The following is a 71,256-nucleotide window of genomic DNA, read 5'->3' as shown; positions in this document are numbered from 1 at the left end:
CAGGACACCACCGAGGCAAATGTAAAGGAGGTCTGACACTCAAAGGAGAGGATGACCTTGGCTTGTAGCTTTGTAGTGAGATTCCTTATAGGAAACTAAAGCTAATCAAAAGGCTGAATGAATGTGAATTAATTCCTAATAGGAATTAAGTGAACCACACTTCCATCTCAAGGAATGTATTCCAGGGACGTGCACACATAGGTGTCAAAGGGGGGCTTCAGCCCCTGCCCTTTTACCCGTCTGTAAAACAACTGCCCTCTCCAGACCACGAATGCAGCATTTACTACATGGTGAAAGAAATGCAAATGCCACTCCTCTCCTTTCCATGCCATGCCGGAAGGCAGCATTCAGGAGAATTGGTTTTTTTTTCCTCCAAAGTTTCCTGAACTTGAACGTGGCATTTTGCATTGAACTAATTTGTTTCGAAATCCATGTCGTACACCGCATCTCCAGTATAGAGTTCAGGGTTGCGCCCCGAAAATAGCTGATCTACAAGCTCTCAACGTGCCGCAGCGCGACGCGTTGTGAGCTTGTAGATCAGCTATTTTTGGGCCAAAAGTGCCCTCTTATGGGATTTCAGCCCCTGCCTCTCTAACACTCTCTGCACGTGCCTGATGTATTCCATACCTTTGTTGTTTCCCATGGAGGGCTGGGTGTCGTTGGTTCGCTCCGTAACGCCCAGCAGCACATCTTCCACAGAATCCCCGTCAACATCCCACAAAGCCAACGCTGGGGGAGTGACACCTAAAGAGGAGAGTGGAAATATAACACCAGAGAGTGTAGAATTTATGTTAGGGCTTCTGTAGTCATTTTTATACCCATGGCTACAACAGCATTACAAGCAGTATCACAGGCACATTTTTTGATACCGTCAGCTCCATGTAATTATAGGTTATCTTAAGAGTGTCTATAGCCACAGAGACTCGACTTTAAGTCCAGTTAAGTCAGCACCATCAGCGACGCCCTTCTCAGTTCCTCCGTACAGAACAATGGACTGTTGCGTAAACTCGTTTGCACACACAGGGCCACCCAAACCTCTGCCATTGCTCTTTTCCATTAGGGTTTCATTTACATGTTTTTTTTTTCAAGTGGAACCAAGGGCCTTTACTTCTGTACCGTAGCTTGACTTAGCACTTAGCAGGGTTGTCCAAAGTGCAGCCCGCAGGCCATACCTGAATAGAGGGAATGTGCATGCATAAAGTGAGTGGCAAATCAAGTGGCAAAGTGAGTTTAACGTAGTTTAATACAGTCAGATAGGACTTTTATCTTTGGATGTACAGTACAGTGCATGTATGGGCCACTTAGTAGGCGTTCCCACATAACTACCGGGTACAATGATGATCATGGCACGTGCATAATTACCCTCTATTGTATCATGAACGGTGTTTATTAACCTGGGCATTTCCCAGACTATAATGTGTCAGTCTTCCTTGTTCCTTTTTTTTAACCTTGCTCATCTGGTTATGCATTTGGAAAACAGGTTGAGTTGCACTTTTTGTTCACAGCACACACCTGACAACAGACTATTGATATTAAATATTGATGATAGTTAAATAGAATCGTTTAATTGCGATGCATATGTATGTGGCTTTGTTATAGTCCGAAGGTACATCACGTCAGGAGATAGTTGTAAAAGAGAAGGGAACCTCATATGCTCCAAAAGGTTTCTTTATTGATGCCGTTTGGAGCCAAGGCTCTTCATCTGGTCAAACCTTTTGGAGCATATGAGTGTGTGGGTTCCCTTCTCTTTTGGAGCATACGAGTGTGTGGGTTCCCTTCTCTTTTGGAGCATATGAGTGTGTGGGTTCCCTTCTCTTTTCATATGTCACTTTTTGAACCCAGCACCTCCACGAAGTGATGTGCGTATTTTACTATAGTTTCTGTAGGAGATGTAGTTGGCCCTTGGGTGTTTTAATATTTTCTAATAATACGTCCCCCTCTGAACAAGGTTTGGACGCCCCTGACTTGGGGTCCCTCACCTCCTGACCCCTGACCCCTGACTTGGGGTCCCTCACCTCCTGACCCCTGACCCCTGACTTGGGGTCCCTCACCTCCTGACCCCTAACCCCTGACTTGGGGTCCCTCAGACTCACCTCCTGACCCCTGACCCCTAACCCCTGACCTGGGGTCCCTCAGACTCACCTCCTGCGTCTCCCTAACCCTAACCCCTGACTTGGGGTCCCTCAGACTCACCTCCTGACCCCTGACCCCTGACTTGGGGTCCCTCAGACTCACCTCCTGACCCCTGACCCCTGACTTGGGGTCCCTCAGACTCACCCCCTGACCCCCTGACCCCTGACCCCTGACTTGGGGTCCCTCAGACTCACCTCCTGCGTCTCCCAACGCTCTCTCCCACTGCGGCCGTTTCTCCAGCTCCCCCTTTTGGCAAGGAATCAAGAACGCACACAGCAGCACCAGCAGCATGGCCGAGACCAGAGGCACCAGGAAGAACGCGGCTCTGATGGCGCCCCTCGCCCTCGCCCTCTTCCCGTCCGAATCGGCTCCTCCGACGGCGCCCGCGCCAGCGCCCCCCGTCGCACCTCCGTCGTCTCCTCCCCTGTCCCTTCCCGACGACGTGTCCCTCTGACTCCAGTACTGTGCGCCTTTCATATCGTCTCTGTCTGGCCTGGATTTGCTGGGCAGACGCTCTCTCCACTCGTCCTCCTCCTCTTCCTCCTCTGCCTCGTCTTCGCCCCCCACCAGTCTCCCGGACCTGCCGCCCCGCAGGTCCGAAGATCCGGCGCCGAGGCAGTTTCCCCTGCCGAGACCGTTGCGAGGGTAGTTGAGCACCAGGTCATCTTCTTCACTGTCGTCTTCACTGTCGGCCTGAGTGAGAGGATCGTACTCGCCAAGCTCTGATCCCTTTTTACCTGCAGAGAGACCCGGAGATGGTGAATAAGTCATTTGGATACAGTGATTTCAGTTGTTTTAGTCCGGGAGCCATGGTCCGGGAGCCATGGCCCAGCCCTCATGTTTTCTTTCTATCTATTTTTTCCCCCACTATTATCTGTTAGCATGTATTGGGCCATCACAAGTTCATACTGAACACCACCAACCCCGCATCAGTTTGGTCTCTGGGGTACATGTCTCTGCTCTAGTGAAATTGTGTAAAGACAAATATTTTTACTAAAATGACATATAGTCTTGATTGTTGTTGTTTTTTTTGTCTTTTTCTTTTGTCTGTCTTTTTCTCCTTCTGAAATGTACAATCTGAAGCGATATTTCCCTTTGCCCGTGTTAAGTGTTGACCTGATGCCATATGTAGTCCTGAAGAAAGCAAGGATGTTACAGAGACACTGGAGATGGAGTCACTTGGAGGGGGGAGGGAGGGAAGAGGGGTGAAAAAAAAAATCCTGGGAACTGCACTTGTGTCCTATGTATGCATAGAAATGCTGTTATTCTACTGCTTTTTCCAAATAAAATAAATATTATAAAAAAAAGAAATGACATATAGAGAGATGACTTCCGCACACCTGGTAGACAATTTAGAGCAGGTGTGATTTCTATAGCGTAGGCTACTATACCACACTGCTAATGGCTAATGCTAAATAATCTATCTATAAATGTGTATGCGTGTGTCTGTCTTGCGCATAATAACTCCATAACCGGATCGACTTCAAACTTGAGCGGAGGTTGTCAAGAACCAAAAATGCCTAAACCTCTGTATCTGTCTGTCTGTCTGTCTGTCTGTCTGTCTGTCTGTGTGTCGGTGTGTCTGTCGGTGTGTGTGTCGGTGTGTGTGTCGGTGTGTCGGTGTGTCGGTGTGTGTCTGTCGGTGTATCGGTGTGTCGGTGTGTGTCTGTCGGTGTGTCGGTGTGTCGGTGTGTGTCTGTCGGTGTGTCGGTGTGTGTGTCGGTGTGTGTCTGTCGGTGTGTCGGTGTGTCGGTGTGTGTCTGTCGGTGTGTCGGTGTGTGTGTCGGTGTGTGTCTGTCGGTGTGTCGGTGTGTGTGTCGGTGTGTGTCTGTCGGTGTGTCGGTGTGTCTGTCGGTGTGTCGGTGTGTCGGTCGGTGTGTCGGTGTGTGTCTGTCGGTGTGTCGGTGTGTGTCTGTCGGTGTGTCGGTGTGTGTCTGTCGGTGTGTGTCTGTCGGTGTGTCGGTGTGTCTGTCTGTCTGTCTGTCTGTGTCCCATTTAACCCATTCAGGACGGGAACCCCTTTTGGTGTTTTAAGCATTATAATGTTATAGTTTAGCTATTGAAAAATAGCAGATCTACAAGCTCATAGCGCAGCACCGAGTGCCGCGCTATGAGCTTGTATGATCTGCTATTTTTGAAAAAATATTTTATTTACGCTATAAAGACGAGAGGCTGGTCTGCATTTATGTGAGCCCCGGAAGTCATCGGTATAAAACATAGCTCTAAATGCAATGGCATTAGAGCTATGGACCAGAGCTACTATACAAAACAAGACAAAACAAAACAAAACAAAACGAAAATGTCAACAAACTGTCACAAAGGGCACATGGCCGTTGTTCAGGGAGCAAAAGGGCAGAGCACTACCTCGTGTGATTCTGTACACGCCCCTGCAGCTCATTGTCTATATTGTTTTGGACTGAGCATCACAACAGCTTGTTTATGTATATCAGTCACGCACATGATGCTGGTGAGATAGATAGACATTATTGTAGTTTAGGGATGCACCGAAAGGGAAATTCTTGGCCGAAACCGAACACCGAATATAGGAAACAGTTGGCCCGAAAACCGAATATCGAATATGATTAATATTATATTTTTTTTTTTTCCTACCATTGCTGTCATGGCCGTACCTTAACCTGATTTATGGCAAAATAAATGGTTATGGCAAAACTTAACTTAAACTAGAAAAAGTGCCCTTCTGGGCACAGGTCTCCACCAGGAGGATAGGAGTGTGTGTGATGTTTGGCAAAATGTTTAGGAGTGATATAAACATGTTTGTTTGTTTTTTGCAACAATTTTCTTCATTTTGTTGAGGAAATGCAGAGCCAGATCACTCATAGCATCTCTGAGGATAGAATTCTGGATGAGCAGGACGTGCAGCATTTTGTACAAAACAGGCCACTCCTGAAGACTAATGAACAGTATAGAGGCATGGCATGAGGATAATAATAATAATAATATTATGCCCCAAAATCTATAAATCTCACACTATTTAGGCAGCCAGCGGTTCCAAGCACCGCACAAGGTGCCCTTTTCTTCACTCGAGCACCTTGGAGCGTTGTCTTCAACTTCTGAGGTTCTGGATGATACCTGACCAACTGCAGCTCCTGGATTATATAGAGGACTCGACCGCATAACAAACGTGTTTGTCGAGGGAATACGGTTGCAATTACAAATAGCTCTGAGCGATGTTCAACTGCCATTCCATGTCTGTATACTCTTTGGTGTGTACTGTTGTGTAAATGCCTTGAAGAGGAATATGTTAAACAGGTTTGTTTTTTGCAAATATAAACATGTTTGTTTTTTGCAACAATTTTCTTCATACTCATAGCACTCATAGCATCTCTGAGGATAGAATTCTGGATGAGCAGGACAAAATGGGCCACTCCTGAAAACTTTGGAAGGCAATCTTAGCCAATCAGTGTAGAATCTGAGAAAGCAAACAGACTTGTCTTGATCACATGACTACAGAGATCATGTATACCGATTTGCATGAGATTTGGATGAAATCTGTGCGACTAATATAAACAATGTGTTTTGCAGAAATCGGCCTCATGGTGGCGCTATAACCGGCAGATGTGGAGGGATGCAGGGAAAATGTTTTTCCATGGCCTCTAGGGAGTGTGCATACAAAGTTGTACACAGATCGATGCAGTTATAGGTAAAAACAGGAATTGCCCTGTTATAGCGCCACCATGAGGCTGGTTTGGAAAACAAATTGTGTCATGTCGTCCTCAGCCTAGTGGAAATGTGCGTGTATAATTTCACGGAAATTCCACACTGTTTGTGATTTGTGGCATTTTGTTCGAAACGGACCAATCATGTGAGCTTTGGAAGCGAATCTTAGCCAATCAGGAAGGAAGATGGGAAATGGTGCAGATCCGTGTTGATCACATGACTATGGAGATAGTGTATACCGAATTGTGTGATGTATGGATAAAATGTGTACGAGTAATCTACAGAAATGTGTTTTGCCTAAATCTGCCTCATGGTGGCGCTATAACAGGCCGTTGAGGAATATTTGGGGCAGAGGTTCGTTGTTGGCATCCAGGGAGTGTGTGTGCAAAGTTTGGCATGGATCGGGCCAACGGTGCCGGGGATTAGCTGGTAACAGACGGACGGAAGGAAGGAAGGACGGACGGACGCACACACACACACACGGACGGAGTGCAAAACATACTCTCTCCCCATGCCTTCGGCCTGGTGGAGACAATAATAATCACTATTATGGGTCCATAAAACATTTATTCAGCTCTTTGGAATGCATTCATTGCATACACTATTTGGTGATATATTTTCTGCCTATTCGGGCCGAAACCGAATAGGCCCAAAATGCATTTTTAGCCCTTTTCTGCGGCCGAATATTTTCTGCGGCCGAATATTCGGTGCATCACTATTGTAGTTTGATCCATTTCCAGAGGAAGAAACTATTCTCTTAATATAACCCCTGAACAAAGAGAGGGAGCTCCATCACCTTGTTAAGTATAGGATATACCTGGCAGGCTTTAGTTTCATACACAATCTATTTACAGTAATGTCACTTGATTGATTGATTGAAGTATTTATTAACAGTGTGGAGAATTACAGTACATTTCTAGTACAACTCAATACAAGACTGCATGTTAACTGTGGATGACACCATAAAGCATTACACTTGTTTACAATAGGGTCCACCATGCATGTTCAATTCATCATAACATTTAGAGACGTACAAATATACACTTCTAGCTATATACTTCTATATACTATAGTTCTCATACTTGCGTATGAGAACTCAATAAATCTTAAATTAATCAATCGAAAAATGTATATACACACACACACACACACACACACACAGACACAGACAGACACAGTCTCTCACACACACACACACACACACACACACACACACACAGGGTGTATGCAGATACGGCACCGTGTAAACAGCGAATGCAAACTGAGCTCATAGATCGCACTGATTTAAACGCAAAAACAATCCATTATCCATGCACAATAATACTCTTTATAAAGAATAATATGCACCTTCTACAATTAAATGATCCCCAATACATAACGTATTGTGATGCAAGCCAATACGCAATACTGTATTTATTTGGCAAATACACTGTACACGAATAGCCTAGCTCGTGATGACTGCATCAAGGCGCCCATACAGCCACCACGGCCGATATATAGTCGACTTAACAGCGATTCTGTTCAAAACCACAGCATATTTATAGCTATTATACAATCTATCTTACTTATTTAGACAAATGGATAATTGTATTCGTGGCGCATCTTACCGGGTAGTTTCAGAGCACGGGAGAGAGCAGCAGCCATGACTATTCCTAACGGTTCACTGATAGAGAAAGAGGCTGCAGGCAGCAGATATAATGTGTGTCAGTGATGATCGGACGCTGCAGGTATCTGCGTCAAGTCGGGTTTCATGAAACACGTTGACTTCCGCTCGGTGGACTCGTAAACAACGATGAAGAATAACAGCTCCTCAGGTTTTATTGTTGAAGTAAAATCTATCCATTTCCTGGTGGGACGTGTGCTAACATGGCGTGCTTTAACACGTTCGGCTGCATCAGAGCCTTAGAAAAGACATGGCTCTGGGCTGCATGTACTGGCTGGGTGGAGAAATGCATGATGGACGTTGAAGTTTTACTATCATGTTAACGGCATCATCGGCATGCGTTTGATGTTTATCATACTAAATAAATACTACCGTATGCGTGACGGTGTTGCATGGTGTCACCATGATGGTGACATCTACACACATCTATTGTAGGCTATAGAATTATGAGGGGAATGAAATGTAATTATAGTAAAAGGCTTAATCTGATTCTGAACCCAGTTTATGAGATTATGAGTGTATGTTACACTCAGATGGTGGAGCATCTGAGTTGGGCAATGGGCATTTAGGGGTCAGCTGTGTCTTGCCCAGCCTCAGTACCAGACGACTCACCCCTTTACCAACTCCCCCCCGCGAAATGTGTCAATGTAGTTAACAGTTAATTTAGTATTTCTCTCCCTCTCTGAAATTATCTTGTGACTTGTATACAGATTTATTTGATTGTATAGTAGTCGATCTCTATACTCTATTTCGTTTTATTAAACACATTTCTTCCATGTATAGCCCATGTTTTGTAATGGCATCATCATGCTATTATGCCCGGCCGTGGATATACAGAGTGAACTTAACAATGATAAATTATAAACATGATACCTTTTATATAATCACCAACATGAATTATGTTTGTTATTTAGAGTAGTGGGGCAAGATGGAAAAGGTACGTGTTACCGTCCTGCAGTAGGCCGCCGCCTAAATCCTCAAAAAGGCCTTATAGGCCTGGGCCATGGCTCAGTGGTCCAGGCACCTTGGCTGGTAATCCAGTCTGGCAGTGTGCCGCGGGCTCGACTCCCGATCCCGACGGCCTTCACTGCATGTCTGTCTCCCCATTTCCTGTCAGCCTACTCACCTACTGTCTGTCCCTCCATGAAAAAATAAAATAAAGGCAAAAGCCACAAAAAAAAAGCAGCTTAAAAAAGAAGAGAAAAAGGCCGTATAGGCTTTTAGATACCGGTATATATGTTGCAGTAAAAACGTGCATGTGCATGCGTGATCCATAAGTTCACAAACTGCGAACATAGAGCTAGTCACTATGGTCTGACATCCTCCGTCACGGTGTGGAGTGAACCCACGTGTTTGAGCGGTGCACACCGCTCCACTGAAGGGCTGTGTGTGTCCGTCTGTTTAGAGTACGACCTATTGACCCCTGCAGATGAGTGGGGTCGCATTCGGATCACATGAGCAGCTCACTGAGCAGTCATCTAATTGGGTCACACACACAGGCCTTGTTTTCACCTGAAACTAAAACAAAAGTACATCGCATGGATGCACCCGCGACGTATCCTCAGTGATGTATCCCACGGTCATCAGGGTTTCGGGTCTCGCAACATCATACCCCTCACTCAGGTGACCCAGCCAGGGTGATCAAGTCCCGACTTACGACCCAGTAGCTACCCTCAATCAGTCCCATTAGGGAAAAACCAGGGCCACACAATACGTTCCTCCTGAACTACTCTGCCGTAACCATATGCATACAGTAATATTCTAATTTCTCCAATAAAACTGATACTTTCCTTCAGACAGTGTAGGTCGGGGCAGATCCTAGCTCTGCAAGGCATCTCATGAAGTAAGTGAGTCACCTCAACAGACGGACCTGTACCCACTCAAAAATTAATCTCAAATTTGAACGAGGACACGGGCGTCACCCGCACGCACGCACTGCATCGCTCAGTTCACATGGGTGTGATTTTTGGTTTTGCATAAATATTGACTTATAGTTTACCGATATGTATATTTAGATTTCTAACCCCTTGAATTAGTGCAACCAATTTTTACCTGAAACCACTAGTACGTGTGCATTAAAGTAGCTATAAGCAATATTATGTCAAACTTTAAATTACCTTTTTTCTACTTTTTTTGGTATTCAGAATTTCAGACAGCCAGAAATAAGTAAAACGTCTCTGTGACACAATCTGTTGTTCCTAGAAGCTTTGTCATTGGTTGAAAAAAAACCTGGTTGAAATTACTAACCAATCAGGAAGTAGACAGGCAAATCGACCAATGACAAAGCTTTTAGGAAAAGCCCCTAGATGTGTCACAGAGACAAGACTTTTTTGGGAGCGTTTTACCCATTGTTGACTGTTTGAATACAAAAGAAAAAGAAGAAGAAAGGTCATTAAAATGTTGACATATTATTGCTTACAACAGCTTTAAAAATCTAATTTATCAGCTAAATTGATATTTTTATTTTATACAGTGTAGGTCGGGGCAGATCCTAGCTCCGCAAGGCATCTCACGAAGTAAGTGAGTCACCTCAACAGACGGACCTGTACCCACTCAAAAATTAATCTCGAATTTGAACGAGGACACAGGCGTCACCCCGCGTCGTTATTTTCCTTACTCATCAGTTTAAGGCATAAGTTCCAACCCTGCGAACATAGAGCTAGTCACTATGGTCTGACGTCCACCGTCACGGTGTGGAGTGAACCCACGTGTTTTTGAGCGGTGCACACCGCTCCAAAGAAGGGCTGTGTGTCTGTCAGAGGCGTATCTACAATAAGGCAAGGGCAGGCGTCCGCCTGTCCAAATCCATTTCTGGCCTGGCCAAAATCCATACAATGAGAAAAAAAGAAGACAAAAACAAGACATGAGAACTATTAGTTGGCAGCTGATTGGCCGTTGCGGTAGAGCACGACCCTCAATCACCCATTGGAATGTAAATGCATGCCTTTCAGCCTTTGTATCCTACTCGTCTGGCAGGTATATCTCTTTGAAAACCTTTAGTGCTACGATTGTGCACGGGGAGACGACATTAACACATGATCTTGCCTGCCCAAAACGTAATTCCTGGATACGCCACTGGTGTCTGTCTGTTTAGAGTACGACCTATTGACCCCTGCAGATGAGTGCTCACTGACACACACACACACACACACACACACACACACACACACACACACACACACACACACACACACACAGTCACACACAGTCACACACAGGTGCGCGCGCGCGCCTGCACCGCTCAGTTCACATGGGTGTGATTTTTGGTTTTGCATAAATATTGACTTATAGTTTACCGATATGTATATTTAGATTTCTAACCCCTTGAATTAGTGCAACCAATTTTTACCTGAAACCACTAGTACGTGTGCATTAAAGTAGCTATAAGCAATATTATGTCAAACTTTAAATTACCTTTTTTCTACTTTTTTTGGTATTCAGAATTTCAGACAGCCAGAAATAAGTAAAACGTCTCTGTGACACAATCTGTTGTTCCTAGAAGCTTTGTCATTGGTTGAAAAAAAACCTGGTTGAAATTACTAACCAATCAGGAAGTAGACAGGCAAATCGACCAATGACAAAGCTTTTAGGAAAAGCCCCTAGATGTGTCACAGAGACAAGACTTTTTTGGGAGCGTTTTACCCATTGTTGACTGTTTGAATACAAAAGAAAAAGAAGAAGAAAGGTCATTAAAATGTTGACATATTATTGCTTACAACAGCTTTAAAAATCTAATTTATCAGCTAAATTGATATTTTTATTTTATACAGTGTAGGTCGGGGCAGATCCTAGCTCCGCAAGGCATCTCACGAAGTAAGTGAGTCACCTCAACAGACGGACCTGTACCCACTCAAAAATTAATCTCGAATTTGAACGAGGACACAGGCGTCACCCCGCGTCGTTATTTTCCTTACTCATCAGTTTAAGGCATAAGTTCCAACCCTGCGAACATAGAGCTAGTCACTATGGTCTGACGTCCACCGTCACGGTGTGGAGTGAACCCACGTGTTTTTGAGCGGTGCACACCGCTCCAAAGAAGGGCTGTGTGTCTGTCAGAGGCGTATCTACAATAAGGCAAGGGCAGGCGTCCGCCTGTCCAAATCCATTTCTGGCCTGGCCAAAATCCATACAATGAGAAAAAAAGAAGACAAAAACAAGACATGAGAACTATTAGTTGGCAGCTGATTGGCCGTTGCGGTAGAGCACGACCCTCAATCACCCATTGGAATGTAAATGCATGCCTTTCAGCCTTTGTATCCTACTCGTCTGGCAGGTATATCTCTTTGAAAACCTTTAGTGCTACGATTGTGCACGGGGAGACGACATTAACACATGATCTTGCCTGCCCAAAACGTAATTCCTGGATACGCCACTGGTGTCTGTCTGTTTAGAGTACGACCTATTGACCCCTGCAGATGAGTGCTCACTGACACACACACACACACACACACACACACACACACACACACACACACACACACAGTCACACACAGTCACACACAGGTGCGCGCGCGCGCCTGCACCGCTCAGTTCACATGGGTGTGATTTTTGGTTTTGCATAAATAGTATACTGATATGTATATTTAGATTTCTAACCCCTTGGATTAGTGCAACCAATTTTCACCTTAAACTGCTAGTATGTGTGCATTAAAGTAGCTATAAGCAATAATATGTCAAAATTTAAATTACCTTTTTATTTATTTATTTATTTTTTGGTATTCAGACAGCCAGAAATATAAGTAAAACGCTCTCAAAAAAGATTTAGTCTCTGTGAACACATCTTGGGGCCACAATCTGCATTCAAAGATGTTCCTAGAAGCTTTGTCATTGGTCGGGAAAAAACACGGTCGAAATGACTAACCAATCAGGAAGTAGACAGGCAAATCGACCAATGACAAAGCTTTTTGGAAAATCTTTGAATGCAGATTGCGGCCCTTGGATGTGTCACAGAGACAATACTTTTTTGGGAGCATTTTTGCCATTGTTGACTGTTTGAATAAAAATAAAATAAAAAAAGGTCATTCAAATGTTGACATATTGTTGCTTACAGCAGCAATAATCCAATTTTTCAACTAAATAGATATTTTTATTTTATACAGTGTAGGTCGGGGCAGATCCTAGCTCTGCAAGGCATCTCACGAAGTAAGTGAGTCACCTCAACAGACGGACCTGTACCCACTCAAAAATTAATCTCGAATTTGAACGAGGACACAGGCGTCACCCCGCGTCGTTATTTTCCTTACTCATCAGTTTAAGGCATAAGTTCCAACCCTGCGAACATAGAGCTAGTCACTATGGTCTGACGTCCACCGTCACGGTGTGGAGTGAACCCACGTGTTTTTGAGCGGTGCACACCGCTCCAAAGAAGGGCTGTGTGTCTGTCAGAGGCGTATCTACAATAAGGCAAGGGCAGGCGTTCGCCTGTCCAAATCCATTTCTGGCCTGGCCAAAATCCATACAATGAGAAAAAAAGAAGACAAAAACAAGACATGAGAACTATTAGTTGGCAGCTGATTGGCCGTTGCGGTAGAGCACGACCCTCAATCACCCATTGGAATGTAAATGCATGCCTTTCAGCCTTTGTATCCTACTCGTCTGGCAGGTATATCTCTTTGAAAACCTTTAGTGCTACGATTGTGCACGGGGAGACGACATTAACACATGATCTTGCCTGCCCAAAACGTAATTCCTGGATACGCCACTGGTGTCTGTCTGTTTAGAGTACGACCTATTGACCCCTGCAGATGAGTGCTCACTGACACACACACACACACACACACACACACACACACACACACACACACACACACACACACACACACACACACACACACACACACACACACACACAGTCACACACAGGTGCGCGCGCGCGCCTGCACCGCTCAGTTCACATGGGTGTGATTTTTGGTTTTGCATAAATAGTATACTGATATGTATATTTAGATTTCTAACCCCTTGGATTAGTGCAACCAATTTTCACCTTAAACTGCTAGTATGTGTGCATTAAAGTAGCTATAAGCAATAATATGTCAAAATTTAAATTACCTTTTTATTTATTTATTTATTTTTTGGTATTCAGACAGCCAGAAATATAAGTAAAACGCTCTCAAAAAAGATTTAGTCTCTGTGAACACATCTAGGGGCCACAATCTGCATTCAAAGATGTTCCTAGAAGCTTTGTCATTGGTCGAAAAAAAAACACGTCGAAATGACTAACCAATCAGGAAGTAGACAGGCAAATCGACCAATGACAAAGCTTTTTGGAAAATCTTTGAATGCAGATTGCGGCCCTTGGATGTGTCACAGAGACAAGACTTTTTTGGGAGCATTTTTCCCATTGTTGACTGTTTGAATAAAAAATAAATAAAAAAAGGTCATTCAAATGTTGACATATTGTTGCTTACAGCAGCAATAATCAAATTTCTCAGCTAAATAGATATTTTTATTTTATACAGTGTAGGTCGGGGCAGATCCTAGCTCTGCAAGGCATCTCACGAAGTAAGTGAGTCACCTCAACAGACGGACCTGTACCCACTCAAAAATTAATCTCGAATTTGAACGAGGACACAGGCGTCACCCCGCGTCGTTATTTTCCTTACTCATCAGTTTAAGGCATAAGTTCCAACCCTGCGAACATAGAGCTAGTCACTATGGTCTGACGTCCTCCATCACGGTGTGGACTACACCGACATGTTTTGTTTTTGCATAATAAATAGGCCTATAAATTAATATGAATACAGTTCAGCACAGACAGAGCCAATTCCCAAGCCTGTAAAAGGCTTGGGAATCCATCCATAATCCATCTCCTCTAACCTATTTTATAGACTACATAATAGTCTACCGGTAGCCTAGCCGATGTATATTATTTAGATCAGTGGTTTTCAACCATTTTCATATCAAGGCGACAAGGCCCATTATTTATTCAGAATTTGAGCCACGGACAACCATTTGACGACATTTAGCCTCTCAGACACAAAACTAAAGAATATTTTGTTGTCGTTAATAATATAATATTTTGTCCACTATCCATGCTGTATTGATGTTGGTACCATTAGGAGAGATAACAGGCAAACGTTGATGGAAATAGCAATTCTTCTACATTCTTACTGTAGACTCCTTATAAGTAATGCAAATGGTTTAACAATAATATAACCCCCATAAAATTACATCTGGCCACAAAAGATCACGAGATCTACTGAATGTGTCCATCATGGCCCATAGCACTTACCCTACCCCCTTAGACAGCACTTCTTAGACTTATATAGCATTTGAAACAGACTTATAGCATGTCATGTAGACAGCACAATAAGTGCATTGTATGTAGTCATAGCACTTCATAGTATATATGTACAGCATAGTATAGCACATATGTGTAGTTTATATGTATAGTGTCATTATATAGATATGTTCTAGTTATAGTTTATATGTATAGTGTCATTATATAGATATGTTCTAGTCACGGTCTTAGCTTACGCATGTTTCGCGATAAATGCATTTTGTTACATATGTGATGTATTCCCATGCTTTTGTTCTTGCCTATTGTAAGTCGCTCTGGATTAAGAGCGTCTGCTAAATGCCTAAATTGTAAATTGTAAATTGTAATGTGTCAAATTGACATATTGAGCCTATATGACAAACAGTGTGGCTTCCCTCACATTCAGTAGATCCTGTGATCTTCTGTGGACAGATGTAATTTCCTGATATAAATGTAATGTATACTATGCGGGTATGTATATATTATTATCTTTAGAGTTCAAACTCTCCTTGGATTACTCCTATGCGTGCGAAATTTGCGAATAAAAAAAAACTAATTTCTAATCGATAATTTTCTTTATACAGTTAGGTCGGGGCAGATCCTAGCTCCGCAAGGCATCTCACGAAGTAAGTGAGTCACCTCAACAGACGGACCTGTACCCACTCAAAAATTGATCTCGAATTTGAACGAGGACACGGGCGTCACCCCGCGTCGTTATTTTCCTTACTCATCAGTTTAAGGCATAAGTTTTCCAACGTACGAGCATAGAGCTAGTCACTATGGTCTGACGTCCTCCGTCACGGTGTGGACTACACCGACATTATTTATTATGCATTTTGTTTTGGCTTAAATAGGAATTTATATTGACATTACACTGTAGTTAAATTAAATGATAGGGTGTTTGTTTGTAAACACGTTTTCTATGAGAAATGAGTCATTGGTTCAGTAAATCTTTATTGCGTTTCACCGCAAAGGCTCATGGGAAACCGGCAACCAGTGACGCAATCTGTTTTGCATTCCGAGGACTAGGACTAATAATCGAAAACAGATACGATGGATAACAATTCGTTTGCCTTGGCGTTTATTTGCCTGCATATAGTTTGTTTAACGCCAGAGTACACGATAACAATGCCGAACATCTCCACAATACAAATACGACTATAACTAACAGTCGACGTACACTATACAAATCTCCATTTTCCGTCCATTTTGGCCCTATCCACAAGCCGTACTCACGTCTGGGGGGTTTGTTTCCGTCGTACGACGGTGTCGTCCGCCCCCCACAAAGAGCCCAGATCTACAAACCCACAGCGCGTCGCGGGTGCAACGCGCTGCGGGGTTTGTAGATCGGCTAAAGTTTTGGGCGCGCGACGCGATCGTACGTGGGAAATATAACTGGGTCGACTTTGCTCGCGACGCAAGCGCAGCCAAGACAAAACCAAGGAATTGAAAAATGGCAGACATTTCCTTGGATGAAGTGATCCGACAGCGCGGCATTAACAACACCACCAAACAACCACCCGTCAAAAGGTACGAGAGCTCCCCACGGTGCCTCTGCGAGCTTCCTTCTTCAACAATGTTTTAGATTAGTGGTCATATTCTTCGTCGAACTGGTCGAAATCGACCAAAGCCGGCCGGCCTGTTGCAAGGCAGCCGTTCGCATTGCAATCTATTCTAGATGGCCATGCTAAGCTAACGTTAGCTCTCAGCTAGCCAGCCCTTTGGTCACAGGCCTGTCCGTCCGTTCCTTAAGGAAATAAACCGGTCTATTGTTCATCTTGTTTACTTTGCTCTCTTTTTCTCTTTAATATTATTCGCTGAATGTATAAATATATAGTAATCATATACAAAGATCATGAGAAACATCATGTAATCCATCCCGACAACCGCAACGTCGTAAACCATTGAGCAATTTTAGCAACAAATGATAAACATGCACTCAACTAGTATGAATGAATCAATTAAATCGTTTGGGGCCCATCATCTGAAATTGTCTAAGAGTTAAACACTTAATTTGACCTAGCTTAAGATTTAGACTCGTAGATTACTACATCTACGAAAGTCTAAATCTTGGGCTAAATTTGACCATAATTTACGAGGTTGCGTATTGCATTCAAATTTCAAGTGCTAAACGTGGATGGCAGACATGTTCATTGATTTCTCGAGTCGAAAGACAGTTTAGTTTCGGCTGAGCAAAACACATGTAACTATTAGGAGTCCTAATCTTCTATATAGGCTACTGTATTTGTTTAAGTTTGATATCATGCCTTTTTAAAACTACTGGCTACTTTTTTAATATATTTTCCCTGCTTGCTTCCTACAAAACCCACATTAGTATTAGAATACTAAGCCATATGCCTTGATTATGACAAACCATTGTGTTCAAGGTTCTGAATATTCTCCTTCTTGCTTCTATTATTCTCCTAAATTATTGCACAATTCCATGAGTTTATAATAATTACATCAGAAGTCATTGTAAATATCATTAACATTAACACTGTACGCCTGTTGTGTCTCTCTCAGGACCATGTTTGGCAGGGGTGCAGGTGGGGCCGGGAGGGGATTTGATGCTCGGCAGAGGATCGGGCCAGGCGGTGATGTCAGACAGAGGCTTGGAGGAGGAACAGGTATGACTATGACGCGGTATCACCATGACCACAAAGCACTCTGATGTACAGAAAACTGCAATTTCCATGTTATGCCGTGTCGTACAAAAGCCTGTTGACTTGTAGGAATGGTTTGAACTTGTGCGAAACAATGTTGTTACTTGTTGGTTGAGATATTTGCCATATTTTGCATTTTGAGTTTCTGACTTTCCAAGGAGTAGTGAATACAATGTACAGTAGGACATGTGTATTGTGTACTGTAAACTGTAGTCAATCTACGGTTTGTCCAGTCCGGTGTACAAGCTTATGCTGCATTCACATGGAATCAGGCAAGCGGTAGACGGCAAAACCTGCTCGACGGAACCGTAAAAAGATGAAATATTGTAACATTGATGGTGTCTGCCGTTACCGTCGCCGGTTCTGGCTGCCGTCCCGTCCTGCTCCCGTCCACTAAAATGAAGTCCGGTTTGCCGTCTACCGCTTGCCTGATTCCATGTGAATGCAGCATTAGACCGACTTTGATTGGACAGTGGACAAACTGAACAGGGATACATAATTTGCTGGCAAACTAAAAGTAGCCTACAACGGCAACCTATGTTGACAGCATTGCTTTTACTGGTCCATGGTTGGTGCTAAATCCATGTTGTATTAATAAGTAATGTGGAACAGTTTGTTTACAAACTGAGGCACGCACCAGACTTGGGAATTTACTGCACAGTGTGGAGGGCATTGTACTATTACAGCAGAACGTGGCTTGTTCGATCTACACACTGAACACACGACTAATGTCACTTGTTAAGACTAAGCTTCAGACCTCACTAAACAAACAAACTAATTTGACTACTTCTCATGACCCTCCTCTTTCCAACCCATTTTGCTAGTCTAAACTGGCATGATGTTTTATTTTTCCTGTGACTAAGTGTTTGACTGTACTCTGCTGCTGTTAAATTCTGTCTAATAAATAATATTCAATCAAATCAAAAGAGAAGAGTGACTCCTCTGAGCCGCCGGTAACTAGGAGATTGAATTTCACTAACATACGGGCTGTTTACAGTGCGTGAGCTACAGTATCAAAACCCCCAGCAACTGCTATGGAGGGACAGTAGGCTGACCGGAAATGGGGAGAGAGATGGGGGGAAGACATGCAGTAAAGGCCGTCGGGTTCGGGAGTCGAACCCGCGGCACACTGCCAGACTGGATTACCAGCCAAGGTGCCTGGACCACTGAGCCATGGCCCAGGCCGCAACTGCTGTTTTAATCGTCATGGCTAATCTGACTGGTCTCCGTAAAATGCATGAAATCATAAATAATCAAGAGCTCGTTTGTCAACGAAGCGGACTGTTGCATCTGCTGGCTGTAGCCAGTGTCACACCAAAACTTGTGACCTATAAAAACTTTTTTATTGCTGATTGATAGGCAATCATCATTCATCTAATTGGTGAGAGGGGACCAGCTATCGGTGCACACCTACAGCTTATTTCTATTATGTCATTGTGCTGGTAAACACTGTATTTATATTGGGGCTGATGTAGAATTTCATGTTATTTGATGATGGAAAAAGAACATCAACTCACCCCCCCCCCCCCCCCCACACACACACACAAAATGGTGGTGTCTTGACCGGTTGTTCTCTCGGTCGGTGGTGAAAAAAAACGAGTATCACAGCGCCTGCTGTCGGCCGTTGAAAAACCTTGTTTTCACCAGAAACGACATTCATTGCACCGATTTGGAGATACAGGCCATTGAAAGCAGCACATAGAGTGCAAGTGGATGCGCGCGCATCTTCAAAATGGCTACTGTCCCACTTTGACTGTAATGCTAACGAGAGGCAGCTACCGATCAAAACATGGATTAAAGAATATAAACCCTGGAAAACGTAGGCTACGGTTCTGGCGGGCTGCACGACTAATTTAATCCTACGGTTACTACGGTTCTGGTGGGCTCCGTGTTAAGCCTGGAGGTGGAATTGAACCAATTTGCAGAGTGCTGTGCCACCTCCTGACCCACAAAAAGAAATCCTAGCTTATACAGTACAGGATATACTGAAGCATTAATTCTTTTTTTTCCATCTGCTGCACACAGGTTTTCAAGTGAAGGATGCCAGAGAGAAGTTGGTTCAGAAAGATGCTCGCTTCAAAATCCGTGGCAGAGGAGGAGGCGCACCGGGAGGAGGGGTGCAGGATGCGCGACAGATGATCAACTCGCGCAAACATGTCCAGAATCAGTTTGGGGCCCAGAATCAGTTTGGGGCCCAGAATCAGTTTGGGGTCCAGAATCAGTTTGGGGCCCAGAATCAGTTTGGGGTCCCCTCACAGACTTTTCAACCACCAGCCATGACACACCACCTACTGAACCAGGCGCATGTGCCGCCCATACAGATTCAGACCAGCAACAACCACCATGCTAATGTGAACAACAGGCAGTTTACGCCCAATGCGCAAGGGATGAATGTAAGGGCACCGCTGCTGGGCGCTGCCCCCCCAAAGAGGCTGATGGATGCTCGTGACAGACTGAGCCTCAAAAGGAATGTCGGAGGGACACCGACGCAGGCTCAGCAGGGGGCTGCTGAGCCTTTCAAAATCACAAAGACCATCCAGGTAATGATCATGACTGATAAATGATTAGCCATGTCTTGCTGCGGAGAAAAATCGGGCTTAATGCTTTCTCATTGATGTTGTTAAATCATGTTGATTGTCTTCTCTCACAGTCTTTGTCTAACTTACCATAATGGAGAATGTTGTCAGGATGATGTCTATATGTACTGTATAATGCGTTGCATTTTTCCAATTATTTATTTAGTTTTCTCCAAAGCCATCATGTTCTGATATTTCAATCTCTTTCTACAGCAACGGCCAGTAGGGATGTCTAGTGGCATACGTATGGGCCCACAGGTAAAGTTAATCTCGTTTGACTGCTATGTCAGCCATAGTAAAACATTTTACCAACCAATGCCTGAGACCTGCTGATCTCACTCTAAATGTACTGCTCTGTCTCCTCCAGTCCGGCTCCGGTGAAGCTGATGACATACCTAATAAACAGATGAAGATCACCACCAGTAACAGTATGCTGCAGTCATCATGGGTAAGGCTAGGCACACAGGGCTGACTAACACACTTTACCACCAGTAACCCTATGCTGCAGTCATCATGGGTAAGGCTAGGCACACAGGGCTGACTGACACACTTTACCACCAGTAACAGTATGCTGCAGTCATCATGGGTAAGGCTAGGCACACAGGTCTGACTGACACACTTTACCACCAGTAACCCTATGCTGCAGTCATCATGGGTAAGGCTAGGCACACAGGGCTGACTGACACACTTTACCACCAGTAACCCTATGCTGCAGTCATCATGGGTAAGGCTAGGCACACAGGGCTGACTGACACACTTTACCACCAGTAACGGTATGCTGCAGTCATCATGGGTAAGGCAAGGCACACAGGGCTGACTGACACACTTTACCACCAGTAACCCTATGCTGCAGTCATCATGGGTAAGGCTAGGCACACAGGTCTGACTGACACACTTTACCACCAGTAACGGTATGCTGCAGTCATCATGGGTAAGGCAAGGCACACAGGGCTGACTGACACACTTTACCACAGTAACAGTATGCTGCAGTCATCATGGGTAAGGCTAGGCACACAGGGCTGACTGACACACTTTACCACCAGTAACCCTATGCTGCAGTCATCATGGGTAAGGCAAGGCACACAGGGCTGACTGACACACTTTACCACCAGTAACGGTATGCTGCAGTCATCATGGGTAAGGCTAGGCACACAGGTCTGACTCACACACTTTCATGAAGGGGAGCTTTGCCACTGTATTTAATATTTTTATTACGTTTTTCGGACAAAAGGGAATTAAAAAAAGTCAAAAAAAGAAAAGAAAAACTGAGCATGATTTCATTCAGAACGAGCCATTTCATTACAATAAGTTACACTGCTAGAGAGTGTATGAAGAATTGAGGGCATATAACTACATTAAATACAGTGTTTCAGTGTGACATTTGAGCAAGGTGCCATATAACATGGAACTTGCTTGAATTGCATATCATAGCAAATTTTCTCCATTATGTAGTATACAAGTAAGTTCAGTTAACCAAGTCTTTAAGTGAGGTACATCATCTGAGTCTTAGAATCATTTTCCGTCTTGTTTTCCTTTGTTTTTTAACCCCTGTGTCTGTGAAGTCCTAAAAATATACTGTGCCTCTTCTAATCACAAATGTTTCCCCCCCCATCCCCATCTCTTTGGCAGTCTGGTAGCATGGGTGCACCATTCTCCAATTTCTCCATGTCAACGCCCATCACCAAGGTGGTTAAAAACGATGCATACACAGCTCCCCGTCCCCCTGTGCCCGTGGCCCCCACCAGGCCCAACACTAGTGCCCCATCTTACCGCACCCCTGCTGCTCCCCTGCGGCCCCCTGCCGAGCCCCTGCAGCCCATCTCCAGGACCCTCCAACAGACTCCAGCGGTCCCCTGCGCGCCGCCACCCACTCCACCACAGGTTAGCATAACCCAAGACCTGAGAACCCCATTCTACAAATGTCTTCTAAGCCCGTTTCAGTTTTCTGAAAAACCCATGTTTCCAATTCAGTGGTTCTCAAGCCTTTTCATGCCAAGGACCCCTAATTTTGGTCGCTGACCCCCATCTCAGGGACCCCCAGAAGCCAATATTTGAGTTAAAAATGTTCGCTGTGAAAGAATATAAATTCAAAAACCCGCGCCACAAGATCTACAAGCTCATTGAGAAACATGCGCAGTTGAGACCCGGAAATTGTACATGCCCAAATTTGTGCATGTACAACTTCCTGGTCTCAACTGTGCATGTTTCTTTCCTTCCATGGAGCAACATGGAGTCGCCCGTACGGTCTTTGCTTCTCGTCCTCTTTAGATAGTCCTTGGTTACCCCTTCCTCAAGTTATACATAAATCACTGCCGGGGGGAATGTGTTGGCAGCAGAACCCAAAGAGCCACAAGTTGTTGTAGGCCAGAGGTGCCAGGGGTGCCCGAAAGGTAGATTGTGCTCTACCAGTAGATCACATGACATGCCCCTAATATTTTTTTGAAGGAAAAAATGCCACTTGAATTAAGGTGACTTCATTGATTGACATCAAATAGGGCCTGTCAAACCCACAATGCAAGTGTGGCTGTTTGTCTTATGTAACGCCAGCGGCGCTATTCCAAAGCCAAAGCCCCTGGCCAGTTTGAAAATGGATCTTGAGTCAAAAAGGTGCGGGCACCCCTGTTGTAGGCAATCTATCCTTTGTCCCGGCTGCTATTCAACTGCTGAACAGCAGATCGCACTTTATTCCTGCCTCTTTGCACTTATTGCCACAAATTCACTTTTACTGACTTTGCTACTATTGAATGTTATGAATTCTCTGTCTCTAGTTCCCTGTTCTTAGATCGTAGTTTGTATTGAATGTTGTTGTGTGTATTTTTTACTATGATCTGGCTGCAAACCAATTTCCCGCAAGGGACAATAAAGCTAACCTTGACCTTGACATTGATCTAGGACTGGAATAGTTGGCATGTGCAAGACTGTGGGTTTTTGTCATGGAAATCAGGGCAAGTTTTATTTTTTTTATCGACCTCTATAACCATGTTTTGTGGATCCCTTTCTAGTCTGCTACCAGTCCTTTGGAGGGAACGAAGATAACCGTCAACAACCTGCATCCTCGTGTCACTGAGGAAGACATAGTGGTGAGTGTGTTAACTTAATACTAGGCAAGGCACGTTTGTTTGTATAGCACATTTCAACAAGGCAATTCAATGTGTTTTACACACAACATCAAGCAAAGGAAACACAATTATAAAATGACATTAGGATGCATTGAAAAAACTACAAATAAAAATAGATTTTGAAAAGAAAAATTACTCGATCAAAGTGATGGTGTTTCTCAGAGATATAGAGCGTCGCAGTCCCGCCTCCTACCCGGGACCAGGAAATGAAATCCAATGCATTATTCTCATAGACATTTCGTAAAGTATTTATTTAAAGACGGTTACGCCGCGGACAAAGCCAACTCGAGTCGTGACAACTCATGACAACACAAACAATATTTTGGACCAAACAAATAATTAGAAAGAAGAAAAACAACAAAAAAAGTGTTGTAACCTGCCGTTTTTTTCTTCTTTCTAATTATTTGTTTGGTCCAAAATATTGTTTGTGTTGTCATGAGTTGTCACGACTCGAGTTGGCTTTGTCCGCGGCGTAACCGTCTTTAAATAAATACTTTACGAAATGTCTATGAGAATAATGCATTGGATTTCATTTCCTGGTCCCGGGTAGGAGGCGGGACTGCGACGCTCTATTGTCATTTAAATAAATGAAAATATCTTTGAAAATTATTTAATAAAGTTATTATTTTGGGATGGTGGATCCCAAATAAAATCCTAAAGTTTAATTTCATGACTGAATGTGTTCTCTTTGTGTTTGTCCACAGGAATTGTTCTGTGTGTGTGGTGCCCTCAAACGAGCACGGTTAGTGAAGGTGGGCGTGGCCGAGGTGGTGTTTGTCCGTAAAGATGATGCAGTAAGCGCCTACAGGAAATACAACAACCGTTGTCTGGATGGTAGGTGCTGGGGGCAAGGGCACATATTGTTTGTTGAGAGGGGTGTTTGTGTGTGTGTGTGTGGGGCAAGGGCACATATTGTTTGAGAGGGGTGTGTGTGTGTGTGTGTGTGTGTGTGTGTGGGGCAAGGGCACATATTGTTTGTTGAGAGGGGTGTGTGTGTGTGTGTGCTATATCAGTTGAAGAAAGACTTTTTTTTACTATATGTAATAAAATGAAAGACGCCATTGAAACTTTGTTTTTCTTTTTTCCACAACCAGGTCAGCCCATGAAGTGTAACCTTCACATTCAGGGAAATGTCATCACTTCAGATCAGCCTATACTATTGTAAGTGAACCATTAATCTACTTTTTATTAGTATAAATAAAAAATGCAGTTTACAATGATTATGTAAAGGCAGACAGTAGAAATGATCACTGCATTGTGGCCACTTGGAGCATGGTGTAATGCTCCGTGGCGTGCTGAGTGGACTCATGTCACATCGCATTAGATGGCCATCTGTGTATCGGGAGGTCACGACCTTGCTCCCTGGCCTGCCCAGTCCATGTTGAAGTGAGACATTTAACCCATTTCGACCTGAGGCTGATTCTAAAAAAAGTCTTCTAAGTTCTCAGTTTTCTGAAAAACATATGTTTCTATGTATGTGGTGCTCAACCTTTTTCATGTCAAGGACCCCCAGAATTATCTGTATTTGGCCACAGACATATCTGAAAATATGTTGTTCCAGGGACCCCCACAGAAGCAAATATTTGAGTTGAAATTGTTCGCTCCGAAAGAATATATATTCAAAGATTTGCGCCACATTTTCACAATTTTTCAAAAATGGTGTTCCCGTTCAGAATGTGTTAACCACTTGAACCTTAGCATCCCTACACCTAGCTGCTCTCCAGGTGCGATATTAATAGCAGTAAGTACTCCTAATAAAGGGACACACAATTATTGTTCACATTGAAGGCTGGAGAATTTGAAGCCTCAGGCTAGTCTCGCATGGTCAGACTGTTGCCTCCCACAATTTTCAAAAGCTTCCGGTCGTACGGTCTGGAGCACGGAAGCTCTTTTGATGATTAAGCTATAAAGTGGATGTGAAGCCTCCTCCCCACTTCCGTTTTGTCTTTTCAGTAGTGCAAATTATTTATCCTAATATTTATATTAGGATAAATAACGTTAAGCATATATAGCTTGCTTATTAGCAGAAATAGAAATTATTTTAAAATATATATTTTAGTGAACGGAAATGACGGATGTCTCAAATTTCGAGAGGTGTAGTTCCAAACTGTATAGCATTCGGAGATTGTGGAATAGTTGTCTGGCTACGCGAGACTAATGTTCAGCTAGTTTGCCATCATATAGACTAGGTTGGTACCGCATTATTGAGTTTCTTATATTTGTGTTGTATTAAAGGAAGACGGGCTAATGTAGTTTCACAGACGAGTCTATTAATTTTCAGGATCTGTGCTGACCGTGGTGTATTTACTGCCCTATACACAGTGCATGGTGGTCTACTGCCCCGTCTCGATGCTCGGAAGTAGAACAGAGCACTGAAAGGCATATTAACCCATTTTGGGCGGGAACCCCTTTTTGTGTTTAAGCATTATGTTGTACTTTAGCTGTTAAAAAATAGCAACTACAAGCTCATAAGTGCCGCGCTATGAACTTGTAAGTCTGCTATTTTTGAAAAATTGTGAAAGTGTGGCGCAAATCTTTGAATATATATTCTTTCACAGCAAACGTTTTGAACTCAAATCTTTGCTTCTGGTGGGGGGGCCCTGGAACAACATATTTTCAGATGGGGGTCGGTGGCCAATTACATATATTTCTGGGGGTCCTTGACTGAAAATATTTGAGAACGACTGACATAGAAACATAGGTTTTTCAGAAAACGATTTAGAAGGCATTTGTAGAATCGTCCTCAGGTCAAAATGGGTTAAAGGTTTTTCTTACTTTATGTCTCCAGTTTGTCTACAGCTGTTGAAAGCAATCTTTGTGTAGTGTTGTTGAAGGAGTGATGGGACTTGAGCAACGTTTGTAGGAGCCCTGTGTGTGTGTATGTCATCTTTTACATATTTTCGGCTTGCGAAAACGTGCTTCTCATTTCTTCCTGATCCCCCCCCCCCCCCCCCCCTCTTGCAGGAGGCTCAGTGACACGCCAGGCTCAAGCAGCGGTACAAAGAAAAATGGTCTGCCTCCTTCCTTGTCTCGCCCTCCCGGTCAGCGAGCTTCCTCTCAGCCCACCCCAGAAGTGGACCCTCAGACCATCCTCAAAGCTTTGTTCAAATCCACTGCCCAGTCCACCGCAACCACTGAGCCCTCAAGCTCCCAGGCCACTGCCTTCCGCATCAAGATATAACTTGTGTTATGAGGACACACACAAACACACATACGCACACACACACACACCCCCACACAAACACAACACATACGCATAGACAAAGGCAACATATTCATGCACACACAGTATTTGCCATGTCTTATACCATAAGTACTATTCTCACTTCACAGTGGTAGAGAAATTTCACACGTGCATTGAGGGAGTGCTTGCTACGGACAGTTGGGTCTAACTTAAAATGGTAGCCGCTTACTCTAATGCAAACAAGTTTCCTTGGCATTTTTATGCTTTCTTACAGATAGGTTAGTGTAGAGCAGGGGTGTCAAACTGGTGGCCTGTGGGCCAGATGTGGCCTGCCAAGCTGTCCAATAGAAGATGATTTGGGGAAGAAGAGAAAAAAATGTAATTCACAACCATTATTATGGCATCTGTGTTACACCTGAGCTCAGGCCTTTTGCTCACTACTGTCTCTCTAGTCTACTGTAGTCTAGCATGGAGCTTGTTGTTGTGAGTACTTAAGAAAACAATAGACAGTAGTTAATGTCACTCCACTCAACCCCCAGAGTGACCCAGTTCATTTCTCCTCTTTGCAGTCTGTGTACCACTCAATGGGGATAATTACAACTATTATGGACTATGACTGTGATAGTGATTTTCTGAATGGTTTCTTATTTCATTGAGTGAAAACTCAGTCAAGCCATCATCAGCATCATGCTGCCACACAGACTCAGAAGTGAAATGCGTTAGTTTCTTGCCCTTCCTGCTGCCAAGTGCTCTCGCTGTGGCCTCTTTTAACCGTGCAACCAACTAGTTTGAAGTATTTAGAGCTGTGTGCTTCTACTCTTATCTTCATAAAAAGTAGGTGCAATAATGTAGCCTACATTGGTTTCCCCTGTAGCCTACATTTGTGTCAAATATTGCTCGAGTGTGTAACATTTCATTGAGTCTTTTTGGCAACACCTCTAGCGACGTCCTGGTGGTCAATACAGCGTTTATCTAATCGGAACCTACTGCTCGGAGCAACACCCCAGGATATTTTGGAATGTAACAACTTTCCAGAAACCATTAACACTGAAATAATTTAATAGAATTACGGTGCCTACAATTTAGGCATTTAATTTAGGCTCTTAATCCAGAGTGACGACAACATTTTTGGCGTGAGAGTCAGGGACAGACACGTGATTTAAAAGTGTCTAATGACGAATAAAGTATTTAATAGTGGAGACGTTGTCAATAACACATTTGTGAAATGGTTAAACTGAAAATGTTAACAGTATAACTTTTAATGTAAAAGATACCAAAACATACAATTGTGTTTTAATCTCGTCACAACGGCCTATGATATGACACATTAAAGAGCAGTTGGAAAATCACAAGCAGATGTCAAAAGAACAAGCAGATGTCAAAAGAACAAACGGATGCTGCTGGGTAGACCCCCACATAGTCCATTTTGGCCGGTCAGACCTCTGTTCGACACCCCTGGGAGAGTAGAGGCATGCACGACAAGATTAGGCTTGATTTCACGAGGGGCATATGCTCTACACGGAATGGGCCATGCCACCAGGCACCACTCATGCAAACTATTTGTATGCCTTCTGCCGTGAAGACTGCCTAGCCATCAAAACGATTGGATTGTCTGCATTGGAGCGTGCGGCTACCGTTGTTTGAACTAAGTACACACACTATGTGCACATACAAAATCTGGTTTAACTTTCAACATCATTGAAATGAATATACTTGCCATTATTATACCTTTTTCCCCCTTTTTGGGTGGAGTTTGTTTTTGTGGCATTCAAATTCCATTTCAAACATCTCTTGACATGGACCAACAGGAAGGAGATTGACTCGTGTATATGTAGGTATTTTTAATTGAATGTGATCAGGGAGGGCAAAATCAAGATTTAGAGTTTATGGGGATTTGTCTTTATTTTTTAATTTCTTTTTTTTGTATATGCGGCTCATGTTTTTGTTCTGCTGGTTCACATTGAACACCACCCTTTTATTTGTATTTGTGATATGTCTATTTTGATCACCCCTCTTATGATTTGAGTTGATTTAATTGCCACCACCCGTGGTGGTAATATCCATGCACTAAATTAGAGGTCAACATTCTATTCAGAAGTCGGCTACTGGAAGGTAACAGTCAACAGTTGGAGTAAACTGAATCCTACTTGGTCGTATTCCACTGCGGCGGTTTTGCCATTCTCATGGCATTCAAATTGTTCTGTGTTTTTTGTGTGTGTGACTTATTTTACTTGGTTTATATAGTTTTGGAGCAGTGTACATTATATCGAAGCCATGCTAGTTTACTACTCACTCGGTTTGTGTTTTAAGAACTGTAAATTTACCCTTTCTACTTCTCTGGTATCCCAGTTAAGAATATGGTAGTAAAGTGAAATCTGTCTTGTGAAATTCTGCCATTAAATATTTTGCTTTGTACTTTTTTTTGTTTTGTTTTCCATTATTATTTATTTTTTTAAAGTTAGACACTGCATGTTTGATCTTACATTGCTTTAAAAAGAAATGGCAAATGATATGCAGGCTAACTGGACAGAACACACACAGATAATAAACTGCATAGCTGTGATGCTATCACTAATACTGCATATTGTTTTATAAACCAGGGCTCAACACATTATAGAAGCAAACATTTATGTCCTTCCAGGGATTTTTTTTAAATCCTTTATTTACCCAGGGTAGTAGCTGAGCACAAGTGCTCATTTTCAGCAACGCCCTGCACATAGAGACACACACATTAAAACCTGGGAGCTGACCAGTACAACCACAGTCTTATACTGTTGGCCACTAAGCAGCTCCACTGGAGCAGTTGGGGGTTCAGTGCCTTGCTCAAGGGCACTTCAGCGGTGTTGGGTGAGACCAGTGTGATCACTTCCCGACCCAGATTTGTCTTGCCCGTCCGGGGAAGCAACCTTTTGGCAACAAGGGCCCTCCTCTAACCATTAGGCCACCGCTGCCCATTTAAATGAATAATTCATAATGGGAGTTTGTGTTTCTCTCACCTCTACATACATGGGAGCTCTTTTATCATATCAAACATTTGGGAACTGAGACATTCTGGTGATATAACCATAGAGGAACAGACATTTTGGTTTATTACCACTTTGAAAAGAGGGGTTTTTCTTTTCTACTAACTACCAAAAACAACCTTCCCCTCAATACAATATATCATCGTCTATGTAGATTTGTCCTCGATTGTCCATATATGATAATATGACTCATCACTGCACCCTGTATGAAAATCTCAACTTGCCATCACCCACAGTCAGTAAGACAACAACAGCAGCACTGGTTACAGTTCATTTTCAAATGCGCAGCATTCATTTTCATTATGCACAATATTTAAAACAGTACATGAACCCTTACACCTCTCAACACCAACTGAGACATTCTGCACAGATTTATTGTCTAGTTCCAACAAGGATACCCAACTCTGTTGGCAAAAAAATCATTTATGTTTAAAGCTCCCACCGACTGGAACAATTTACCGGTTCATATTCGATCTATAACATAATTTAGGTTGTTTAAAACAGTGCTGTCCTCTTACTATGAGACCACCTGTTCATGCTTCATGCTCTGACTAATCATCACTATAACATAATCATTAACATATAATTTAAGTAACCTATGATCCATTTAAGTACTGTGTTTTTCTGTTTAAGTATTTTTGCATGCTGTTTTTTTTTCTTCTTTTTTTTTGTCTTGTTCTCGTGTCTGTCAACTCAACTGTCTGTCTAATTTGCTTAAAAAAATGTATTTTGTGATCTCTGGATCCCCTTGAAAACGAGATGATTCATCTCAAGGGGCTATTCCCAATAAAGAATTTCAATATAAAGCGAGGTTAATTGCAACATCACGATTACGTTCGTCTTCAGAAAGGACTACAAAAAAAAGGCCCCAACATATTTGACTACAACTACCAGTGCCGGCGTCGACGGCATCTACTTCTCATTGAGGAGAACACCAAAGGGGATATATTCCCAACCTGCGGAGGGCAGCAATGTGCCGGAAGGCATACAGTCTGCCGGAAATCACAAGAAGAAGAAGAAGAAGAAGACGGCATCTACTTCCTGTGTAAAAGGTTACACCAAAAAACAAACATGGCGCCTTACAAGAAGAAACATGGCTTTAGTCAAGCTTTGGTCATTCCTGGGGGATTTGCAGGTATTAAATATATAATTTACATCAAAATACATTATGTTGACAACTACTCGTCGTACAGAAATAATAAGTGTTCACTCGTGCGATCTTTAACGTATCGTATATCCGTAAAGCAGCACCTCCTGCAATCCTGTGTCGACGTTACAATGTGCTTGCTGCAGTACAGTACTGCCAATACTGTGTACGTTTTCTTTTGTGAATGTCCCAGTGCTGAATGTATGGGGAGCGTACCTATGTTCCTTAGGTTCTATGTTCCCCACTTACCTTAGGGTTTAGGGTTAGCGTTAGGTTTCTGGTTTAAGGACTTCAGTGTTTTGTACTATAATAATGTACAAGTACAGAACAAAGATTGTTTGTTTTTGCCATCTTTGTTGAAGAGCAATTATGTTTTAGTGTATTTTATTCCAGTGTTAATTAGATAGTTTAAGTAGCCTAGGCAGGCCTGAAGTTCAATGGATTGTTCAAAGACTGAGCTTAAATCAGAATTTGCTACTAAAAGTAACACTAGGACTAAGTTGCTAAAATATTTTGTCTTACTAGAATTACTAGGTTAGGTTTATTCTAAGTGGGGAACAAAGAACCTTTTTTTGCATGGTGGGGAACATAGAACCTGGGGAACATAGGTACGCTCCCGTGAATGTCCCAGTGCTGAATGTATGTACCGGTATGTATTTAATATTATGTATGTTGACTTTATTTCTGTCTTTTACGGCAGTGTTGTCCTTACAGTTCACCCCAGACAGTGTTGCGCAGCACAAGGTGTACGTGAAAGAGCACAGAGTTCGAGCGGAGAAAACGACGAACAGACCCCTAGACAGAACATTGTTCGTCCTAAACATTCCTCCTTATTGCTCAAAGGTAGGTCGTTTTCCAATTTAAAAACACCTTTCCATGTAGATGTTTGCGATATTCATATTCTTTCAGTGAAAGCCACTTATGGTATGTCAGAGCTTTGATTTGATCTTTATTTTGAACATTCAGGTAAAACAGTAAAATAAAAATGCATACATTTATTTTTTGAATGAAATAAGAAAATGATAACGACAACAATGTGATCATTGATCTTCCACCTGAAGTTCAAAAAGGAGTAGGAAGAAGTAAAGACTTTTCTACTGTTTCTCTACACAAAGCCATACTGTTGTTTACTATGCACATTTTATTTGGGGGTTTGGCATACAACACGTCTCATTTTTGTTGTTGCAGGTGGTGGTTAAGCAACTATTCTCTCAGTTTGGCACTGTACAGTCAGTATCGTTGATGGACCAGCCTGGTTCCTCTGAACCTGAACCCCATTTGAGCAACGTCTTCCAACCAGCTAAAAAACAGGTTTGTGTTCATGTTTATCTCACAGTGACCGTATCATTACACCTCCTTAACCACACCGTGGTTTTGACCAATTCACTTACCTGGCTTCCTTATTTTGGGCAAAAATGTTATGAATGTCAAGTAAGGGATAATGTAATGAAATTTAAAAAATGTCTTCTAAATCCTGACAGGTAATATTGAGTACCACCGATATAGAAACATAGGTTTACACCCCCCCCCCCCCCCCAGACCTACAAGCTCATAGCGCGGCACTCGGTGTTGATTAGGCATTGGTCTGTTATAGAGCGGAGCGGTCATTGTCCAGAAATAAACAGACCACTGAATTTGGCAATTGACCAATCAGAATAAAGCATTCAAAACCGTGTAATAACAATGTCCATTGTGCAAATCTGTGTGAAATATATTGGGTGTAGGACTTCAGACACCAGATTCAGGGCCCAGCATGGAATCAATGTTTTCTGGTACTTGTCACTCCTATTTCAGGTAATGTATTGTATCCAATGTATCCATAATTTGCCCCTTGCATCAATGTCTGTCTGTCCGTCTATAGGGTTTCAAAGTGGGCTACGTGGTGTTCGAGAAAGGCTCCAGTATTTCAGCAGCTAAGTCTCACCCCCATGATGTGCCATTGGTGGTCTCTACAGAGGAGCAGACAGTGAAGACCGGTGTACAAAGTAAGTTAGATTAGATCATTCTTCGTTGTCTGTTGGTGCAGACACAAAATACTACATTGACAATAAAAGGAAAAAACCTAGGAGAACATTCTGGTGTTAGGGTTAGTGAACCACATGGCTTACAGGTATTAGAGTAAAGGTCCTTACATCGAGTGTGACAAATAAACTACCGTATATTTCCAAATAACAGCCCTTACTGAAATAGCCGCCCACTACCAAATAACGGCCCATGTTCTGACACCATTTTGCGTAATAACCGCCTCGTCCATATAACCGCCCATGGGCCGTTATTTGCAATATTAGTCGGCTACTATTTGGTAATATACGGGTATTTGAAAATGCATCAGTAAATATTTCACATTAAACTATTAATTTGCAGATGCCTCATTCATCCACGAGATTCACACAGACAACATTCTCTGTCAGCGACAAGGGCCTGACCTGAAATGACTGTTGGACTGAACATATGAAAAGTTCCTTTGGGAACAGTCAATAGGGACTTTAAGCAACGACGGCTACGGCAGTCGGCTCCGGCAACCAAAAATGGAAGTGCTCGATACATAAACCTGCTTGCTGTCGCAGCCCTTTCTACTACGGAAGAACCTACACTTACACGTAGTGTCTATAACGCCATGTCATAACCATGTTTATTGAATTCATACATTTACACCGATTGCTCCATCACCTCTCTTATGCTGTGTAATGTGTTGGCATGCTCTGAATGAAGAAATAACACTAATACCATATGTCATATGTTTATTAAAACGGTTTTAGAATAACAGATTGCTCCAGCACCTTCCGCTTTCCACTGCTGATCATGTCCTGTGCATGTAAGAATTAAGCAATATCGGCAAGTTAGCTGACGCGCGACGGGGTGTTTAAAAAAAAAAAAAGTGTTTGTTTGACACACGCTGCATAGACGCGTCACCATGGGAACCAATGTCGCTGTCGCCGACGGCTGTTTGCTTAACGATTTTGACAGCTACGGCGACGGTGTCACATAGCCGCCGTACTTCCGCCTAGCGGAGCCGTCCTGAAAACCATCGTTGCTTAAAGTCCCTAATGTTTGGGAAACACATTTGATAGGTGCGTTGCGATTGGTCTAGGCCCAGGGTAATTAATCACTCCATGCCAATTGTGTATACGTTTGTGCTTCCCAAAGGAAGTTTTGATATGTTTAGTCCTCCACTCATTTCTGTCCCCTCGCCCAGAGAGAATGTCAGGTTCGTGTGCACACGTGGAAAAGGGGAGGTATTTTACTCACTAACACTAACACTCATTATATAGCAACAGGAAACACAGCTTTGCAATGAGATAATTAGCAGTGTCAGAGGCACGTGAGTGCCCATTGGTTAATACAGCCGTAATAACAGACATGCCATTAAGCACTCAATCCTCTAGATATGAAACTAGATGACAATCTATCTGACACCAAGTCTTAGGAATTAATTATTGGGTGAGTAGTACGCAGCACTAAAAGTTAAAAGTCAGTCTGCTAACACTGCGTGGATAGGACTGATCTATAGCTGTGTATTTTGTATATAAGATCAGACATTCTATCTAGGGCTACATCCACCCCCGCTTCCTTCAAGTCCTAAACAATGTTGTCTATTTTGGATATTCTTTCAGTGAAAGCCGCCGTTTCTACACAAAGCAATACCGTAGTTTACTATGCACATTTCAGTTGGGAGGTTGCTGAAATACTTATTACCGGTATATAAAGCCATGAACACATTCAAATCTCTTCAACCGGTGGTTTCTTTAATTTCTTTGTTTTTTTTTCTCCCCAGAATGGATTGGGCAGTACAAGGAGTCGTTCATTCCTCCAGATACGCTGCAAGCAAAGGTTGACACCTTCATGCAAGACTACGATGTGAGGAAAGACAAGGTGAGGATTATTGTAGCTTTACCTCCAACATCAACACATTTGCTCCACTGATTCTAGCCCCTAAGACGTCCATCTTTGTTGCAGGAAGAGGAGCTCCAGAAGGAGGAGGCTGAGAAGCAGCAGGAAGATGAAGAGGGATGGGTGAAAGTCACGAGAGGAAACAAAGGTGTCAAGGCCCGCCCCCACAGCGAGGCAGCCAATAAGAGGACTCTACAGAAGGAGATCAGGAAGAAGAAGAGGAAGGAGCTCATGAACTTTTACACCTGGCAGCACAGAAACACACAGAAAGAACGTAAGTTCATTATGCATTTTATGTAAACCTGGGGAGTACTGAGCCTGTGAAGGAGCGTGTTTTCTTGTTAAAGGCATTTCTGCTTTAGTGGATGGCACATAAGACCTGGGCTCCCCCAGAGTTAGTGTCGAAGTGTCCTTGGGGAAGACACTAAACCCCAATTGCTCCTGATGTGCTGGTTGGGGCCTTGCATAGTTTCCGCCGCCATCGGTGTATGAATGGGTGAATTGATGCACAATCTATGCGCCTTGGATAAAGGCACCATTACGGTAAATAATCAGTGGCATGGGTCTTGAGTCAGATTCAGTCCCTTTTCGAGGGCAAACATTGAGTGAAAGTAGCAGATCAACAGCTCACAACACATTGCGAGCATGTAGATTGGCTATTTTCGGCAAAAATATTTTGTGTATAGGGACAAAAAGGAGAGTACCAACTTTTGTATAGACCCCTGGGGAACCCCAGTCAAAGTAGGGTTTAAGTTGTTAAAATGTGATGCACAGGATTGTAAGATGGAACTGCAGAATTCCTCTTACAAATACTGTGGTTGGGAATATACTTGGAACAGCTTTAGAAGCCCGTCAGTGCTTTGTAGAGCTTGGCGGTTGTTGCTATACTACTGTAGCTGAACTCGTTCTAAATGCAACTACTGTGTCTTTCAGATATCGCTGAACTAAGGAAAAAGTTTGAAGAGGACAAACAGAGAATATCTGTGCTGAGAGCACAGAGAAAGTTCCGACCTTACTAAACCAACAGCTGCCCGTACATCTCCGTTCCATTGTTTTCTTTATATATTGTCACAAAAATAAAGTACTCCTTTTGTGGATATTACTTCTAGTGAGGCGTTTTGTTCATTTTGGGTTTCTATCTAGAGTATAGAAAGCCTTAAAATTTAACCCATTTTGACCTGAGATGAGATTCTAAAAATGTCTTCTACATCCTGACAGTTTTCTGAAAAAGCTATGTTTCTATGTCAGTGGTTCTTCGATTTTTCAAAAATAGCAGACCTACAAGCTCGTAGCGTGCCACTCGGTGGCGCTATTAGCTTGTAGATCTGCTATTTTAATAGCTAAAGCATAACATAATGCATAACACCAAAAGGGGTTCCCAACCCCAAAATGGGTTAGAAACCTACATCTCAGGACTCTAGAATAAATGATGCACTGTGTGAAATATCATGTGTGCTTTATTGACATGGACTAATGCTTGGTGGCATAACATCACAAGCTGTTAGTGGGCGTTTCCTCATCATTGACAAGACGACAGATAACAGCAGCAGCAGCAGAGCAGCGCTCACGGCAGAGAGAGCACCCATTGTAACCTGAAACACTGAGGAAGGGAGAAATGGAAGTTTGTAATTAAAATCTATGCCAATTAGCCCCTCGCTAAAAAGCGATTGTCCAATGCCAATCCAAATAGTTTAGCAACTGTTGCTAATATGCAGGTCAAGCTTTCGCCACCTCATGGCTGTCAATGTTATTTTAGCATGGCTGTGTTGTTGAACATATACACGGCTTAACGTCGAAAGTTACACGACCCAGGTGATGGCCGTAGTCTTACCGTGCAACATAAACTCCTATCGGGTGGTCATTAAAAGTTTTTCTCCCTCTGTCATTTCCTCGTATTTCTAGTTTATTTAAATAATGTTATGCAAATGTGTCGAGTGCATAGCCTACTGCAGGCCTGGTGGACTAGATTTAGAAGACATTTTGATGCTCTTGATGCTACTGAAATGATCGATTTATAGGGAGAAATCCCGTCATTTAACATGCATCTCCATGGGGGAGAAGGACACCTTGCACTGTCTCCTCGCTGCTAACGTGCCTATTGGACGGGTTGGGCCGTTGGGGAGTGACTTAGCGAAGGGCTAATTGTACATTTTCACAAATGTTCTTTGGAATCAATAAAATTCGAATTTTGTTCTGTCAATATTGAACTCATCCCCTTTAATGGTGTTCATTTCACTTTCACTTATGACAATGTTGGATGAAAATAGCATATTTTGTATTGCCTATAACATCACATACATGCCCAAAATGGACACAAGGTTGAACGTGGTTTTATAAATTATTAACCAGAACACAGGTTATTTTTTCCTAATGTCCTGAAATGTACGGTTTTGGACATTCACGTTTTCCTCCACGCCAGCGACAAATATATAACGACAATTATAACGTTGCTGTCTGGAAGAAACCACTTAAAGCTGCGATAAGCAATAGTACGTCAAAATTGTAATGACCTTTTATTTTTTTAAGGTATTCAGACAGCCAGCAATGGCTAGAACGCTCCCAAAATAATGTAGTCTCTGTGACACATCTAGGGGCCGCAATCTGCATTCAAAGATTTTCCTAGAAGCTTTGCCATTGGTCGATTTGCCTGTCTACTTTCTGATTGTTGATTGATTCTGGGGTTTTTTCGAACAATGACAAAGCTTCTAGGAACATCTTTGAATGCAGATTGCGGCCCCTAGATGTGTCACAGAGACTAAATCTTTTTGGGAGCGTTCTACCCATTGCTGGCTGTCTGAATAACAAATAAAAAGTCATTAAAATTGACTATTGCTTATAGCAGCTTTAACTCCACTTAAGCTAGATGTTTTCTCTTTCAGAAAAGAAATGAACATTTCGGAGTTAGGTGGTTTCTTCTAGACAGACAAGTCACGTAGGGCCTACGCCTACCTATATCCTGTTCACATGGATTCTCCGCTGGTCCGGTGCTGTTCTGATCCATCCACAGAGGTCCAAAAGAGACAAACTGGGCCTGTCTGGATCCAGATGAAGCCTCCCTCCTCTGCCTCTCATTCTCGGATGCTGTAGAAGGAAAATCGCACAAGAGCAACGGAACAGTTTGAACAAAGCAATGCCTACTCTTTCAAACTAACGGCATGACATTCAAATATTGTAGACCTAGTCAATAAATACGATCAGATTAAACGTCCTGATTATATAAAGACAATACATCCGTTAGAATTAAAACAGACATTTATCCAGAGATGCAGCATTAGCCCATTTTGGGCGGGAACCCCTGTTGGTGTTTTGAACATTATGTTACACTTTAGATATTGAAAAATAGCAGATCTACAAGCTCGTAGGTCTGCTATTTTTGAAAAATTGTGAAAATGTGGTGCAAATCTTTGAATATATATTCTTTCAGAGCAAACGTTTTCAACTCAAATCTTTGCTTCTGGGGAGGTCACTGGAACAACATATTTTCAGATGGAGGTCGGCGGACAAATACAGATAATTCTGGGGGTCCTTGACATGAAATAGTCTGAGAACCACTGACAGAAACATGGGTTTTTCAGAAAGCTGTCATGATTTATTTGTAGAATCGTCCTCAGCTCTAAATAAAATGGGTTAATTGAAATGTCTCAAAACTCACAGGTAATCATGCAGGGCTGTGCACACTCCACATCCTCTGTGCAGATTTCCACCCAGCAGTAGAAGTATATCTGAAATAGTTTAAAGCAGTCATTTATTATGTTCCCCTACTAATGAAGACTAAATGATACAAGTTTAATTTTAATCTTAACATCCCACACCACCCAATTAAAGCAGTCATTCATTATGTTCCCCTACTAATGAAGACTAAATTATACAAGTTTCATTTTAATCTTAACATCCCACACCACCCAATTAAAAAGATTTTATTTATGTATGCCACATTTACAGCACATTTACGCACTGAACCAATAGATGGTGCCAGAGTACACAAAACGGATGCAGAAGGGTGTTCACATTCACCCATTGATGATGGAGGTGGAAACCTTGCAAGGCACCAACCAGCTCATTGGCTGCAGTTAGGGGTTCAGTCAGTGTCTTGCTCAAGGACACCTCGACACTTATCCAGGAGGAGCCGGGAATCGAACTTGGAACCTTTGCATTCCAAGACGGCCGCTCTACCTCCCGAGCCACTGCTGCCCATGGTGTAGGCAGTTAATTGATCTCACAACCAGGATTGCTTTCAATATACAAAGAAAATGACTGTTGTATAAAAGCTGTTTATACAATTTGACAGTCTTTTATCACAGCAATAGGCTGATGAGAAGACTTTACCTCCTCCACGCTTGGATGGCCAGTATGAGGGTCCACAAAGGCAAAGGTCTTGACATAAAACTGCCGGACCTGGGAGTTGGATGTTGAATTCCCATGGCTGTCCTTGGGAACGGAACTTCTCATGTCATCCACAGCGTTAGGACACCTGTTAACAGTGTTGGGGCCGGGGGCAATGTGTTAGCCTACATAAGTGTTATGTAATAACATTAATGAGTAACAAGAAATTAAACATAAACTTTTACAAATTGGGTATTAATTCAGGTGACGCATCAGACCTCAAAAAGGTCTTTCCCAGCTAAGCATGTCATTTGCACCCATCCCGTGGTGAGTGACCCGTATTTTTGATCACTTATTATACCCCATTACGAGATGATGATAAAGCTCTGCACCGCCCATGGCTTGGAAGCTCTGACCATCCTCCATCCAAGCAGAGGCTACAAAGTGAGCCTGTCGTTGAGACGGAGGTTTGAATCTGGCCGGAACATACAATGCCGTTTTCAAGATACTCAAGGGACCAGTGCCCATGTACTCAAGGGACCAGTGCCCATGTACTCAAGGGACCAGTGCCCATGTACTCAAGGGACCAGTGCCCATGTACTCAAGGGACCAGTGCCCATGTACTCAAGGGACCAGTGCCCATGTACTCAAGGGACCAGTGCCCATGTACTCAAGGGACCAGTGCCCATGTACTCAAGGGACCAGTACCCATGTACTCAAGGGACCAGTGCCCATGTACTCAAGGGACCAGTGCCCATGTACTCAAGGGACCAGTGCCCATGTACTCAAGGGACCAGTGCCCATGTACTCAAGGGACCAGTGCCCATGTACTCAAGGGACCAGTGCCCATGTACTCAAGGGACCAGTGCCCATGTACTCAAGGGACCAGTGCCCATGTACTCAAGGGACCAGTGCCCATGTACTCAAGGGACCAGTGCCCATGTACTCAAGGGACCAGTGCCCATGTACTTGTCGAACTGCTTCAAAAGAGCGAGTAAGGCACGAGGCACCACACCAGACCTGAGCTCCACTGATCTCATTCCCCCAGATTCAGCACAAACATGGGGAAAGGGGATGAATACAGTAGTATACTATTATGCCACAAAATGTGGAATGCCCCAACAAACAGCTATTCCCTACACTCCACATATAAGTAAAAGAGCACCTATTGTTCCAAAAAAGACCTACCCCAACCAGAAACCATGGATCAACAACAAGGTATGGGTCACACCCCCACGCATGTTATGGTGCTTTCAGATCCGGCAATGTAGGGCCTACTCACACCACTCTCTTTTTTAAAGATTTGTTTTTGGATTTTCTGCCTTTATTGATAGTTTCAAGTGGAGGTTGACAGGAAAGAGGGAGAGAGAAGGGTAGAGACATGCAGCAAAGGTCGTCGTGAACGGGACTCGGAACACACGACTCGCTGTCAGGCCAGAGCCTACGTATATGTGGCATGATGGACCACTAGGCCAGAGCCTACGTATATGTGGCATGATGGACCACTAGGCCAGAGCCTACGTATATGTGGCATGATGGACCACTAGGCCAGAGCCTACGTATATGTGGCATGATGGACCACTAGGCCAGAGCCTACGTATATGTGGCATGATGGACCACTAGGCCAGAGCCTACGTATATGTGGCATGCGCCTGGACCACTAGGCCAGAGCCTACGTATATGTGGCATGATGGACCACTAGGCCAGAGCCTATATGTGGCATGATGGACCACTAGGCCAGAGCCTACGTATATGTGGCATGATGGACCACTAGGCCAGAGCCTACGTATATGTGGCATGATGGACCACTAGGCCAGAGCCTACGTATATGTGGCATGCGCCTGGACCGCTAGGCCAGAGCCTACGTATATGTGGCATGATGGACCACTAGGCCAGAGCCTATATGTGGCATGCGCCTGGACCACTAGGCCAGAGCCTATATGTGGCATGATGGACCACTAGGCCAGAGCCTATATGTGGCATGCGCCTGGACCACTAGGCCAGAGCCTATATGTGGCATGATGGACCACTAGGCCAGAGCCTACGTATATGTGGCATGCGCCTGGACCACTAGGCCAGAGCCTATATGTGGCATGCGCCTGGAACACTAGGCCAGAGCCTATATGTGGCATGCGCCTGGACCACTAGGCCAGAGCCTACGTATATGTGGCATGCGCCTGGACCACTAGGCCAGCAGGAATAGTGGTCTCACGCAACTCAACAGTAGCATCAGATACCGGAAAGAAATGAAGTATGCATGTTGTTTGTGTATTACAGCTCGACTTTCAACACCATAGTAGTCTCAAAAAGGCTTGACATAAAGCTCAGAGACCCTGGGCTGCACCCAAGCGTGTGTAGCCGGACACTAGAGTAGACTTCCTGACGAAACGCTGACAGGTGACCCCCTGACCTTCAGCAAAGGAGCCCCCCAGGGATGCATGCTGAGCCCTCTCCTTTACTCCCAGGACACTCGTGACCGCATATCCACGCACAGCTCCAATGTCATCATCGTGTACACTGATGGCATGACAGTGATAGGCCAGATATAGTCAACAATGATGAGTATTGCCTACAGGGATGAGGTCAGATCACTGGCACTCTGACGCAAGGAGAACAACGTCAACACGACTAAGTAGCTGATCGTGGACTTCAGTAAGCTGAGGGGAGAGCGTGCACCTACAGTATCTTCGATGCAGGGTCAGCACGTTCAAGTTCCTTGGAACTCGGGGAGGAGCTCAGATGGGACACACTAAATCCACAGAGGGCTGCCCTGTAGTGTAGGCCACCTGTATGCAATCAAAGCTGCAGTGTCAAGCTGACCGTAATGTGCTGTATAGTAGGTTTCATCGCCTGAAGAAGTTTGGATGGAGGGAGGTGAGAAAAACGTACAGTAGGTTTGTTACTTCCGTTACTTTTCTTTACATGCTCTTATTTGCCTCGTCTGAGGGCAAGGGCAATGTCATGACTCACCCATCATAGAGGAGTGTCCACACAGATTGTCTGGAGGCTGGGTAAGCGAAACAGTCTCGTACACGCAGGGAGACGGTGCGTTCTAGAAAGGGTGGAGCGATTGAAATCTCCACATATATGACTTCACGGAGGGGGAAGGAGACAGGCAGCTGGTCTTCAGGGAAGAAGGAGGTGAATGATACATCTGGAGTAAAAGACAAAAGGACAATAGTTGATGTTTTGTGAAGATTACATTGTATTGACTGTTAAGCACTTAAACATATCAGTAGGCTGCCACAATAGAGTGCTGCAGTCCTAGGAGTTCCTATGAAATAATCCCCCATTTTCCCCATAGACGTTTCAAAAAGTATTTATTTAAACTAAAGACGTTTACGCCGCGGACAAAGCCAACTCTTGTGACAAAACACAATGTTTTGGGCCGATCAAATAATTAGTAAGAAGAAAAAAAACAAAGTGTTGTACCCTGCCTTTATTTTCTTCGTACTAATTATTTGATCGGCCCAAAACATTGTGTTCATTGACATGATTTGTCACAACAACAAGAGTCTTTAAATAAATATTTTGAAAAGTCTATGGGGAAAAATTAACAGGGAAGTATTTCCTGGGCCCTTGTCGCTGCGACGCTCTATCCTATGCAGTTGCAATGTGACTTGAGTTTCTTTTCTGAAATTTCATTCTTAAAATCATAAAATCCAAATCTAATTTCATGTACCTGTTGCAATTCTCATTTGAACTCCAAAGGTCCCCAAGGCAGTCACAGGAGGTGGATTGGTGGCAAGGTATAACGATGCTGCAGTCTCACACTGGACCTGTAGCCTGTAAAACCCACATTGAATAAGGTGCACAAAAACATGGTCATCTCCCGCAATGTGCAGTCAGTAACGCAGTATGTATGTGGATCTCTTCCTCTGATAATATAACAAAATGGACACAGAATTATGAAGATATTGTGGGTCTAATTAATAATCAGACTACAGCCAGGTGCCCACATGATGTCACAAGTTCTCACAACAGACATAATTGTTCTTATACACCCCTCTTTCATCCAACGGCCATGCCAGGTTTTGATAAATTGTTCAACTTATATAATAAAATCACACTTGTGTGAAGTAAGTGAGGGGCACTCTTATCATCATGCAATCACTTTTGGCGTCCTCACTTTTTTAAGCCCTCAGCCAATCAAATCATCGCTATGGGGTATACACACGCACACACACAAAGCTGGGCATAAAAGGGATGGTTTCATCCTGTGAATTGTAGGAAATATAGGCACCTGAATGGTGGATGTTGGCTCAGAGTTTTGGTCTGCCCCACTGTCTCCACTTCCACCTCATACCTCAACACATCTCCCACAACCTACAACAAAAGTAAGACAGACGGGAGAGAAGCCGGATTAATGAACTTCTTTCTCTCACACACACAAACACGCGTATGTGTGTGTGTCACTGTCAAAGACAATGTAAAGACTAAAGTAAAAAGCCCAATGTGATGGTGTGATGGAGGAGGCACATGTGGAATTACCTCCATCTTCAAGCCACAGTCCATGACACAAATCTTGAAAACGGCAGTGTCTGCAGTGGTGACTGCAGGGGAGCAGCGAGCGTGTGGCTGATTCTTAACCACGAGACTGCTGGGACCGAATGGGAACTCACTGACTGCAGTCTTCACAGAGAACACCAAGTGATTGTCCAAGGAACAGGCTGAAAGTAACAAGTTGAAAAGACTTTATTGTCTCCACCAGGCCGAAGGCATGGGGAGAGAGTATGTTTTGCAACCCGTCCATCAGTGCGTCCCTCCGTCTGTCCGTGTACACTGTACAGCTAATCTCCGGCACCGTTAACCCGGTCGATGCCAAACTTTGCACACACACTCCCTGGATGCCAACAATGAACCTCTGCCCCAATTTATCCAGAACAGCCTGTTATAGCACCACCAGGAGGCCGACTTTTGTAAAACACATTTTTTGAATATTACTCCTCCAGATTTCGTCCAAAAATCCTGCAAATCGTTACACAGTATCTCTATAGTCATGTGCTCAAGGCGGATCTGTCCGATATTTCATATTCCATCCGGATTGGCTAACATTGGCTTTCAAAGTTTGCAGGATTGGCCCGTTTTGAACAAAAAGCCTCAAATCATGAACGCAGTGTGCAATTTACGTGAAATCTTTCACATTGGCCTATTATAGCGCCACCAGGAGGCCACAACCTGACCTGGCCTGGTGGAGACACTGGAGACCTGTGCCCAGAGGGTTTTGTCTTTTGCAGAGTCATTGTTTGGCACGGTGGCCCCCATTGTTAGAATGACTGAAGTAATGTTCCATCCTAGCTAAGTATGGTAAAGCTGACATATAAGTAACACCAATGTGTCACTGCATGTGACACATTGCAGACACAGAACACAAATATAGTACTCCTGACACATTACCATTGCGTTTGTAGTAGCAGGTCGAATCTTGAACATCGTAGCAGCACCCCAGTTTTTGGCAGATATCAATGGAGACATTTTGGCGGCCACAATCCACTCGTAGATCTCTCTGGGTATCACAATTTCTAGGCAGTACTGAAGGAACAACATATTTTAGTACTGAACTACCCACAAACAGTGGTGCATCAAACAGTCATAATCTTACATTTTCTCTCATTTCTCACTTTTTTCATTTAACAGAAAATGACAGATGGATCCACATTAAAACCTTGGAACCATCTCAGATGGCTGGGGAAACAGTATTATTTACCAAAGTCTGGAAAGGAAATAGTTTTACCATTGTTTTCAGATATGAAGGATAAAAATCACACCTGTGTGAAGTGAGGGGCACGCTTATCATCGTACATCATCATGTAAAATAGACACTATATTCATTTGCTCAGACACTATGACGTAACATTCTCCATTCATTGTCAATGGGAATTTAATGTTTGTATAAGACGAGAATCTACACTAATAGCTGGATATACCACTCAAAAATGTGTATCACATCATCATCATTTTTCGACCGCGGTTGAGATCATGGATTCCACAATGCTACGCCAGACTTCCCGGTCCTTCATTGCTACCCCCAGTTCCTGCCTACTGAAGCACCGGTCCTTCATTGCTACCCCCAGTTCCTGCCTACTGAAGCATGTGTCCCTAGCGATGACATCAGGGAACGACAGCTTTCTACCTCTGGTCCGCCCTGAGGCAGGACTCCAGAGAAGAAGGGAAGATATAACCTCATTGTCAGCTCTGTAGCAGTGGCCGGCAAACTGCGCTCTTCTGGATCGGACCAGTGAAGAAACATAAGGGAAGGTTGCCGTATATTAGATTAGTCGATGGGTGGCTCTTCCAAGACAGATTTTGCGCTCTCATTAGAAGGCCATCCAAACGATTCTCTTGTGTATCACACATGTACTCACGTGTGGTGATGTAGGGCCATGGACAGCTGATTTTGACACTGAACCACCGATCATCTCCGGTCAGCTGCACCAGTAGCGGTACAACCACCTTGCTACCCTGTTGATAAATAAGAATAGAAAGACATGGGAAACTATACTATAAAAGGAAAATATTTTATTTGATATTTTGCATTATTTTTTTAAATAGACACACCCCAACCTCAATGCAACAATATGTAATAATAAGGCCTTGCCATGGCTGTTTAGCAATATCCTTAATTATATTTTTTGCATCAAGGCTGTAACACATGACTTTCATGTTTTGTTTCAGTTTTCAAATCAACCATGGTTAGCATCTCACAAACACAGGTTACTCTGTCATTTTTGGTTAACTCTCACTCACAATGGGCCTTCAGATAGCCTAATGGTTATTAATCAAATGGATATAATCAATGCTATTGTTTGGCCCAGAGAGTCACAGACACAGTGAGGCTATACTTTACCTCCATGTCCACAAGAGTATAGCAGCTGTCATATTTGCTGAAGAAAATGAGGGTGTTGTTCTTATCTCTCTTCCATGCACCACAGTGTTCCACATTATGCACAGGATCTTCTCCTGCATTGTATGGAGAAAGGTCACTTGTTGATCAAAGGCAAAGATTCGTATCTTTACAACATGATTTAATCAACCCAACAAATAACAATACACTAGTACAGGAATTAAATATTGTTAAACCTATCAACTTGATAGCCCACTTGACACTAGCCCGTCTCAGGACCCCCCGGGTTGAGCTCCTTTGGACCCGGGGTCCAAAGGAGCTCAACCCGGGGGGTCCGGAGACGGGCTAACTTGACACTTGAGTATTCAGTCTTGTGACTCTTGTCTATCCAGTTAAATCAGAGTTGTAGCCCAACGTTGACTTGACTGTTAATTACAAAATTAAATATTAGCCATGGTTCACATGACGCTTATGACAGTCATGTTTCAGGGCTAAACAAATGTCTATCTTACCTACGCGTAGATTACTTTGGACCAGTCGACCAAATACAGCACGTATTCTGCGATTGGAACAGGTAACTTTGGGTACGAATAAACGATCGACATCCTTCTCCCCAATAAGTATTTGTTCTTTCTTGTGCGACAGACACAATATGTATTGAGCCGTGAGGGCAGCAGTTACCCAAATCAAAGACAGATTAGATGCACAATAATTCATTGTTGTTGTTGTTGCAGTGTAGATGTTTGTGTATATCGAACAACGAGTCCAATTTCAATTCACTTAAACACACAACAGTGTTTGTGTGGTTGGAAGTGTTTTTGTGGGTCGCGCGGTAGAAATCACGTGACTTTAATTAATTATAGACTACTAATCATTTGGAGACTTGCCATTTTGTATCGGTGAAGTGCGATGTAGCCTACCTATATTATTTATTTGTTTTAATACACCTTTAATACATTGATTCTACTAAAAAATGAGGACATACACACACGTTAATTCAGTCATTTGAAAGATATCGTTTAAAATCAATGACAGAACAGAGCCCCTCCTCTCCAGGCCATCATCAGCCCCCCTAGCTGTCTCATCATTATCCCCCTGGAAATATAAATGCGTATGTTAGGCCTACCTAATTATTATATATTATATAACCACACTTAGTCATCATGCACTTCATTGCCATCCGTTCTTTCCTTTGAAATGTCACGTTAAACCAAGGGCCGCCTAGCTGTGCTTCATGCCGTGTGTAAACAGTGTGAGTCAGAACTCACAACACTTGCCATAATTTGGTTTTGTCCCCTAAACCCATCATGGCAATGATGATGTCATCAAGATATTACAAGACCAATTCAAGCATATTGCAATTCAAGCATATTGCAATTTGGAAACATATTTAATTTAATGGTTTTAATTTGAAATTTACACGAACAATATTGCCAATTTTGTATTGAAGGTCTATAATCGCGAATAAATATTTCAATCAATCAATCAATCAATCAATCAACTATAGACTAGACAGACAACAGGATGACAGGACACATTCCTACATGATGTAATGGAATGTGCTTTATTTATTATTCGCTTGTTTACCGAACGGATCACAAGAGTACCAGCTGACGTCGTGACGTCACATGTTGACGTTTTACTGGGGCAACAACACATCTCGACTCGGATGCTTTTGCTTGCGGCACGTCCGGTCTGGAACGGATACGTCTAATCTAAGCCTAGACTGCTAAAAAACTTTCATTTTTAGACAATTTTTTTACCCCAGTTTTTAGACAATTTTTAAAAAGCAATTTAGACGTCTATTAGACTACAACAATGCTCAGTGGGGTGTGTGTGCAAATGGCAGGAACCACAGGATACAGCAGTGCTCTAGACCGGATCTGAGCACTGAGCAGTAAATAGCAGGTTCTGCTGCGGAAAGCCTGGTGACGCCAAGCCGAGGTCAGCGTCATCCAGTTGACGCCGAGACTCAGAGAGACCTGACCACCACCAGACCAGAGCAGACAGTAGACAGCAGTAAACATGGCTCTGAATCGAAATCATTCCCAAAACGGTGGCCTTTTGATAAACAACGGAGAGAGGTATGTATGCTGAAATGTACAATTGGAGTTGGCTGGCTGCCTATCGTAGCATAACTTGTTAATTAACATTGTCGTTTACCGTAGCTTATTGTGATGATGAACGGAACGCTAGCTAAGTTTTTAAGGTAGCCTTAAACGCTAGCTTGGAATAATATGTCTGTCTGTCTGCGCCATCGTGAATGAAAACACGTCGTTCATCCGACGACGACAAAAGTATAGTTCATAATATCGTTTTCATTCAAGCAGTTAGCATTGCTGCTGTGTTGTCTTCTGTACAATATGGCTGTCAGAAGCTAGTACTTTAGCATTCAGTTGAATATAAATATAGCACTAAAAGCCAGGCTAATGCTAGCTGGCAACACAACACAGGATGCAGCTGTGGTTCACAGTGGTTATGTTGTCACTTTGGAAAGTTACATCATTATTATTATTACACACACACACACGTCAGACGTTTGTTATGTTGACATAATTGTCTCCTCCTTTTCCAAAGCGTCCTGAGGGAGAGTAAACATGTGGAACTGTCCTTCAGCGATGTCTCCTGCAAGACAGATCTTCTTAAAGGGACCAAGAAAGGAACCATTTACCTCACACCCTACAGGGTACAAACTGCACCTGACGATTCTTTGTACAAAATGGATCTGCAATGTGTGATATAGTGCAGTGGTTCCCAAACTTTTTCATGTCGAGGACCCCCAAATTGACACTAATTATCCTGCAGACCCCCCATTTGAAAAGAATATGCCAGGAACCCTCCATAAGAGAAGGTTTTTACGGCTCCAACAGTGATTCTCAACCAGTTTAATTTCAAGGACCCCCAGTTTGACATGCATTAGTCTACGGACCCACATTTAATGGCATTTCTCTCTCTGGGACACCAATTGATCCATTTGGTTCCATTTGTACACTCTCAGAGTTACAGACACATAAGGGTCCATTTGGTTCCAAACTATCATTTAGCTGGGTACCCCCTGGAACTGCCTCAAGGACCCCTGGGGGTCCCCGGACCCCACTTTGGGAACCACTGATATAGTGTTTGCTTGGTAGTTGCTCTTAGTTTATCTGTTGCATATCTCACACTCATACCCCCCTCCCCCCACCCTCTGTCTCTCAATATCTCTCTGTTTCTCGTTCTGTGGGTTAGTTGGTGTTTGTTAGCAATAATACCAAGGACTGCCTGGGGTCGGCCATGTTTCCGTACTACCTGATGAAGGGTTGTAGCATTGAGCAACCGGTCTTCGCAGCCAACTACATTAAAGGGACAGTGTCGGCTGAAGCTGGCGGTATGATATTGTTTGTTTTTATTTCTTCTCCTCGCTGCTGTTCATCTTGTGTCTTCCATTTGCAGGCTTTGACACTAAGGGTTGCCCACCTAAAAACGTTCGGGCAGGTGGTGTTTTCTTCCAGGTTGCCCGGTCCCCGGACACAACCATCTATAAACACAACACGAGATATCTGTCGTGAATGTAAAATAAGAGAACTGTTTCCCTATAATGTGCTCTTTTCACTGTTGCTACATACACCTTAAATTGAACTGTAATTCAAATGTTACATATCATTTTGTAATGGACTTTATACTTTCCGTTCAAGTGGGCATGACTTTTGTGCAGGTAGAACATGACCTGTACTTGCCCAGAGGCCAAGTGCCTCTAAAGACCTTAGTGTCAACCCCTGCCGATTTGTTTCCAATGCATACATTTTGAATGGTCATTCCAATGGTGCCGTTGCTCTGCTAACATAGCATTTTCTCCATGTCAGGTGGCTTTGAGGGTCAGGCCAACTTCAAGATGGCGTTCAACAGTGGGGGAGCTATAGAGCTGGGACAACATCTCTTCAAACTGGCCACGAATGGTAAGACAGACAACCAGAGAGCTCTACCCTCTTCTCTGCCACCCGCTGCTTTCGACGGGCAACAACCGACTGAGCTTTCTCAGTCAGCGAGCGACGCCTCACTACAACCGACTACCCGTCACGAGCGTGTGCACACCGCCTCTACTACAACAGATTTTCGAGCTTTCTAACGCTCATCAATGCCAATGTCGATCTGGTGTGTTGCTACCTTTAGACCCAAGTCAATCTTTAGACTCACAAGTCAATCTCTAAAGGCTGCGCTTAGCTTGAGAATGAGGACAATCTCTTAACTTTTTATTGATAAACCTGGGTGGAAAATGTGAGAGTTTAAAAGGCCTGTATTGCAGGCCTTTTAAGCAGGAGCTCTGATGACAGCGAGGCACGGGTTTGATACCTGAGCCCCTGAGCTAACGCAGGCTGGCAGAACATTCACTAAAACAGCCGGGACAAGGGGCACGGTGGCACAGTTGGTAGTGCTGTCGCCTCACAGCTAGAAGGTCCTGGGTTCCATTCCCGCTCGGGACGCTGTGGGCGCTGGCAGCGTGTTCTCTCCTCCGCGTCATCAGTGCCCATACCCTAGGCGGGGTTGGCGAAAGGGCCTTTCTGTGTGGAGTTTGCAATGCATGTTCTCCCCGTGTCCCCTAGGGTAGGTACTGTACCCTCACAAATAACATGCAGTAATCCTGGTCTCTAAACTACCTCCCCCTGGCCAGCCGGGGCGCCCGATGGAGGGGAAAGGAACTGGTTGGACAACGCTCCACACGTCCCTTCTGGCTCCAAAAACGTTGGAATGAACTTCCTATTGCAATCAGAACTGCAGACTCACTCTCAATCTTCTGCCGTAGTCTGAAAACCCACCTCTTCAGACTCCACATTAGCCCGCAGCACTTGCACTCTAGCCTTGACGACCTTGCAGGCGTATTACGTAGACATAGCTTTCTACAGTGTGTACTTCTAGTTTAACTGTACAGATAGATGGATGTTAGGTCCTTGGCTTACTTATGATCCTTGATGACTATTTCTATGTATCTGATGTAGTAGTACTATGTATCTGATGTACTAGTACTTGCGCGCTCTGATGTATTACCATGTTCTTGCTTACTGTAAATCGCTCTGGATTAAGGGTGTCTGCTAAATGCCTAAATTCTAAATTGATGTGAGTTTTATGTATTTATTTATATATACAAATATTACTACTTTATAAATTACTACTTTGGTTAAAACAAAAATTCAAAATCCACCTATATGGTTGATTCATCCTTCGTAAAAAATGGGTTCAGAAAAGTCTCAAAGCTAATTGTACTGTAGGTACAGACACAACCCAGTGTTAACATTATGTTGTGACGGGAGGAAAAAAAACAACGTCTCACTGTCCTTCAGCTTCTCGCGCTGCTCCGGCTCAGAATGGCGCAGCCTCGTATGGTTACCCGTCGCCTGGAATGATGAACGGATATGGTCCTCCACCGGCTGCTCAGAACTACCCCTACGCACCCCCTGCACCACAGAATGGCTTCTACCAAGGCCCACCCCCTCCCATGGCCAACACGGGGGGTTACCCTTATCCCGCAGCTTCAGCAGGTATGGACGGTATTTAGTTGTATGTATGTTTCATTTTGTATACAAGACTCAAAGAGTTTTGGGAAACCTAGAATTACACAAGATGCATTTCTTGTGGTAAAAGTAAGTAGCCTTGCCGAGCCACGAGGCCCATAGGGCAGGAGCCTATCTCCTGTTTCTGTAGCGTGAGGCAGCTTGATGTACAAGTACACCCCCTGGACATGACGCTAGTATGTCGCAGGGACTTACCCCCCCAATCCAACCCTTGATGCTGAGTGTCAAGCAGGGAGGCACTGGGTCACATTTTTAGAGTCTTTGGTATGACCCGGCCGGGGATCGAACCCCGACCTCCCAGTCTCAGGGCGGACACTCTAACGACAAGGCCACTGAGCTGTTTCATTTTGTATACAAGCCTCAAAGTGTTTTGGGAAACCTAGAATCACACAAGATGCATTTCTTGTGGACACTGCTATAAAAGCTGACTCGAGATCAGTGGAATATTTTTTTATTTCTGTTTCCCTGTTTAACATGCACAGCGTTGTTGGTGCAAAATGATGTTCATCATATTCTTATTCTTCTTTATCTTATCATTTCTCTTTCTGTATGTCTTTCAGTGTTGTTTTTCGCAGCAAATTTCTATTTTTAGTCCATGGGCCAGACCAGAAGTGAGGGACATTTTTGGTGGCAAAGCAAAGTTACTATATTTACCCAGGGTAACTGGACTAAGCATCAGATACTTGTTTACAGCCAGGCCCTGCTCATAGAACATTTCATGGTAGTGGTTCAATGCCTTGCTCAAGGGCACTTCAGCGGTGGTAATTTTAACGTGCCGGTCCGGGGATACGAACTGGCGACCTTCCGGTATCAAGACCGCTCAGCAAACCGTTCGGCCACCGCTGCCACTAAAATCTCTTTGCTACCATTTTGTTTGTTGGGTCCATATAAGTACTTTTCAATTGAGTAGCTTTAATACCTTTTTGGGACAATCATTGTTTCCCCATTAACTCCCATTATATGCAGAGTAGGATTTTGTGCAGTTTACTGTAGATGGTATATGTTACAATTAAGTTTGATTCACACTTTGATACACACACACACACAAATTCTATGACATATAAAAGTATGCTATAAAAGTATATAAACATGTAGGCCTATAATAGTAATAAACAAAATCCAGGCAATATGGTTACACTGATGACCTAGCAATCATGCTGCGTCAACCAACATGGTCAGCAGTGGAAGACGGTCTTAACCTGGACATGAGCACCTTGGCCGACTACTTGCGCAAGTGGCGTCTGCAGCTCAGCACCGGGAAGACTGTGTCGGCCGCATACCATCTGTGCAACAGAGAGGCAAAGAGGGAACTGTCGGTGTCTGTTGACAACAAGCGCCTAGAGCACCAACTAGCCCCCGAGTACCTCGGGGTTCGGCTGGACAGGACACTGTCTTACAAACAACACCTGCAGGAAGTAAGAGCCAAAGTATCATCAAGGGTCTCGCTTATCCGCCGCCTCGCTGGCACAACTTGGGGAGCCTCCGCCAGGACACTACGGATTTCCACACAAGCCCTGGTGTTCCCTGCTGCAGAGTACTGTGCTCCAGTCTGGAGTAGAAGCCCACACGTGAGGAAGGTTGACCCTGTCATCAATAATGCCCTTCGGATCGTAACTGGCTGCCTGAAGCCGACCCCTGTGCCCTACCTGCCAGTCCTAGCAGGAATTGCCCCCGCCAGCCTTCGACGAGAGGCTGCAACCCTCGCACTTGCAAGGAAAGTTAAGGAAAACGACTGGCATATCCTGCACGAGATAACAACCAAGGCAGCGCCCCCAAATAGACTCAAGTCCCGCCACCCCTATAACAGGAGAGCACAAGACATGCTTGGTTCCATCCCTGAGGACCTGTCGACAAGGGCATGGCTGGCAACCACCTGGAAGCGGGAATGGGAGTCACACACGTCTGCACTGCTACACCCAAGACCCGGGAGACGGAGTTGAAGGAGAACACCTACCACGCCGACACTGGACCCTGTTAAACCGCCTCCGTACTGGGGTCGGACGCTTCAAATCGTCTATGAAGGAGTGGGGCCTGGCAGACAGCGCAGCATGCGAGTGTGGCGAGCCTGAGCAGACTGCCGACCACATAATTACCACCTGTCCTCTGTACAGACCTCCTTCAGAGGCTGGCCTCTTCCATGTGGGACCAGAGACAATGGCGTGGCTTTCTGACACTGAGCTGGACATATGACGACGATACACGAAAGAAGAAGAAACTAGAACTGCACTCTGTCGAGTGCCTACTTGCTTGTTGCACACAAGTTGGCCATAAATGGCCTACTAGTGCGCAAGCAGAGCGCGCAAGTACTGTCGACCGCTACAAACTGTCAAATCTCAGCTTCTCTTTGGAAGAACGATTTAATTATTAGGTTTAGCTATTTGCTACGTACCTACTTTTGCACGTAAAAAAGTAGTATTATGAAGTATATCGTAATAAAGATGTGGATTAAAGGACCCAATGCCTTTGATGGTGACGTACATCTCGATCAATGTCGGGTGGATTACAGGAAATGCCTCTATGTATATGTAATTTGTAAGTTGATTAGTGGTATACTGTGGTTACTTTTGATGCGTATGCACCGTCCCAGCAAATGACGTCAGGGTATAACTGGTATAGCTACCTCTCAATGATGACTAGCTCTCAATGATGACGTAATAAAGATGTGGATTAAAGGTCCCAATGCCAGAGTGTAATTGGTTTCCGATGGTGACGTAATGACGATATGTTTTAGTGTCGGGAGGATTAGAGGTAATGCTCTTATGTATACATGTATGTAGTCTGGCACCACTGCCGTATCAGGCACAAGTAGTCATTGCATCATTTGCTGTGACGGTGCATACGCATCGTCGGGCGAAACTAGAACTTGCGCGCTCTGCTTGCGCAAGTAATTAGCATAATTAGCTAATTATTCCCCAAAACAAGAAATGACTAACTTTGCTTCACTTAATTTAGAAAGGTGATCTAAGGTCACATTCCCACCTAATACTTTGGTAGACTCGATGCGAATGGGAGGAGAATTGGGACTTTGCCTTCACTTTGCCTTCACACGGTTTGCCTTCACACTGTCATCCGCAGCAATTGGAAACGCAGCAGGGGGACCTTTATCAATGTGTTCCATTCATAAACTAGTCCTACACAGTGAAATCTATGGTGATCAAAATTTCAAAATATAGCCTACTCATAACGTGCATGTGTCGTGCCGTCTGGGACTGGACAACCCCCCTCCCTCTCTCTCTCTCTCTATCTCTATACGCACGCAGCCACGCACTGTTCTTTTGGGCATGGAAGGAACAGCGCTGAGCGCACTGATATAACGGACAGCAGCGCAAAATGTTTACAAGTTTATCGAGATGAAAGTCCCTACTCCTCAGTCCCCACACAGTGACAGCACTCCATGTTTACGGCACGCACAGACAGACAGAATATTCTGTAGGCTATAATACACTGCAGTGTTTATGTATTAATGTACTCGTCCTAATTTCGATCAGGGCTTCAGTCTCTATGCCTCAGTCTCTCTATGCCTCAGCCTCTCTATGATGAATTCCTGTTCTGTTCTTTGACTATATAGAAGTGTCTATTTGTACGTCTCTAAATGTTTTGATGATTTGAACATGGTGGACCCTCTTGTAAACAAGTGTAATGCTTAATTGGGTCGTCCACTCACAGTTAACAGTCTTTGTATTGAGTTTGTGCTTGAAATGTACTGTAATTCTGCAAACTGTTAATAAATATTTCAATCAATCAATCAATCTCCTCATTCGACCACGTCTATCCACGGTAACGGGACATCTTTGCGCTGCGTAAAATATGCCTTCTCCGTCTCCAACTGTGTTCAGCTCCTCACCCGCCACATCGTTTGCTTAATTTCCTTTATTTACTGCGGATTGCATTCACACCTGCACCGATTCGTAATCAAGTGCGATTGGAAGCGAAGCGAAACCCCCGTTTTTGCTCGGAGTAGAATGCGGTTCTTTGATACGCATTAGGATTCGAATGAGGCTTCACACCTGCCAAACGAAGTGCACTTTCTGACAATGCGCAGCAGGATTCGTTTTAATCGCAGCAAATGTCACCTAAGAGTCTAAGTCTATGTTTGTGATGTTTAGAAATTCATCTGTTACCATGGTGCAATCATGCCACCTATTATGCAAATTTAAAAAAAGTGCATAAGTCGTGAAAGAAATGAGGTCAAAATAAGGATTTAGTTTAGTCAAAGATTATCTTAGTCTCTCTTAGACTCTGAGTCTATACATGTCTTGACATTTGTATCTTGCCATGACTAAATTATTCAACCTTTTGTCATTTAGCATATTTGCATAAATTATGAAATAATTAGCCTGAAACCCATAAATAGCTATATGTTTTGCTTTACATTTATTGAGAAGGATCTTACAGTCTAAAGTCTGTTTTGAAAATAAAATCATGTCAAAATAATGTCTTGTCATAATTAAGTTAAATGTAACCTTGATTACTTTAATCCTGGGGCAATGACCTGTCACCCTCTTGGGGTTCCTAGCAAGATGTCCCTGAGGGCTTAGCAGTCACTACTTATTGAAATGACCAGTTGCCCTCTGAAAGACCTGAGGAAACAGCAGTCCTACCTCCACCACACCTGGATATCCCTATCTGGTCAGAATATAACTCAATCCTACCTCCACCACACCTGGATATCCCTATCTGGTCAGCATATAACTCAATCTGGTCAGCATATAACTCAATCCTAGCGTCTGAGAAGCCTTTCACAGAGGTCTTCGTGCTTTGCATTTGATTGCAGCTCTACCTCATGAATGGCAAACACTGATAACAGTCTTGAAGCAGTCACAACGGATCAACTGCATGATCACTGGAAGACCGATAAGCTTGGACCCAACACCATAGTTAGAAGATAGTTGGCTTGATGGAGCCTGGAAATAGGCACATATAAAGTATATGGCCCTACCACAACAAGGCATATACTAGAAGCAAAGCACAAGAATAGGGCTGTAGTAGCACACATGTCCTATTTCCCAACTAGAACGGTTCATGTGCAGAGTCAGCGTAGCTGGTTGAGAACATGAGCAGCAGGCCATGCTACTACAATACAATCCTGGAGGAAGATAAAAGCCAGTAATCCAAAATTCCCTCTTTTCTCAATGTGCTATGCAAGTACGTCCCCTCTGATTCCCCTCTAAAAGACAAGAATTTATCTATGTACGTTCAATAAGAATCAGATCCCTGTGCCATTGGGTGGATAATGCACTTCACATCACGGATGTCACTGGAGGCCTTGTGGACATTATTCAGAGGAGAGAGCAAGGTCATACTCAATATGCTGTCCAACCAGAAGAGGACTATATGACTTTGGTTATGTTGATCAGCAACCAGAATGCTACCACTGAATGTTTTCGCCTGCCAACAAAGGCCAAAGATTATAGTGGAATGTAGTGTTTTGACCGCCATGATCTTCCATGAAGGAGGCCAAATGGAAGAGATGCCAGGGTATGCCATATGATCCATCACGCCTCGTGACATCACACTATCATATATGGCCGTCAGTCTCTCACGCCTTGTGACGCCTCGTGGCGCATCGTGACGCATCACGCCACCATATATGGCCATCAGTCCATCACGCCTTGTGACATGATCCATATATGGCCGTCTCCATATATATAGATAACGAAGGCTGATAACTGCAACTAAGCTACCACTTGGGAACTGCTATCATGTTGAAATATTATCTAGGGTTATAGACCTTTTAAAAAAAAAAACATGATAGCATTTGCCACCTTGAATGTCCCTCACTAGTGTAAATTCTGTTCTGGGCCCAAGGACTTTAGTTTAGTCATAGTCTTTGGACTGAAACTTAATGTAGTTTTTTGTCATATTTTAGTCACCTGGAATGTTTTAGTTTTAGTCGACTAAGTGTCATGCGATTTTAGTCGACTAAATCTACAGTTGATTTAGTCAACTAAAATGTATTTTGGCGGGCCTTGATGCCGTTGTAATGACAGATTTTACACTTGCTGAAAATAACCGATCTACAAGAAGTGTGTACTTTTATTTATTTAAATTCCTTCCTCTTGTCCGTTGCAGGAGCATACCCAACAGCCCCAGCATACATGGCCCCACCCCCACCATACCCTGGGCCACCCCAAAACTGGGCTGCACCTCAACAGACCTGGGCGGCACCACCACCACCTCCAGGTCAGCCCACATATACCTGTGTGTGTCTGTCTGTCTCTGGCTCTTTGTATGTATGTCACTGCACCTGCCAGATCTGATCTTTTTGTGAATCACAATGAAGCTCTCCAGTAAAAGAAGGGCGTTACGTGCAGATGTCTCATTCACTACATCAAGATTAGGAAGTATAAACACCCCCTTCCCCCTGGGATATTTTGTATAGTGTGGTTTTGTTATACTTTACATGCCATATTGAGCTACTAGGGGCGTGTATAGAATATGATCCATGCATCTGAATAGATCAGACCTAGATGCCTACAGCAACCCACACTAATGAGATAAAAAGGCTCCTGTAGATTGTGAGGTGAGCATGGTGTGGTATAAAGGTCCCTTCAGGTGGTGAGCGGGTGACGCAGGCGTTCAACAACAGGTCTGCTCATGACGGGCGCAGGACGTGTAGCGTGAAAAAACCCCAAAAAGCTTACCACAATCGAGGTCTAGTCACCCGCGGGCGTGTGCACAAAACCAGCACACAGGCGACAATTTCACAGGACCACACCCTTGAGTGTACCGCTTGCGTAAATCGCCCCTTAACTTCTCTGCGTGTCCAAAATAAACGTACGTCTCTCATTGAAAATGAATTACTAGGAGCGTCAGTCATTCCCCTGTCTGAAAAGGCCTTAACCCATTCTGGGCGGGAACCCCTTTTGGTGTTTTAACTAAGCATTATATTATACTTTAGCTATTGAAAAATAGCAGATCTACAAGCTCATAGCACGCCACCGAGTGATGCGCTATGAGCTTGTAGGTCTGCTATTTTTTTTAAATCGTAAAAATGCAGCACAAATCTTTGAATATATATTCTTTCAGAGCGAACATTTTTTAAAGTTCTGAAAATATTGTAATATTTGTTATGTCGCTGATTAGTCACCTTTACCACTAGGTATAACTTGTAAGGATCATGGAATGAGCAACACAGCTAAACGTGCCCCTTGGGTGGGGGTGAGGGGCTTCTGTTGGTATTCACTCGCGTTTTGAGCGACCTGCCAGCACACACCACCTGGCAGGTGCCAGTCACAGGTGTGTGCCAGTTACAGGTACAGTATGTGACAGGCGGAGCAATGGTGTTCCTGTGGCACCCCCACACGTGGCCCCCTGGTGTGGCTGTTCTGATGGCAGACCCTGGCGGGAGCCCCTCAGAGGTCCATATGTGACTGCGGCCCACGGTCCTCCCACCCTCCTCTAGGCATTTTGAATAGAGGATAAGAGTTTTCAGTCATCTTTCTAGAGGCTAACGTTCCTGTCACTCCCCTGCCATTCCACACCTTTCTGTTTTAGGCAACTCCAAGGCAGCTGAAGCAGCAGGAAGCGCCTATTACAACCCCAACAATCCACACAATGTCTACATGCCCATGGTGAGCGACCTTACATTTATGTCCTTTTTGAGTGGTGTAAACCACTCCTACGACTGGCTTTGTTAGTTTACGTGTCTGTCTGTCTGTGCTCAAAAAATGAGCATGGTTGCTACGGTCACCCAGTTCACCCGGGTGTGATTTCATTACGTCAGACATTACGTCAGACCACAGCTGATCAGGCTATATAAGACCTTACACCACTCAGTTCACACGGGTGTGATTTTTAATTTAGTGTGTGGTTATTATATTGTCGCTGTCGCAATATGAGCTTGTACATTGGCTATTTAGCTTGTAGGTCTGCTATTTTTGAAAAATCATTGAAAATGTGGCGCAAATCTTTGAATATATATATATAAATTCTTTCAGAGCGAACGTTTTTAACTTAAATCTTTGCTTTTGGGGTGTCTCTGGAACAACATATTTTCAGATGGGGGTCGGTAACCAATTACATATAATCCTGGGGGTCCTTGACATGAAATGTTTGAGAACGACTGACACGGAAACATAGGGTTTTTCAGAAAACTTGTTAGGATTTAGAAGACATTTGTAGAATCGTTCCCAGGTCTAAATGGGTTAAGTGGTATTTGTTACCCACTGGAAGACGGTTTTGAACATGTTCTGCCCAACAGCTATGTTAACCCATTCTGGGCGGGAACCCTTTTTGGTGTTTTAACTTTTAAGCATTATGTTCCACTTTAGCTATTGAAAAATAGCAGACCTACAACCTCGTAGCGCGCCACCGAGTGCCGCGCTACGAGGTTGTAGGTCTGCTATTTTTGAAAAATCGTGAACATGTGGCGCAAATCTTTGAATATATATATTCTTTCAGAGCGTTTTAAACTCAAATCCTTGCTTCTGGTTGTCCCTGGAAAAACATATTTTCAGATGGCGGCCAATTACATATAATTCTGGGGGTTCTTGGACATGAAATAGTTTGAAAACTTCTGACATAGAAACATATTTTTTTTTCCTGAAAACTGTCATGTTTTAGAAGACATTTGTAGAATCGTCCTCAGGTCTAGGGGTTCCCGCCCATTCTGGACGGGAACCTCTTTTGGTGTTTTAACTAAGCATTATGTTATACTTTAGCTATTGAAAAATAGCAGATCTACAAGCTCGTAGCGTGCCACTCGAACTTGTAGGTCTGCTATTTTTGAAAAATCGTGAAAATGCGGCACAACGTCAGGTCTAAATGGGATAATTCTGCACCATGTCTGCACCGGGCGGCGGTGGCTCAGGGGTAGAGTGCCTGGATGGTAACCGTAAGGTTGCCAGTTCGAACCCGGGCTCCCCCAGAGTTACTGTCGAAGTGTCCTTGAGCAAGACACTGAACCCCTAATTGCTCCCGATGTGCTAGTTGGTGCCTTGCATGGTTTCCGCTGCCATCAGTGTATGAATGTGTGTGTGAATGGGTGAATGTGACGCACAATCTATGTAAAGCGCCTTGGATAAAGGCGCTATATAAATGCACCATTTACCATTTATGTCTGCTGTGACTACTACTCTCTTCAGTGCTTCTCCAACATGTTTCTCTCCGTGTCCCTGTAGGATCAGCCTCCTCCTTATGCTCCTTATCCAGAGGAAAACAAGAAAAACAACTGAGGCTGTCGCGGCATCACTTAAAACACCCTGTTCACTCCTCTCTGTATTAAATGTGTATTATTATTATTATGAATACGACGAGTGTTATCATATACCTTTTTTATATAATTATAAACCTAAGTAAAGGAAATGGGGTACTTGTGACTCATGACGAGTGTGAGGATGTCAGGGACCGATTATAATTTAGCTGATATTTTAAATACTGGAATATCTGATGAAATCACATAATTTAGTCATTAAACTAAAAAAAACCTGAGTGAAATCTGGAATCATGTTCCATTGCATAAAAGTTGAGCTATTTTGACACTTTGCTAATTTGCGATTTCTTTTAGACCGTTCTAAACTTTCCCAATATGGTGGACGATGGTTTTCTTTGGTCTGAATTTGTGGTTGCTTAACATTTAGAAAAAGGGCTCATCTGTATCCCTTGGGAGTTTAAATGAAAAAAAATGCTAGTATGTGGAATGTATTTTTAAAAAGAGAGATTTATTACCAGAATATTTTGTAGCAATTTATTGATTGCAATTCTTACACATATTGACAATAGCATTTTCTATTGTAACTGGCATTGTGAAGGTTTGTTTTTATTTTATTTTTACAGTCGCGGTAACCGTGCGTTATGCATTCGTGAAATGTGTCTCTTATTGGTTCAAGATCTAGAGAGTATGAAGCATGGTTCATATACAATCCCAGAACTGGCTTGAACAGTTAATTTGGCAAAGTTGATCATTGTAGGTACATTCATTGACTAATTTGACTTAATCAAGTATGTCTGTGGAAACACCTAGCCAGCCAGGTCTCGTTTTGTTCCTCCTTGAACCAGCATGGTTTGATACAGATCTGCTAAATAATCGGAACTGTAATATACCCTTAGTCTTTCCAATTTCCAGCATATCCTGAACCCAAGAGTCCTGTGCAAAAACTCCCCAAGCTTGTTCTTTAATAGTGGGTTGGATCTTAACAAACCCTCTGCCCTAAAGCTCGGTTGGTTGATACTCGCGGCGCGTTCGGAAATAGCGCACTGAGCGCCCTGTGCAATGCAAACTAATAGGCGAGTGTGCTCCGGTGCGTTCATTCCGAACGCGCCCTCGGTTGAATGATGCTTGGAACAGTTTGTTAGATCCGTTCCTGTCGGCATGCTGCGACAGACAGAGTATCAATTAAATCATTAGTCGTAGCTGTTATTGTATTCATGTTCACGTCTACTAAGCCCAGCTGAAATCTGTGGGGCGACAATGTTATTGTATTCATGTTCACGTCTACTAAGCCCAGCTGAAATCTGTGGGGCGACAATGCCATGCAGTTATAATTATATCATGGCTCATCAATGTTCCGCCTGCAGTTACCTGTGAATGTCTTTATTCCCGATTACACACCGTTGAAGCAACCAACCAACCATATAATTGCGTGTGTGTGTCTGTGTGTGTCTGTGTGTGTGTGTGTCTGTGTGTGTGTGTGTGTGTGTGTGTGTGTGTGTGTGTGTGTGCATCAGCATTTTTGCACTGGTTTTAAGTGGATAGAGGATTGATTTTCAGTTTGCTTGAATTAATCAGACTGTATATGTATTAACGATAACTTGACTGTTTTAGAAATTCTTATTCCTTATTTTGACTTCTATCAGTTTGCAGATTATAATAATAAATGCCTAATGGAAAAATGCAACACGGCTGCTTTTCATTGTTTCTAACATTGTTGATGTTTACCACATCAATTCACCACGTGAACCTTAATATCCCTATTCTGGGAGTGTCGAATAGTAGATCTACAAATTCACAACTGTGCTGCAAGCTTTTAGATTGGCTATTTTTGCAGAAGAGATTTTGTGTTGAGGGAAAAATTAAGCAAACCGTACACAGACCTATGGGGGGGGGGACCCCAGTCAACAAAGTAAATATAGTTAACCCATTCTGGACGAGAACCCCTTTTTGGTGGTTTAAGCATTATGTTATTACTTTAGCTATTGAAAAATAGCAGATCTACAAGCTCATAGCGCGGCACCAAGTGCCACGCTATGAGTTTGTAGATCTGCCATTTTAGAAAAATCGTGAAAATGAGGTGCAAATCTTTGAATATATTTATTATATTTCAGAGCAAACGTTTTTAACTCAAATCTTTGCTTTTGGGGGCCTGGCCCGTGGCTCAGCGGTCCAGGCACCTTGGCCGGCAGTCCGAGTCTGGCAGTGTGCCCTGGGTTCGACTCCCAATCACGACGGCCTTTACTGCATTCACTCCCCCATCTCGTGTCAGCCTACTGTCTGTCCCTCTATAAAAAATATAAAATAAAGGCGAAAGCCGCAAAAATAATAATAAAAAAAAAAAATCTTTGCATTTTGGCGGTCCCTGGAACAACATATTTTCAGATGCGGGTTGGCATATAATTTTTGGGATTCTTGACATTAAATATTGAGCACCACTGATATAGAAACATGGGTTTAGTCAGGATTTAGACGACATTTCACAACCAAAGAAGTACTTGAGACCGACAGCATATTTATTATTATAATACCACACACTGTTGAATCTGAACCATACAGTATGTCCTCTGTATTATCACGGGAGAAAAAAAGAATCACATACCATAGAGGTATTTTATTACCACAGTCTCAAGTATATCAATAAACACAAATTAAGTCTTAAGCCTCAGAACACCACCAGGTATTGTCTACGACGCTTTCTGGAACACCGACCATGTAGAACAGGGGTGGGCAACTGGCGGCCTGGGGGCCACATGCGGCCCCCACCTTCACGCAGGTTAGTATCAGAATACTGACAATTCCAAACCCGCTTTAATTACTTCATGACTAGTATTAAAATGTTATTGTCTTTTTGTGTCCAATGTAGTTATGTTAACAGTTCATAAAGTTAACATAAACTATAACTAAAATAGCCGATTTACAAGCTCAAAACGCGTCGCATTGCGACACGCTTTGAGCTTGTAAATCGGCTATTTTTGCTACGACAGTAATATGCACTGTGCCCCTCTGGAGTGAGTGTGGAAATATATTGGCCCTCGCCATCGTCAAAGTTACCCCCCCCCCCCTGATGTAGAAAATAACAGAGATAGCTAAAGTAATATCCAATTTACACCAGTCCACCTATCAGCGCATAAATCAAGATAAAACTAACTAATTGTACTTCTATGGCTTAAGTCCTGTTGTCTTTTCCAGTACCCTTTGAGGAAAATAAATAAATAAATTGTTTTTTGTCACCTATTTCCCATATACTATATATATATACACACATGCATATGAGATGTTGCACATACATATGTGTGTATATATATATGAGATGTTTAACACTGCAAATGTACAGTTATTGGAAGAAAAATAATGGATATATAACAATACCCACTGATCATTATCTAGGAAGAAATAGGCCTGTGTCACACCAACCTTTAACCCGTTTTGGGCGGGAACCCTTTTTGGTGTTTTAAAGCATTATGTTATACTTTAGCTATTGAAAAATAGCAGATCTACAAGCTCATACAGTCGTACCTACGTGCTTGTAGGTCTGCTATTTTTGAAAAATCATGAAAATGCGGCACAAATGTTTGAATATATTATTACAGAGTGAACATTTTAACTCAAATCTTTGCTTCTGGAAGGTCCCTGGAAAAACATATTTTCAGATGGGGTTGGCAGCCAATTACATATGATATTGGGGGTCCTTGAAATGAAATAGTTTGAGCACCACTGACATAGAAACAGGTTTTTCAGAAAAACTGTCATGTTTTAGAAGACATTTGTAGAATCGAACTTAGGTCTAATGGGTTAAGTATAATAAGAGCTCTACAAGGAGTCTATCAAGTCATGAGGATAAGCATTACGTAGTTTGAAGTAGAATGAATAATGCACTATATATACAGAGCTGGATGTCAGGTTCCTTACCTTGCATTACCCACTGTTATCACTATAGGATCAACACAGGCATCCAAGGTTGTTGGGCTATAGGTTATACCTTGAGCTTAACGACTCAAAACCATTAGTTCCGGGCAAATTAGTCTGTACATGTAATATTAAGTTAATAAGTTAAGTTAATTACCACACATCCCCTTTCCAGCAGGTGCAATACAATGCCTGCCTGGCCTTCCATCTTAGACTGAACAGTATAACTATAATCTCAATTGTAGTTTCTTTTTCATTATTGTTTTATCTTGCCGAGTCAGTTTTAAAGTGGGACATTTTCTAAATACAAACTACAAGAGCTTAAAACTCTCGCAAAAGGTTATTTTGCTTATAAACCAGTCCAGTTGTGCTAGATGTACAAGACTACCAGGTGAGTATAGGGCCAATTGAGGTTCAGTGAGGAACTCAGCATCACATTGGATTCTGTAATTCTGATCGGAATAATACTGTAATAATGGACGTCTACGGCTCTTCTTGTAGAAACCACACCTCATTGCGGCGACCGTACGGTTTGAAGGGCGGGTCGTAGGTACAGCAGAAGAACATCTTGCGCTGATAGGGGGCGCCCTCCCCCAGGGTCTGTTTCAGACGCAAGGCCTCCGCTCTATAGTCGGCCTCAGCTGCAAAGCCAGGAAACTGCCTGTGAGGGAGTAAGGGAGTAGAATACCAGGTTAGTATTTTTTGTATCAATCTGGGCACCCATTTGGTAAAACAAAAGGGTGATATAGAGAGTATGCACATGCATGATTTTCCCATCAGGACACGCCCCCCTCATCTAGACTGAGTGGCAAAACATTGAGCAGCATGGAGTGTTGGAGTTTGGAAGCACTCGTTGGAAATCACTCAACCGTCCTGCGTACCACCTGTTTCTAAATGTCACATAATGCAGGAGGCACCTCCAAACTCTGACACTTAGAAAAATAATCAAATGCAGGGCATTTCTTGACAGAAAGTAGCTCATAACGTTTCTATGGTGGATTTTCATGAAACAAAAACTTTGCAGATAGAGGATAATTCAAGCTTTTCGTTCAGCTTCAATGTTGGTGAGTTTAACATTGTTTAATGCAATCAGACAGGACTTTTCTGTTTGGATGAATGGGCTGTCAAGGCCAGAAAGTAGTTTTTTGTCACGCACATAGGCCCTCTATTTATTTTTTCCCCCTTTTGTTTTTTCCCCCAAGGGCTCCTTTTTGTGTAGAAACAGGAAATCGGTTTGGCTACTCCCCTTTCTTAGTCCACTTCCTCTGCGTGTGCTTCTGTGTTTATTCCCACTAACAACAACACTATACATGCTTAGGGCAGTGGCGCTGAGAGATTAGTACCGTATTTTAAAGCAGCAAACTGGTTGACATGTTGACTTTTTTCTTCATGTATCCACTAAAATAAACAGTTTGAGGCTGTTTGTCTGTCTCTAATTGGTGGTTGAATATGTTCAGAGGCCAATCAGAGGCAGAGTAGAAGTGACATCTCACATTGTGTTTTATTTATTTATTCCACAGTATAAACCTGTGTAAATGTTTAAAAGGTGGCAATGACAGTATTTTATACTTGCGTGACCGCATGTCCCTTTGTGTATAGTCTCATGTCCCTTTGTGTGTAGTCTCATGTCCCTTTGTGTATAGTCTCATGTCCCTTTGTGTATAGTCTCATGTCCCTTTGTGTATAGTCTCATGTCCCTTTGTGTATAGTCTCATGTCCCTTTGTGTGTAGTCTCATGTCCCTTTGTGTATAGTCTCATGTCCCTTTGTGTATAGTCTCATGTCCCTTTGTGTATAGTCTCATGTCCCTTTGTGTATAGTCTCATGTCCCTTTGTGTATAGTCTCATGTCCCTTTGTGTATAGTCTCATGTCCCTTTGTGTATAGTCTCATGTCCCTTTGTGTATAGTCTCATGTCCCTTTGTGTATAGTCTCATGTCCCTTTGTGTATAGTCTCATGTCCCTTTGTGTATAGTCTCATGTCCCTTTGTGTATAGTCTCATGTCCCTTTGTGTATAGTCTCATGTCCCTTTGTGTATAGTCTCATGTCCCTTTGTGTATAGTCTCATGTCCCTTTGTGTATAGTCTCATGTCCCTTTGTGTATAGTCTCATGTCCCTTTGTGTATAGTCTCATGTCCCTTTGTGTATAGTCTCATGTCCCTTTGTGTATAGTCTCATGTCCCTTTGTGTGTAGTCTCATGTCCCTTTGTGTATAGTCTCATGTCCCTTTGTGTATAGTCTCATGTCCCTTTGTGTATAGTCTCATGTCCCTTTGTGTATAGTCTCATGTCCCTTTGTGTATAGTCTCATGTCCCTTTGTGTATAGTCTCATGTCCCTTTGTGTATAGTCTCATGTCCCTTTGTGTATAGTCTCATGTCCCTTTGTGTGTAGTCTCATGTCCCTTTGTGTGTAGTCTCATGTCCCTTTGTGTATAGTCTCATGTCCCTTTGTGTATAGTCTCATGTCCCTTTGTGTATAGTCTCATGTCCCTTTGTGTATAGTCTCATGTCCCTTTGTGTATAGTCTCATGTCCCTTTGTGTGTAGTCTCATGTCCCTTTGTGTGTAGTCTCATGTCCCTTTGTGTGTAGTCTCATGTCCCTTTGTGTATAGTCTCATGTCCCTTTGTGTATAGTCTCATGTCCCTTTGTGTATAGTCTCATGTCCCTTTGTGTGTAGTCTCATGTCCCTTTGTGTGTAGTCTCATGTCCCTTTGTGTGTAGTCTCATGTCCCTTTGTGTATAGTCTCATGTCCCTTTGTGTGTAGTCTCATGTCCCTTTGTGTGTAGTCTCATGTCCCTTTGTGTATAGTCTCATGTCCCTTTGTGTGTAGTCTCATGTCCCTTTGTGTATAGTCTCATGTCCCTTTGTGTATAGTCTCATGTCCCTTTGTGTGTAGTCTCATGTCCCTTTGTGTGTAGTCTCACGTAGCCAGACAACTATTACACAATCTCCGAATGCTTATATAGAGTCTGGAACTATAGCCCCCATGAGCTGAGTAAAGAATGTTATATAGAGTCTGGACCTACAGCCCCCATGAGCTGAGTAAGGAATGCTATATAGAGTCTGGAACTATAGCCCCCATGAGCTGAGTAAAGGCTCATACATAGTCTGGAGGTGACCACCGAACTATAACATGACGTCACAGAGCCGCGGTGAAGAGCAAACCACCGCCACCGCTCCAGCCCTTCTCTCTGTTTTCACTCACCACCGCTCAACGTTATTTCAGCTCCGGTGGTCAGCTCACCACCGGAGCGGTGGTCACCTCACCACCGAAAATCCAGACTATGAATAGGCCTTAAGGAAGCTGCCATTTCCAAATTGCCCCTTTGGGACATCCAATATTTACTTTGCTTTACTCTACGAATGCTAATATATCAATATCTGGATATAATTATCGCCCCAGATTGGAACGCCCTACCAACAGCCGTTATGAAATGTGAATCCCTAGACTCCTTCAAACCGCTCTCAAAGAGCACTTACCGTCGGCTGCAATTTGAAACTGGCCCCTGTTAAAAAAGTAAAAGTACCCCCCATTGTTTTCTATAGTGTATATCTGTATGTCTTTAAATGTCGATGAATTGAAAATGGAGGATATGTAATCAAGTCTCAGTGCTTTTTCTGGTTTCATCCTCTTAGCAGCTTTTGCATCGACCTGCCCTTTCTTGAACTGTACCTACAAACCATTAATAAAAATGTATCAATCAAATGAAATAAAACTAGATAAAGTGCCCCTCGGGGTACAGGTCTCCACCAGGGCAGGTCAGGTTGTGGCCTCCTGGTGGGTTAACGGTGCCAGAGATTAGCTCGTAATAGACGGACGGACGGACGCACGCACGGACGGAGTGCAAAACATACTCTCTCCCCATGCCTTCGGCCTGGTGGTGACAATGAAGGAAGTGAATTCAATAGGGAATGCAAGGCTGACGTCACGGTAGCTACCGGCGCCATTTTGGATGTGATGGCCTACATATTAGAAGTGTATAAAGTTGGTGTTTGAGTGTTTAGTGCACAGTGCTAGAGGCGCTCTTTCAGTTCGCCAACATGGGATTTATTAAGCCTACTTGAGTAAAGCACACTCACAACGAATAGACGGTCATGCCGGGCCGCTCTTCGATCTTGATGGCAGTGTCCGTGGGAGTGGGAGGACATTTCTGGTAGAGGGCCGGGATCTTCATGCCAACGGCCAAGCGGCGGGTCAACACCCCGTCGTCACGTGGGTACACGGTCATGATGATGGGAGGCGCTACGCCCATCGCTTCGTTGCCTGACATGGAGGTGTTCAAAGAAAAACAAGCCCAAATTGATTAAATCAATGAATTACCAGCTGCATTATTATTATCTGTGGGTCTGCTGCTGACGTTATGCCACTTTTGAGCTGCGCTCGGCTGTTATGCTCAAATTAGTGACCCTAAAGAATGCTGAGGCAACATGGCTGGAGACGAGGCAGCCAATCAGAACCGCTCGACTAGCCATGCCGTGCAGACGATGGGATGTTATGGGTTGTTGCCAGTGGTGGCAACTGTCGTGACAGAAATAAGCTAAGCAGCCTCCAAAAACCAAACCAGGCAAGCAACTGTGAATGAATCCACGTTAGGCTGGAAATATTCAGACTTGGCAACACTCAGCAGAAAGACTAGTGGTGTCCGTCTACCGGTCGCAAGTTTCCAAGGTAAACACTAACCCATCTGGCGGAGTCAGGTTACTAACCTGCCGCTTCTACGAAGCAGCTGGTAAAAAAAACAGCAGCAGACAAAGTAGAAAAGAATTAGGGTGCATATTGGTGACACTGCCACATAAATGTGTGAAGAAATGTAATGTTCTCCTGTTTCTGGACTGGTATGAGCATTGAAAGAAAGTGATAACATACTGGGTGAATAATATATTGGTTATTAAATATCGTTGAATATTTAACCCCCGAAATGTAACCATGGTCTTTCATTTTCTGTTGACAAGGTTTGATTATAGAGGGAGCTGTGGGGAAAAAAGCATCATGTTAGCAATAGTTCCAGGAAGTGAGGTACCAGGAGCATCCATACAAGTACAGGAAGTGAGGACGGAGGCGAGGGGCATAGACATTAAAAAAAGAGATGCCTCATTGGCCGCTGCCGTTCGTTGGAGCGATGTGTGTTGAAGGAGGGGCGGAACAATTTACACTGGGAGAGGAAGCACGCCGGAAGTGTGGAAGGCACGTTATGTCACGCTGCCACTCAAGTGATTACTGGCCAATCACACAGTGCATCTTTTCGAAAAACATGATATTAAACAACATTAAACAACTTCTATGATTTCTAACCTGAATCATATTTTCTTTCCCCTGCGTCTTCCGACATCAATTTTATTACATTATTAATGCTGCTCCCGTCTCCTCCGATTCCCAAATTCGTCATTTGAATAGCAAAGCAGGGCATGGAGGTTTAATTAATGCAACATAAAAAAAAGGTCCGCACACTGTAACACCGGGGCTCCACCGGACGCGTCTCCGTCACCGTCAGGGAATGTTCCCTTTTTAATCAATGAAGGGTGGCTCCACTGCCTGCGTTGCGTTGCGTTGCGTTGCGTTGCGTTGCGTTGCGTTGCGTTGCGTGACTGCATTCAAATTGCCCTGGTTCGTTTTTTGACGCACGCGACGGAGACGCAACGCGTCCGGTGGAGCCCCGGCGTAACTTTGTAAAGCTCCCAGGCAAGGCTTTATTATGGATTAATGTTTCGACACATGAGTCTTCATCCACTGTTTGGCCCTCATCCACCAGGCTGCCATCCAGCAGAATGTGCCACTTCTACTCTTTCCCTTAATTAATGCAACACCCATGACTAATTCAAAGTGTAAATACAACCCGTTTGCCCTGTTGTCTGTTCTGTTGTCTGTTCGCCTCACTTTGTGCTCAGGTGACCTGCCGTTTAACCCATTTATACCATTTATAACCCATTTAGAGTCTTCTAAATCAGGGGTTCTCAACCCGTGGGTCGCGACCCCTGGGGGGGCGCCAAATTATTTTGGGGGGTCCCCAAATTATTTTTAGAAAAAAATTCAAAAAAATCTAAATTTTTATTGAGGGTCGGGAGGGGGTGGGGCGGGGGTCCCGAAACATTGCCAAAGCATTTCCGGGGGTCCCCGGCCAAAAACGTTGAGAACCCCTGTTCTAAATCATGACAGTTTTCAGAAAAACCTATGTTTCTGTGTCAGTGGTTCTCAAACTATTTAATGTCAATTAAGGACCTCCAAAGATTATATGTATTCGGCCGCCGACCCCCATCTGAAAATATGTTGTTCCATGGACCCCCCCCCCCCCCCCATGGCAGAAGCAAAGATATTAGTTAAAAATGTGACAGTGTGACAGAATATATTTTCAAAGGTTGCGCCACATTTGCACGATTTCTCAAAAATAGCAGATATACAAGCTCATAGCGCAGTGCCGTGCTACTATTCTTCAACAACTAAAGTTTAAAATAATGATTAAAAGCTGTAAGGTGAGACCAATGCGGCCTGCAGGTCTAAATGGCTTAACTTCCACTATTGGAAGTTAAACGCTTTATAAATACTTCACCTTTAAGAAGAATATGCTTCCACAAGACTTTAAAAGATCTGAAGTCATATGCATAGCAGCATAGGTTTCTCTTTCAATTTACAAGTCATTTCCTTGTGCCCATGCACTCTTTTATTTTATTTTTATTTTTTTTTGCGGCTTACGCCTTTTATTGGTTTTTGAAGGGACAGACAGTAGGCTGACAGGAAACGGGAGAGAGATGGGGGAAGACATGCAGCAAAGGCCGTGTCGGGCTCGGGAGTCGAACCCGCGGCACACTGTGACTGGATTACCAGTCGGGTGCCCAGACGGTTACGCCACCGCCTGGGCCGTGCCCATGCACTCTTAATGCTGTGTTTGTTTATGACCGAAGGCTGATTCTGGACGTGCTGTGATTGGTCTACTTCTGATGGAACAGACGTATAGATACAGAAAGATATGAAAACCCTAATTATAAACGGCTTGGCCTTTCAACCAAGCCATAAAAATGGTCTCTAATCATGAACAACAAAATGGTGGCAACTGCCAAGGCACTCCATCTCTTAATGTCTAGTCTTATATTACACGGTTTGGTTGATTGCTTGATTGTAATAATGACCGATGGGCTCAATAACAGACCGATG

At 43.4% G+C, this 71,256-nt stretch overlaps 6 protein-coding genes across 9 annotated transcripts in view; 3 read left to right on the top strand and 3 right to left on the bottom strand.

Annotated features, from left to right (window-relative positions):
* Positions 1-8,735, bottom strand: part of fam234b (family with sequence similarity 234 member B) — a 24,858-nt gene extending 16,123 nt beyond the window's left edge. For 2 of the 3 annotated variants that reach the window (XM_079521551.1, XM_079521553.1), the window contains exons 1-3: positions 7,419-7,507; positions 2,328-2,870; positions 628-744 (exon numbers count right to left, since the gene is read on the bottom strand). In XM_079521551.1, coding sequence (XP_079377677.1) covers positions 628-744; positions 2,328-2,870; positions 7,419-7,455 — 697 coding nt within the window. In that variant the 5' untranslated portion in view covers positions 7,456-7,507. Of the gene's footprint in view, positions 1-627; positions 745-2,327; positions 2,871-7,418; positions 7,508-8,600 lie in introns of those variants that run through there. The other variant, XM_079521552.1, reaches the window with a different exon arrangement.
* A 7,396-nt stretch (positions 8,736-16,131) lies between these two features.
* On the top strand, positions 16,132-28,689 carry poldip3 (polymerase (DNA-directed), delta interacting protein 3). Of its 2 annotated transcripts, none has more exons than XM_079520019.1 (10): positions 16,132-16,262; positions 17,256-17,359; positions 19,421-19,935; positions 20,185-20,229; positions 20,339-20,419; positions 21,601-21,852; positions 22,974-23,051; positions 23,795-23,924; positions 24,185-24,251; positions 26,055-28,689. In XM_079520019.1, the coding sequence occupies exons 1-10, from the start codon at positions 16,186-16,188 to the stop codon at positions 26,269-26,271; spliced, it is 1,566 nt and encodes a 521-aa protein (XP_079376145.1). In that variant the 5' UTR covers positions 16,132-16,185; the 3' UTR covers positions 26,272-28,689. The 2 variants fall into 2 exon arrangements, with proteins under 2 accessions (XP_079376145.1, XP_079376144.1); XM_079520018.1 differs by having other exon boundaries at positions 16,171-16,280; positions 17,271-17,359.
* Positions 28,690-30,297: 1,608 nt separating this feature from the next.
* On the top strand, positions 30,298-35,437 carry rrp7a (ribosomal RNA processing 7 homolog A). The gene is made up of 7 exons (XM_079520500.1): positions 30,298-30,432; positions 31,145-31,287; positions 31,633-31,755; positions 32,306-32,429; positions 34,220-34,317; positions 34,402-34,609; positions 35,269-35,437. Exons 1-7 carry the CDS (start codon positions 30,369-30,371, stop codon positions 35,352-35,354), a joined length of 846 nt encoding a protein of 281 aa, XP_079376626.1. The 5' UTR covers positions 30,298-30,368; the 3' UTR covers positions 35,355-35,437.
* Positions 35,438-35,774: 337 nt separating this feature from the next.
* Positions 35,775-46,533, bottom strand: LOC306936863 (zona pellucida sperm-binding protein 4-like). Its single transcript, XM_079520499.1, has 12 exons — positions 46,015-46,533; positions 45,506-45,618; positions 45,024-45,120; positions 44,056-44,190; positions 43,150-43,328; positions 42,902-42,984; positions 42,341-42,444; positions 41,629-41,812; positions 38,662-38,806; positions 37,988-38,057; positions 37,285-37,416; positions 35,775-35,935 (listed from the first exon to the last, which is right to left on the bottom strand). Exons 1-12 carry the CDS (start codon positions 46,217-46,219, stop codon positions 35,793-35,795), a joined length of 1,590 nt encoding a protein of 529 aa, XP_079376625.1. The 5' UTR covers positions 46,220-46,533; the 3' UTR covers positions 35,775-35,792.
* Positions 46,534-47,419: 886 nt separating this feature from the next.
* On the top strand, positions 47,420-61,886 carry wbp2nl (WBP2 N-terminal like). Its single transcript, XM_079521072.1, has 8 exons — positions 47,420-47,586; positions 48,080-48,188; positions 48,731-48,869; positions 49,345-49,437; positions 50,818-51,015; positions 57,121-57,231; positions 58,546-58,622; positions 60,171-61,886. The coding sequence occupies exons 1-8, from the start codon at positions 47,528-47,530 to the stop codon at positions 60,222-60,224; spliced, it is 840 nt and encodes a 279-aa protein (XP_079377198.1). The 5' UTR covers positions 47,420-47,527; the 3' UTR covers positions 60,225-61,886.
* A 2,705-nt stretch (positions 61,887-64,591) lies between these two features.
* LOC306936282 (heme-binding protein 1-like) overlaps positions 64,592-71,256 on the bottom strand; it is a gene marked incomplete at both ends in the record, with an annotated part of 21,414 nt that continues 14,749 nt past the window's right edge. Inside the window, 2 exons of the mRNA XM_079519771.1 lie at positions 64,592-64,769; positions 68,190-68,373. Coding sequence (XP_079375897.1) covers positions 64,592-64,769; positions 68,190-68,373 — 362 coding nt within the window. The remainder of the gene's footprint in view (positions 64,770-68,189; positions 68,374-71,256) is intronic.

Source organism: Electrona antarctica (assembly GCF_951216825.1).
Source record: "Electrona antarctica genome assembly, chromosome: 14".
In the NCBI taxonomy this organism is placed as follows: Eukaryota; Metazoa; Chordata; class Actinopteri; order Myctophiformes; family Myctophidae; genus Electrona; species Electrona antarctica.
The sequence above is the reverse complement of the archived record's forward strand: the minus strand, read 5'-3'. Positions and strand labels throughout refer to the sequence as shown.

Coding starts and splice junctions, on each gene's coding strand:
- wbp2nl (XM_079521072.1), top strand. CDS start 47,528: ATGGCTCTGAATCGAAATCATTCCCAAAACGGTGGCCTTTTGATAAAC. Junction 47,587..48,079: donor TTGATAAACAACGGAGAGAG/GTATGTATGCTG, acceptor CCTTTTCCAAAG/CGTCCTGAGGGAGAGTAAAC. Junction 58,623..60,170: donor ACAATGTCTACATGCCCATG/GTGAGCGACCTT, acceptor GTGTCCCTGTAG/GATCAGCCTCCTCCTTATGC.
- LOC306936863 (XM_079520499.1), bottom strand. CDS start 46,219: ATGAATTATTGTGCATCTAATCTGTCTTTGATTTGGGTAACTGCTGCC. Junction 45,121..45,505: donor ATACTCTTGTGGACATGGAG/GTAAAGTATAGC, acceptor ATTTATCAACAG/GGTAGCAAGGTGGTTGTACC. Junction 44,191..45,023: donor ATGGCCCTACATCACCACAC/GTGAGTACATGT, acceptor TTGTTCCTTCAG/TACTGCCTAGAAATTGTGAT.
- rrp7a (XM_079520500.1), top strand. CDS start 30,369: ATGGCGCCTTACAAGAAGAAACATGGCTTTAGTCAAGCTTTGGTCATT. Junction 30,433..31,144: donor CATTCCTGGGGGATTTGCAG/GTATTAAATATA, acceptor CTTTTACGGCAG/TGTTGTCCTTACAGTTCACC. Junction 34,318..34,401: donor ACGATGTGAGGAAAGACAAG/GTGAGGATTATT, acceptor TCTTTGTTGCAG/GAAGAGGAGCTCCAGAAGGA.
- poldip3 (XM_079520018.1), top strand. CDS start 16,186: ATGGCAGACATTTCCTTGGATGAAGTGATCCGACAGCGCGGCATTAAC. Junction 20,230..20,338: donor GCATACGTATGGGCCCACAG/GTAAAGTTAATC, acceptor TGTCTCCTCCAG/TCCGGCTCCGGTGAAGCTGA. Junction 20,420..21,600: donor GTATGCTGCAGTCATCATGG/GTAAGGCTAGGC, acceptor TCTCTTTGGCAG/TCTGGTAGCATGGGTGCACC.